Source organism: Monodon monoceros, unplaced genomic scaffold (genome assembly GCF_005190385.1).
Source record: "Monodon monoceros isolate NGI ecotype Baffin Bay Population unplaced genomic scaffold, NGI_Narwhal_1 Super_Scaffold_18, whole genome shotgun sequence".
NCBI lineage: Eukaryota > Metazoa > Chordata > Mammalia > Artiodactyla > Monodontidae > Monodon > Monodon monoceros.
The window spans coordinates 149091287-149160970 of NW_021703774.1; the positions used below are offsets into that span (position 1 = coordinate 149091287).

At 50.7% G+C, this 69684-nt stretch overlaps 3 protein-coding genes across 5 annotated transcripts in view; all 3 read left to right on the forward strand.

The window, feature by feature from the left end:
- Positions 1–14618: 14618 nt before the first annotated feature.
- HPCAL4 (hippocalcin like 4) lies at positions 14619–23888 on the forward strand. Of its 3 annotated transcripts, none has more exons than XM_029229849.1 (4): positions 14619–14988; positions 20915–21084; positions 21190–21405; positions 22741–23888. In XM_029229849.1, exons 2-4 carry the CDS (start codon positions 20923–20925, stop codon positions 22936–22938), a joined length of 576 nt encoding a protein of 191 aa, XP_029085682.1. In that variant the 5' UTR covers positions 14619–14988; positions 20915–20922; the 3' UTR covers positions 22939–23888. The 3 variants fall into 3 exon arrangements, with proteins under 3 accessions (XP_029085682.1, XP_029085681.1, XP_029085684.1); XM_029229848.1 differs by lacking the exon at positions 14619–14988 and adding an exon at positions 20307–20358 and having other exon boundaries at positions 22741–22938; XM_029229851.1 differs by lacking the exons at positions 14619–14988; positions 21190–21405 and having other exon boundaries at positions 20923–21084; positions 22741–22938.
- Positions 23889–31602: 7714 nt separating this feature from the next.
- On the forward strand, positions 31603–45543 carry NT5C1A (5'-nucleotidase, cytosolic IA). Its single transcript, XM_029230090.1, has 6 exons — positions 31603–31728; positions 38632–38799; positions 39269–39398; positions 41008–41130; positions 43304–43488; positions 45178–45543. Exons 1-6 carry the CDS (start codon positions 31603–31605, stop codon positions 45541–45543), a joined length of 1098 nt encoding a protein of 365 aa, XP_029085923.1.
- A 22606-nt stretch (positions 45544–68149) lies between these two features.
- Positions 68150–69684, forward strand: part of HEYL (hes related family bHLH transcription factor with YRPW motif like) — a 14770-nt gene continuing 13235 nt past the window's right edge. The window contains exon 1 of the mRNA XM_029231178.1: positions 68150–68235. Coding sequence (XP_029087011.1) covers positions 68156–68235 — 80 coding nt within the window. The 5' untranslated portion in view covers positions 68150–68155. The remainder of the gene's footprint in view (positions 68236–69684) is intronic.

The following is a 69684-nucleotide window of genomic DNA, read 5'->3' on the forward strand; positions in this document are numbered from 1 at the left end:
GGGAATTATAGTCATTTTCAAATACTGATTCTTCAAATCCAAGAACAGGGCATATCGCTGTTGTGTTGTGTTTGTGTTGTCTTTGATTTCTTTCATCAGTATCTTATAGTTTTCTGAGTAGAGGTCTTTTGCCTCCTTAGGTAGGTTTACTCCTAGAAATGAGATTGTTTCCTTAATTTCTCTTTCTGATCTTCTGTTGCTAGTGTATAGGAATGTAAGAGATTTCTGTGCATTAGTTTTGTATCCTGCAACTTTACCAAATTAATTGATTAGCATCAGTAGTTTTCTGGTGACATCTTTAGGATTTTCTATGTATAGTGTCATGTCATCTGCAAACAGTGACAGTTTTACTTCTTCTTTTCCAATTTGGATTCCTTTTGTTTCTTTTTCTTCTCTGATCGTTATGGCTAGGACTTCCAAAACTATGTTGAATAATGGTGGTGAGAGTGGACATCCTTGTCTTTTTCCTGATCTTAGAGGAATTGCTTTCAATTTTTCACCACTGAGAATGATTTTGCTCTGGATTTGTCATATATGGCCTTTATTACATTGAGGTAGGTTCACTCTATGCCCACTTTCTGGAGAGTTTTTTTTATCATAAATGGGTGTTGAATTTGGTAAAAAGCTTTTTCTGCATCTGTTGAGATGATCATACAGTTTTTATTCTTCAATTTGTTAATATGGTGTATCACATTGATTGATTTGCATATATTGAAGAATCTTGCATCCCTGGGATAAATCTCACTTGACCATGGTATATGATCCTTTTAATGTGTTGTTGGATTCTATTTGCTAGTATTTTGTTGAAGATTTTTGCGTCTATGTTCATCAGTGATATTGGTCTGTAATTTTCTTTTTTGTGTGATATCTTTGTCTGGTTTTGGTATCAGGGTGATGATGGTCTCATAGAATGAGCTTGGGAGTGTTCCTTCATCTGCAATGTTTTGCAAGAATTTGAGAAGTATGGTGTTAGCTCTTCTCTAAATGTTTGATAGAATTCACCTGTGAAGCCATCTGGTCCTGGACTTCTGTTTGTTGGAAGATTTTTTATTACAGTTTCAATTTCATTACTTGTGATTGGTCTGTTCATATTTTCTATTTCTTCCTGGTTCAGTCTTGGAAGGTTGTACCTTTCTAAGAATTTGTCCATTTCTTGCAGGTTATCCATTTCATTGGCATGTAGTTGCTTGTAGTAGTCTTTTATAATCCTTTGTATTTCTGTGGTGTCAGTTGTAATTTCTTCTTTTTTACTTCTAATTTTATTTTTTTGAGTTCTGTCCCTCTTTTTCTTGATCAGTCTGGCTAAAGGTTTATCAATTTCTTTTATCTTCTCAAAGAACCAGCTTTTAGTTTCATTGATCTTTGCTGTTGTTTTCTTTGTTTCTATTTCATTTATTTCTGCTCTGATTTCTTTCCTTCTACTAACTTTGGGTTTTGTTTGTTCTTCTTTCTTTAGTTGCTTTAGGTGTAAGGTTAGGTTGTTTATTTGAGATTTTTCTTGTTTCTTGAGGTAGGATTGTACTGGTATAAACTTCCCTCTTAGAGCCGCTTTTGCTGCATCCCATAGGTTTTGGGTTGTCGTGTTTTCGTTGTCATTTGTTTCTAGGTATTTTTTGATTTCCTCTTTGATTTCTTCAGTGACTTCTTGGTTATTTAGTAGTGTACTGTTTAGCCTCCATGTGTTTGTGTTTTTTACGGTTTGTTTCCCTGTAATTGATTTCTAATCTCATAGCATTGTGGTCGGAAAAGATGCTTGATATTATTTCAATTTTCTTAAATTTGCCGAGGCTTGATTTGTGACCCAAGATGTGATCTGTCCTGAAGAATGTTCCATGTGCACTTTAGAAGAAAGTGTTTTCTGCTGTTTTTTGGATGGAATGTCCTATAAATATCAACTAAGCCTATCCGGTCTAATGTGTCATTTGAAGCTTGTGTTTCCTTATTAATTTTATGTCTGGATGGTCTGTCCATTGGTGTAAGCGGGGTGTTAAAGTCCCCCACTATTATTGTGTTACTGTCGATTTCCCCTTTTATGGCTGTTAGCATTTGCCTTATGTATTGAGGTGCTCCTATGTTGGGTGCATAAATATTTATAATTGTTATATCTTCTTCTTGGATTGATCCCTTGATGATTATGTAGTGTCCTTCCTTATCTGTTGTAAGAGTCTTTATTTAAAGTCTATTTTGTCTGATGAGTATTGCTAGTCCAGCTTTCTTTTGATTTCCATTTGATGGAATATCTTTTTCCACCCCCTCACTTTCAGTCTGTATGTGTCCCTAGGTCTGAAGTGGATCGTTTGTAGACAGCATATATACAGGTCTTGTTTTTGTATCCATTTGGCTCATCTGTGTCTTTTGGTTGGAGCATTTAATCCATTTACATTTAAGGTAATTATCGATATGTATGTTCGTATTACCATTTTCTTAATGGTTTTGGGTTTGTTTTTGTAGGTCTTTTTCTTCTCTTGTGTTTCCTGCCTAAAGAAGTTCCTTTAGCATTTGTTGTAAAGGTGGTTTGGTGGTGCTGAATTCTCTTAGCATTTGCTTGTCTGTAAAGCTTTAGATTTCTCCATCAAATCTGAATGATATCCTTGCTGGGTAGAGTAATCTTGGTTGTAGATTTTTCCCTTTCATCACTTTAAATATATCCTGCTGCTCTCTTCTGACCTGCTGAGTTTCTGCTGAAAAATCAGCTGATAACCTTATGGGGATTCCCTTGTATGTTATTTGTTGCTTTCCCTTTCTGCTTTTAATGTTTTTTCTTTGAATTTAATTTTTGTTAGTTTGATTAAGATGTGTCTTGCCATGTTTCTCCTTGGGTTTTTCCTGTATGGGACTCTCTGTGCTTCCTGGACTTGGGTGGCTATTTCCTTTCCCATGTTAGGGAAGTTTTCAACTATAATCTCTTCAGATATTTTCTCAGACCCTTTATCTTTCTCTTCTTCTTCTGGGACGCCTATAATTTGAATGTTGATGTGTTTAATGTTGTCCCAGAGGTCTCTGAGACTGTCCTCATTTCTTTTCATTCTTTTTTCTTTATTCTGCTCTTCAGCAGCTATTTCTACCATTCTATCTTCCAGCTCACTTATTTGTTCTTCTGCCTCAGTAATTCTGGTATTGAGTCCTTCTAGTGTATTTTTCATTTCAGTTATTGTGTTGTTCATCACTGTTTGTTTGTTCTTTAGTTCTTCTAGGTCCTTGTTAAACATTATTGTATTTTCTCCGTTTTATTTCCGAGATCTTGGATCATCTTTACTATCATTACTCTGAATCTTTTTCAGGTAGATTGCCTATTTCCTCTCCATTTATTTGGTCCTGTAGGTTTTTACCTTTCTCCTTCGTCTATAACATATTTCTCTGTCACCTCTTTTTTGTTGATGGGTGGGGCTGTGTTCTTGTCTTGCTGGTTGTTTGGTCTGAGGTGCCCAGCCCTGGAATTTGAAGGCAGTTGGGTGGAGCCAGGTCTTGGTGCCAAGGTGAGGACCTCTGGGAGAGCTCACACCTATTAATATTCCCTGGGGCCTGAAGTACTCTGTTATTCCAGCAGCTTGGACTCAGCACTCCCACCACAGGGGCTCAGGCCCAACCCCTGGCCTGGGAACCAAGACCCCGCAAGCCATGCAGCAGGGAAAAAGAAACCCCAAAAAACAAAACAGACAACAACAAAAAAGAGAATAACAAAGCATAAAAAATAAAATAAAATTAGAAAAGTAAAATTGAAACAACAAAACACAACAGCAAAAAAAAATTAGAAAAATATTAAAATAAATTAAAAATTAAAATTCCCTGGTGCCTTTGCTATTAGTGTCCTTGCCGCCATGGTGAGCTACATCCAACCCCTGCCTCCCCAGTAGGGCCTCCAAGACCTCTAGGTGGGTCTCTGAACCTGCTGTGTCAGCACCACCTCTGCGTGTGTTCCTTTCACCAGTGTATGCCCCTGAAGCTGACCTGGAGCGCATGTGCCTGCACAGGCTGGCTGGGCTGCTGGCTTCCATGGGTGTGTCCGCAGGGGCCGGCACAGCTGGAGGAGGCTTTGGAGGCGGGTGGTGCTCGGCCCGCCTGGACCCACGTGGCCCATGGAGGCTATGGGGGGGTGGCAGTGCTCAGGTCCACTGGGACACACACGGCCAGAGGAGGCCTTGGCAGGGGTGGGGCTCAGGCCTGGGACCCGTGCAGCCAGAGGAGGCTTTGGCAGGGGTGGGCAAAAATAATCTTTTGATGTTCCCTACTCCTGCTCTTTGTTGCAAAACTCCAATATATCCTAGCTCCCCTCTCACCTCCTCGGAGCAGTTCTATCATGGCTACTTGAGATGCTGCCTCCTGGGTTTAAAGTCCTAAAAATTCCCACTGAATTGTTAGCACAAGTTCATGTGCCCGATGCACTGTGAAGCCAAACAAACTGAAGCATCAGAGTTTGGAGCAGAGAAAGGTTCATTGCAGGGCCAAGGAGACAGGTGTCTCATTCCCTAAAAAGCCCCGAGCTCCCGAAAGGGTTTTGGCAAAGCACTTTTAAAAGCAGGTGAGGGGGGCTTCCCTGGTGGCGCAGTGGTTGAGATTCCGCCGGCCGATGCAGGGGACGCGGGTTCGTGCCCCGGTCCGGGAGGATCCCAAGTGCCGCGGAGCGGCTGGCCCCGTGAGCCATGGCCGCTGAGCCTGCGCATCCGGAGCCTGTGCTCTGCAACACGAGAGGCCACAGCGGTGAGAGGCCTGTGTACCACAAAAAAAAAAAAAAAAGCAGGTGAGGAGGGCTTCCCTGGTGGCTCAGTGGTTAAGAATCCGCCTGCCAATGCAGGGAACATGGGTTCGATCCCTGGTCTGGGAAGATCCCACATGCCGCGGAGCAACTAAGCCCGTGTGCTACAACTACCAAGCCTGCACTCTAGAGCCCAAGAGCCACAACTACTGAAGCCCGCGTGCCTAGAGCCTATGCTCCACCACAAGAGAAGCCACCGCAATGAGAAGTCCGCGCACCGCAACAAAGAGTAACCCCCGCTCGCCGCAGCTAGAGAAAAGCCTGTGCGCAGCAACAAAGACCCAACGCAGCCAAAAAAAAAAAAGCCAGGTGAGGGAGGTGGGTCAAAGGGTAAGTGATCAGCTCATGCACAGTTCTCTGATTGGCTGATGGTGAGATAACAGGGTGGTGTCACAGGGGTTAACATTATCAGTCCTTAGGCTCCAGGAGGCCTGGGCCCATGTGCTCATGGTCATCAAGTAGTTAACATCTTCCATTTGGTGGGGGTTTTTCACATCTGTAAAACAACTCAGGAAATGTGCATCAAATACTGTTATCTAGCTACTTCAGAGAGGAGCTAAAGCAGAGGATATGGGGGAAGGCCTGTCCCAGGAAGGCCCCATAGGGTCCTGCTCCATTACAGAATAAAAGATAACTCTCAACTTTTAGACTGTGAATAATTTTTTAGTTGACAGCGTGTTCTGGTTGAATTTCAGTCTCGCCACCACTAATCCAATTCATGGTCTGTAGACTCAAGAGCCAGCAGTGAGCTCCCTACAGGCTCTGCTGGTGAGAGATTTGATCCTAAACCATTCTCTCAGATATGGATGGGCTCTTGAAACATAGTCACATTTGTCTGCTGACTCCCAGCTGGCAGCACGTGGGGTTCCTCTGCAATGGTCCCAGCAAGCCTGCAGCTCCCAATCTTATGTAGTCTCTTTATCTCCAACTTCAAGTTCGGCAGCTGGTGCTGTCTGATCTAATAAGCACGACCTATAAGTGATTATTTAAATTAAAATTGACTAAAGTTAAATAAAAATTTTAAATCCTGTTTCTTCATTCACACTAGCCACACTTCAAGTGCTAGTCACGAGTGGCTAATAGCTACCATGTCGGATAAGCGATAAGCATGGAGGTAGAACGTTCCCATTGTCGCGAAAAGTTCAGTGGATCAGCGCTGGACTGTGAGATCTGTCTTCCGTAACTCTCAGGAACTGACCGCTCCAGGGCACGCTCTTTTCTCTCTCCAGTCGGCACTGTCACTACATCGTCTCTCCCCGGTACCTTTTCCGACACCATCCTGCCCTTGCCGTTGCAGCACTGAGGCAGCTGATACTGTGGGTCAGCTGAGAGAACTGACGAATGAGTCAATTCCCCTTCCTGACTGCGATATTGTGAATTATAATAAGAAATATATATTTGGTCTTCGTTGACAGCACAGTTTCTAAAACGCTTGGAATTTCCTAAATGGGTAGAGAATGGTGTCTGTTGTCATGTTAATGAGGTGACTTCTGGCATGCCCTCGGGTCACCTAAGGATGGGGCTGGTTGCCAGGGGAACTAACCCTTTGGTTGTAGGGTTGGAACTTTCTTTCCCATCCCTTGACCTCCTGGGAGGGGAGAAGGGCTGTGAGGCCGGAGGTAGATGGGCCCCCCAAGGAAAGCAACTGGAGATTCGTTCCCTGTGGATGGATACTCCAAGAGGAGAATGGCAGGACAATTGAGAGAGGAGGCTGGGCCCTGCCCAGATAAAAGATAAGAGACCACATATTTCTCATTCCGGAAAATCAAGGAGACCTCCCTGACTACACATGCGCAGAAAGGCTCCCTGGAGGTCAAAAGGGAAGGGGGTGCCACCTCATAGTAAATGATGTCAACTACCCATAGTCCTCTTCGGTGGAATCCATCTTGGCTGAGAGATGCACGCACACACATAGGAGGATCCTGAGATATACCAAATACGGACTCTGAACCAGGCAAATCAAAATGATTGGCCAAAGGAAACCTGGAAGAAATGCCCCATATAAGTGATTTAAACTACCATGAGGGCGTGACTTTCTCTCTCTCTGAGTCCACCTGTGTGTCCATCCACGTAACTGTACTCTTTTTCCTCCTAATAATTACTTGTTTCACTACTTTCCATCTTTGTGGGAATTCTTTTCTGCAAAGCTGAAGGGCCAGGGCCTTGTCACTGACCACTGGTCAGTGGCTAGGATCTGGTGCTCTGTCTGACGAGACCCGACCTCAATCTCTGGCCAGGAACTGAAACCCTGCTTCAAGTCGCTGCAGGGAGAGGCCACCCGAGATCAGCTGGAGGTTGAATTGATCACCAATTACATAGTCAATCATGCCTATGTAAGGAAGCCTCCATAAAAACCCCAAAATGAGAGGGTTTGGAGAGCTTCCATGTTGGTGAACACCTGGAGGTGCTGGGAGAGTGATGCTCCTGGAAAGGACACAGAAGTTCTGCGCCCTTCCCACATACCTTGCCCCATGCATCTCTTCATCTGGCTGTTCATCTGTATCCTTTATCATATCCTTTAATGAAGTGGTAAACGTAAGTATTTCCCTGAGTTCTGCATGTGGCTCTAGCAAATTAATCAACCCCAAGGAGGGGGTCATGGAACCCCATGATTTGTAGCCAAGTGGGATAGAAATTTTGGGTGACGTGGGGACCTACTACTTGTGATTGGCATCTGAATGGGAGATTCAGATTGGAGCAGGGCTTTGTAAGACTGAGCCCTTAACCGTGGGATCTTACAGGCTCTATCTCCAGGTAGATAGCATCAGAATTGAGTTAAATTTTAAGGCACCCAGCTTGTGTCCCAGAGAATTGTTTTGGTGTGGGGACCAGAAGGGTCAAAAGTGAAGTGTTCTGTGTGAGTGTGGTAGTGATGTGAGAGTAAAGGAGACACACAGGAAAGAAAGACACAGGAAGCAGAAAACAGGTTTTTCCTTTATATTGAGGATACCCCAAAACTTCATGAGCTAATTTCTGGGATCCCCCTCCAAGAGCTATCAGGAAGGGAACCAGATGAATACACTCACAAGGAATGAGGGGCGAGGACAGTCTGTCTCCCTTTACAATCAGAACCTCCTCCGGTTTCCGTCCTCTTTGTAGAAATCTATTGGGAGGGTAGAGAGATTCTTGGGCTAGTTTTGAAGTTGAGCATCTCTCAGTAAACACTGGAAGAAGGTGGCTGAAACTACAGTCCTCAGTACTCTGAATTTATAATACCAGCCACTTATCTGCTTGCTCTAACTCTGTTCTCGTCCTACTCTGCCCTCCTCTGTATAGCCTGGAGCTGGAAGCCTGTAATCTACATTTCTTAGACTCCTTTTTCAGCTGGCTTCCCCTTAGGTTTTGCCAATCAGAGGCACTGGTGGGAGTTTGGAAGACAGAAGGGAGAAGCCTTTTTTTTCTTTCTCCAGCAGTTGTAAGAGCAGCAAAAACAATGAGTGGCTGCAGGCTCCTGGGTTCCTGCTCAAGCAGCACTCTTCCAGACGTGGTAGGTGGCTGGCACTCCAGCAGCCTTAGCAGCATGGTGCCCTTGAACTCTAAGTCTGGCAGTGTCAACAGCAGCAGCAAGTGACTTCAGCAAGGGTGTGAGCTCCTGGCTTCCTGCACGGCAGCAGTGGTGGTGGTTCTAGTAGTGACAGCAGCAGGTGCACCAGCTGCCTTCGCAATGCAATGAACGTGGGCTCCGAAGAGGATCGTCTTCCTTTTTATCCCTCCAGCCCACTGGTGGTAATGGCGTCCCCTAATTAGACATCTCTGGGTAACCTCACTGTCTGTGTTTTGTTCCTAGAGCCCTTCTAACATTTTTGTGTCCAATCTCTTGTATTAAATACACTCTTGGAAATACTAGAATCATTTTTGTTTTTCCTCGTACATGAAAGGAAGCGATATGAGCCATTTCCAGCTTCCTCCATTCTCTTTCCCTTTTCACTGGCTGGAGACCTTAGGAAATGGTAGAATCACAATGTAGAAGGAGCCTCAGTCCCAAATTCCTATAAGGAGAGCCACTCACCAACCTGACACTGACCCTCGACTGTACATAAACAAGAAAAAATTTCTGTTGCGTCTGAGTTATGGTATGGTTGGATCTATTTGTTAGAGCAGCTTAGCCTCTGCCCCAACAAATATAGCACCTTAACTGTGGTTTATATATTTATGTGAACATAGTGCTTACTTGTGCCAGGCAGTCTGCTAAGCAATTTATCCTCCTTGAATGCCTCACATAACAAGTCATTCTTCTTATTATGCCCAAGCCACACGAGGAAAAAGAATTGCAGAGAAGTTAAGTAACTTGTCCAAGGGCTGCCTAACTTGAAAGTCAATGCACTTGAAAGTCTATATATAAAGAGCTACTTAATATACATATATATGTGTGTGTATCCATATCTATATCATCTATTTATTTCCCTCATTAGGTTTGTTCTCTGCTTGCCTCCACTTTCTACCCTCTCTGTGCTGCCCCGGGAGACTGACTTGTGAACTTGCATCAACTGGGCTACTTTGCCCTCTGGCTTCTTGTTGTGTTTGGCCAATGGAAGACATGAGTATGAGAATGGCACATGGGAAGAGAAGGGGGTCAGTGTATTTATTCCACCCACCCTCAGTCTTTCTGTACCAGGCCAGGTGTTGGCAGTGACTCTGTTCCTTTACCAAAGGCCATGGATCCCACTGGAACACTCTCCTAAAGTAACAGCTCTGTTCCCTTTCTCGTCGTGTGAGGCCTAGAAATAGTCATGACTCTCCACTGGCGCTAGCCCCAGGTTGCTTGACAATACCTTGCTGATATCTCAACCCTGCCCATATCTGTGTAAATAGTTCCCCCATTGACCTGTCTTAGTTATCTCTTTGAGTACCATCTGTTTCCTGTCAGTACTCTGATAGTATAACTTGTACGTGTTTTTATAATTTAGGAACTTCTGTTGTCCTTGGTAGGAACACCCTCCTTCCCTACTCTGGATACACATCCTTTGGGAAGAGTTGACCTTACCTCCCAGTTCTAGGGGTAGACAAGTGACTCAGCCCTAGCCAATGAAAGCACTGCATCCCCCTGTTTTCAGCAATTGATTCTGAACTTAGCCTGTCCCAAATCAGGCCAATGAGAACCAGCCCAGGATGTTGACTAGATGCCCTGGGGAAGAGAAATTCTCTTCTTTTCTGTGGGACTCCACCTGAAAGGATGTTGGCTAGAGATGATGGCAGATATCTTGCCTTTATATGGAACCCAAGAACAAAATTGACATTGACACAAGTGAGTAAAGCCAAGCCCTAGAAAGAGGTCAGATATTAATCACATTGTCTAAGCCCCTGAATCAAGCCACGCCTGAAGTCCACTCTACTCCTGGGATTTTCCCTTACTGGAGCCACTACATCCTTTTTTTGCTTAGCCCATTGTGGGCAGGATTTTCTGTCATTTGCAACCAAGAGTCATTACCGATAGAGAAATATGACAGACTCATATGAACTTTCTGCAAGCAAACAGAAGTCACCTCTAGATAGCTTAAGTTTAAAAAAAGAGAAAGAAAATAAATTTGGGGGGAGGGATGTGAAATGGCTCACAGAGACAAAGGAAAAGCAGAAGTAGGTCTTGGAAGAGATGTGTACCAAAGTGATCCCTGGGGATTCAGATAGCAGGAATGAACGTACAGTGTCATCAGGGCACTGCTCTGGAATAAACCAGAGCTAATTATCTACCACCTTTGAGTCACCTTACTCAAGATTCAGATTAGCTTGGGAGAGAGAGAGAGAGAGAGAGAGACTATTTAGCCTTACCTGAGTCTCATGCCCAACACTTGCCCATGGGAAGGCGGGACACCGGATTGATAGTCCCACCAAGACTGTATACAATGGGGGCTAATTCCCCAAAGCAAAATCGGTTCTAAGTGCTTTGCATATATTAACTCATTTTAATTCTTAGAGTAGCACTTTGAAATAAGTACTCTTATTACTATCCCTATTTTACAGATGAGGAAATTGAGACATAGAGAGATAAAGTAAACTGCCTGTGGTCATACAGCTGGAAAGTGATAGAGCTGGGATGCAAACCCAGGCAGCCTGGCCCCAGGGTCTATACATTTAACCCACTACACTATAGGGCTTCTCCAGCAGAAAGTGAGTGAGGGCAGGGCCAGCCAAAACACAAGGTCCCCTGCACGTAATGATCAAGGGAGAGAGTATGGGGAACTTCCACCCTCTCTATTATTCTTTTAGCCACTATGCATTAACAGGAAAAAAAAAGATTTCTATTTTGGAAATTAAAAAAAAAAAATCCTGCTTAGCCAATAGAGAAAGGGAGAGAGCCCAAAGCTGGTGATCTTACTCTCTCCCAGCCACTGAGAAGACTATGAAATATCTAGAACCAAGGTGAATTCCAGCTATCACCAGGCTGCACTTGCCAAGGCTGAGGAAACCCAGGGAGCCAGGAAGGCATTATCCATCATAAAGGCACAGTTTGGGACCAACAACGGGAGGAATGCTAGCATTTTTGTGAAGCAAATTGAAGTGGCCACAGCCTGCAAACTTTTGCCCTCACTGAAACCCTGATGGGCTCAGTGTCATCTGTGCCTCCCTTTTGGGGTCTCCCACACAGACACACCGTTCCTTCTTCCTTGCATCCTGCCCCGCCCTCCTTATTCTGCAGAGCCCACTCCCTCAACATACATAGTAGGTATTGCCAAGCCTGAGAACAGAGAGGCCACAACAAAGTTTCAGAACTTAAACCTCATTCCTCTGGCTTAGCCTTTAGCAGCAGAACAGTGGAAACAACAACTCTTGTTCTGGACGCTCTCCTTTCCCAGGAACACAGGACAGTTTGTGGTTAAGAATGGGTGCTCTGGAGTCAGACCTAGGTTGGAATCCCAGTTCTGTCACTAGCGGGCTGTGTTACAATGGGCCAGTTGTCTAACATCTCTGAGCTGCCATCCACTGCCATGAAATAAAGTAATGATACCAGCACTGAAACTCAGTCCCTACACACTGGTACAGCTGGCTGTTAAAACATCGAAATACCTGCAAATTGACTGGTAAATAGCCATAGCCTTGGGTCCCTACCTCCCTAGCTTCTCCCCTGCCTGCTCCCCTTGATCCAGTAACTGAAGTGTTCACTCTTGGCAGAACGGAGTCCTTGATCTAGCACTAAGGCCAGCATCTGTTCTGATTGGTAACGCTTGTGCCTCAACAGAAATGACCCCTGGCAAAGGTCATTTCTGGGATGATGCAGATAAAGGACTGGGCAGAGTTGTTGCGGGAAGGGGGACCCCTTCCCAGGCCCGAGAGTGGGCTCTTGTCTCACACTCGGAAATGAACTGTCCGAGGAGACACACGTGCTGACACAGCAAGAGACTTTATAGGGAAGGGGCACCCGGGGCGGAGAGCGGGAGGGTAAGGGAACCCAGGAGGACTGCTCTGCCACGTGGCCCACAGTCTCAGGTTTTAGGGTGATGGGATTAGTTTCCAGGTTGTCTCTGGCCAATCATTCTGACTCAGGGTCCTTTCTGGTGGCACGCACAACCGCTCAGCCAAGATGGATTCCAGCGAGGAGTCTGGGAGGTTGGCGGGACATGTGGACTGACCTCTCCTCTCTCCTTTTGACCTTTCCCATATTCTTCCGGTTGGTGGTGGCTTATTAGTTCCATGTTCCTTACCAGGATCTCCTGTCGTAAAATAAGCCATGCAAATTGTTACTGTCTTTGCCTGGCCAGGGCAGGCGGTTTCAGTCAGTGTTTCCCCTAATAAGGGTGTCTGATACATAGTGAAGCAACTCAGTCAATGTCAGTTGCTATTGCTTTAAACATCGAACCTAAAGGGCAGGGGGAGGATCAAGATCAGGGTCTCAAGTATTATAAGCTGGTGAAGATGGGTTATGACTGGCAGTTCAGGAACAGTCACAGGGCCGGGGATGAGTCAAGGGCAAAGCTGTGTGGGTGGTCCTGCCTGAAGTAAAGAGCCAGAGCAGGACCAATATATCCTGCTGGGCTTTGTCTTTTTAATGCCTTGGGGGATCAGAGAAGAGTATTCCAATCCAAGGCCCCTCCCGTTGAGGACTTGAATGATCTTAAAGAGAGGCGGTATTGTGTACTGGCAACAAGTCTGGGCTCTGGAGCCAGACCGCTTGGGTTCAAATCCAAGCTCTGCAGCTTTACTAGCTCTGTGAACTTGGGCTAGTCACTTAACTGTTCCGTGCCTCACTGTCCTCATCTGTTAAATGGGAGTGATAAAAGTACCTGCCTCGAAGAGTTCTTATGAGAAATAAATTAGACAATACATATACAGTGTTAGAGGAGCATTTGGCACAAAGTAAGCTACCTGTATGTTACCTATTGTTAAGAAGCTCACAGGTGTAGTGGAGCAGTCAGATTCATGCCCACATAATTCTGTCCACGGTGACAATCTTTCTTCACCCTCCTGGTTGAAACTCTTCCCCTGCTCTCCTGGGCCTCCTGTACCAGCTCCCACATTTTACAGGCTGGGAGGCACAGAGAGAGAAGGGTCTTGCCCATGGCCACATGTGGGGTCATTGGCAAAGATGGGATTTTATTTTAGAGTTCCAGAGACCACTTCCAGCATCTCATGCTGCCTCTCCCCACTTCCTCATGCCTTAGATTATGGTATCTGTGAGCAGGGATGAGCTTTTGCCTGTCTCTGGGTCCCCAGGGCCAGGTGCTCAGAACGTGACAGAGTCAGGACTTTCAAACACCTGTCTCTCGTAAATCACCAAACAAAGGGGCCAGGGACATGCCTGCTAATTGGTGCCCCAGGTATGCTCTCATCCTGCTAGGACCCCAGAGAGAAGACATAGCCTGCAGCTGGGAGGATGGACAGCAAAACAGTTTTCACGGGGAACGGGGCGATTTTTAAAGAAAAAGAGAGAACTCCAGTGGCTCCTCCCCAGCGAGCCTGGCCCTGAAGTTTCTGGGATCAGCCAGAGAAACCTAGCTTCCCCTCTTGGCAAGCTGGTCCGCATCCCCTATTGCGCAGCCCACCTCAACACTCACTCAATTGGCAGAAGCCCCGCCTCCACCGCCCCCAAGCTCTTCAACATCCGGGCCCAGATTCAACCAATCCCCAGATGCCCCGCCCTACTTTTGTCAGATGGCTAGAAGTGCCTCCCCCGCACGTGGCCCAACCCGAGGGTATCTGCTCCCCTTTCGCCCCCAGTTTGGCGTAAAAGGATTCCTTCTCATTGCCTTGGGTCAGGAGCTCTCAGCTGCCACTGCAGCTGGGGCTGCCGGGCCCGGCTTTGGGGAGACCCCCAAGTGCGGGGAGGAGGTGTTCCCAGGGCCCTGAAACCTTCCAGACCCACTCAGTGTAAACTGCCTCTGGCTTGTGTCAACATCAGAGGCCGGAGACTGGCGGCTGGGGACAGGCTTCGTCTACGGGACGGGAAGACGGGAGGGTGGGGAATGGAGGGGTTCATGAGGTAGGCAGATCCTTCCGGGGGAGATTCCGGGAGGCCTCTGGGACTCCGTGAGAAATAAGGAAGGGACGGATCGGAATTAGAGGCTGTGGGGGGCCCACGGCTAGCATGGGGCTAGGTAGAGGCTGGGTACTTTGCCATCCTCGCCCACCCGCCATGGCTTGAGGGGAGTGGATGTGTTGGGGGAGGGGATGATGCGAAGGCGTGGGCTGCTGACCACCTCATCTCTTCCCTCCCCAACTCAGCTCCTCGTTGCCCTCCTCCGATTTTGGGTGGGATATGGGGTGGGGGGGGACACATCTTGTGACTCATCCTCTTTTCCATCCCCACCCCCGCTGGGGCCCAAGAAGGAAAGGCTTAGAGACTCAGCTTTGGCTCTTCCGTTTCCATAGCAACCATGCGGTTGTTTTTGCGAATCCAATTCAATCGTGGACACTTTTAACCTCAGACGATGGCCCGGGGTCTGAGCCTCAGGACGGGGTACAGATGGGGGTACAGCTCTCCGCTCTTTCCTCGCTACTCTGGGAAGCTCAGGGCGGGCGGGCGGAGCGCTCTCCTGCAGCCGGGCCTCACTGGGCACCAGGTCCCCACCTGAAACCCCGCCTGCCACTCCGCCTCAGCCGACTCAATCAACGCCCAATCTGACCGGGATGAGGCGGGGCTTATGCAAATCGTGTCGCCTCTGAGAGACACATAGTGATACAAGAGCTGGGAGGCGACTCGGGCGCGGACCTTGGGGAACCTGGCCGTCGGCCCGCGAGCCAGTCTCAGTCTCCGCGGCCCACCGAGGCTCAGAGTCATCCAGCGACCCGGCGAACGGCCTCAGGTAACGTGGGCAGGGCCGGGTGGAGGCCCTTGTCCCTTCCCCCTCCACTCTTCATTCCCATTCCCTCGTCTCCTGCCCCCTGTGATTCATCTCCCTGACCCCTGGTTCCAGCATAGGCGGCAGCATGTGGAGGGCTCGCCCCTGGCCAGGGGACCCCCCCACTCCAGTCCACGCCCCACAAGTCCCAGGGAAGGAGGCAGAGCTGCCTCCTTACCCCCCGAGCAACCACTGCTCTGGCCCCCAATACACAGTCACACGCACACACACACGTGGGTGTGGTGTTGCCGGTGCTAGAGAGGAACCCATCACCCTCCCTCCTTTGCAGGTGGGTAGTCCGCTCAGCCCCATGGCAACCTCCCACCTCCACAGATAGCCCCTACCCACACCCTACCCGGCCCCACCGGCAGCTCACTGCAGTTCACATCGCAATGTCCCTGCCCCAAAAGATAGCCTCCACCTCCAAAGAGAGCCCACTCCCACTTCACACTGTCCCCTCAGACTGTCCCCACCTCCACCCCTCAAGGTGACAGAGCTCACAGCATACCTGGGGGTGGGAAGAGGCTCACCACCCAGTTCTCCTCCTTGTGACCCTCTCTCAACAGGCCCCCCTGCCCATGGTCTCAGTGCAAGGCAGAGGCCCCATGTTTGGCCTCTTTCACCTGGCTTCAAGATAAATCAGGGACACCATTCCCCAGCAGACCATCCATACCTGTCAGTCACCACTGCCAAGGTCCCAGCCTCCTCCGTTCCCCTGACTTCTCACGGCCAAGCACCAAGTTTTCTCATTCCACCTCTCAAATATCTTTCTAATTCGTACCCTCTCTGGCCTTCTTGCTCCCAGCCACTCCCTCTCTCCTATCTTCCTGTGTCTCAGTAGGGATCGTGCCAAAGCTCCATGTGGACTGTATTGCTCCTTCCCTAAGGCAGCCTGAACCTGGAGGGCAGAAGAGCTGGGTTCAAATCTTGCCTTTGCCTCAGTTTCTGTTTGACTTTGGCCAAGTCACTTCCCTCTCTGATCCTTCGTGAGATGGGGAACAGGGGCAGGGTGGGCAGGACAGAGAGTGGACTTGATGAGATGATATTGGACAGCCTTCCAACACTGACGCACTCTGGTTCTGTGGTTGATTATGAGAGAACAGGACCCTTTCTCTCTTACCCTGAACCATTAGGACATTTCAGAGAGGAGGCTTTAGTCTTCACCAAAAGGACATTGCTTCTTACCCAGGCCTGGGTATGGGCCAACCCCTTCCCACATACTCTCCAGGCCCAGGCTCCCCCTCAGCAGTTCGGAGTCCCTCCTAGACCATCAGCCCGCATGGCATGGGCAGCTCCAAGGTGGAGGTGCTCAACAGGGCCCACCTTTTGTTTATCATTCCCTGTGTCTCACTAATAAGGAGAGGGAGAAGACCTGGCTTTTGCTGCCATGGCCACTGCTTGGAGAAGAGCAAAGGGAGGAGAGGAAAGAGAAAAATCTCCTGACCAGGGAGCTGTTGTCACCATGGCAACAGTCTCAGCACCAGCTCCTCTGAAGCTGGGTGAGGGTGTGGGATTATTGCCTCCCTCAGCCCCTCCCACCCTCCCTGCCATCTCCGCATTTGGAGCCCACAACCCTGAGTCCTGCCCTCTGAAAGAAGCCTCTGAGCCCAGAAGGGCAGTGGCTTTGTGTATGGGGCAGTGCTAGCTCCTTCACAGCTGGAGGGCAGCTCTCAAGAGGAGCCTGCCCACATGCAGCCAGGCCACAGCTCCAACAGAACATGCCCCCAGTGGGTTCTGGCCTTCGCCTTTCTGCTGATAGGCTCTACTTGACTTTGGGTGAACTCTTCCTTTCCTAGGGTCTGGGTTCCATTGTCTCTAAGTGGGAGCAATGGCAGGAGAACACAGATAAACAAAACAGTCTGACGCCATTCCAAGGAGAAAGAAGGGGGTTCTGCCCCTTGCATATAATCCACAAAGGGACATTCACTGAACATCTCTGTGTTCCAGATGTGGCCTTTAGGTCTCTGCAGAGCAGTTCTGTGTTGCCACAGAGGGCAGAGTGGCAACCTGTGCGGGGCAGCTACAAGAGGGCAAGTAGGAACAAGGGGAGAAGTACTTTCCTCACTGTCCAAGCTGCTCCCAAACAGACTGGGTTATATCGGGAGGGAATAAGCTCTTTGCCATGGAGCAAAAGTCCTGGAGAACATTTTCTGGCTCAGACAAGAGTGTAACGCAAAAGTCTCTCCCAAGTCAGGCTCCATTGTGGAATTCTAGAGCAGCAGGTGAGGGTCAGAGAGCTCTGAAGTCTACGCACCTGTGGGGCTCAACTCCATGGGCTCACAGGTTCTCCTCATGCCCAGAATGCCAAGTCCATGCTGCTGACTGTCAACTCTCCAGGCTGGGAGAGGCTGATCATAAGGAAGTGGGCTTCAGTCAGGCCTGAAGGGTGATTATAGCTGCATCCGCCCCGAAGAGAAGAGAGGATATTAAGGAAGATGGAAACAGCTAAGCAATAGTTGAAGTAGGTTCTGGCTGTGAGAAGACTAACTTGAAAGTATGCAATTGTGAGGGGAGCAGTGGGAGGTTAGGCAAGACAGGTGGACACCTTGACACCAGATTCTAGCGGATTCTGGAGTTTCAGGAGCCCATGGGCATGGCCACCCCTAGCCTATATTGTACTTCTGGGCAAAACTAGAAAAGACATTCTCGTGGAACAGAGGAATTAGAAGGAAACGCACCCCCTCCGAGGCAGTTGAGCCCACAGGATGGCTTGGCAAGCAGTGCCCCAGCTGGGTTTCAGCCCCCTTGGCTGTGCCCCTGGCCCTGACTATGTGGGGAGAGGGGACATGGTGTAGGTTCCAGGAACACTTCTAAAGAAGGAACAATAGGACTTGGTAGCAAGTTGAACCTAGGGAAAAGGGAGAGGGGAAACTAAGGGTAACTATGATCACATTTCCCAACTGGGATGAGGGAGGGAAGGAAGGAAGGGCAATGGAGAGAGAAGGACCATCACGGGTTGAGGGTGAGTCTGCTTGTAGATGTGCTGAGTCAGAGGCGCTGGTGCGCCACCCCAAAGGGTCGATATTTCTTGGGTATCAGATACTGTGGCCTGGAGCCACCAAGATGGTCCCACTGAGGTCAAGGGGGAGATCAGAGCTATGGTTTTCCTGGAAGGCAGGTAGGAGTCTGTACTAGACAAGAGTAGCCATGATTTGGAGAGGGTGGTCCAGGCAGGTGGCATGGATTCAGCCTGGGTGTAACTCAGCCAGTTTTCTCCTCTCTCTGGGTTCCAGTTTTCACTAAAATGAGGGGATGATCTTAAAGGGCATCACCAGCTTTGGCCTGCTGACCTAAGAGCACTAGAAGGAATGAAGAGAGATGAAGGAGGAGTCATGTCCTTGGTGGGCCTGGGATCAAATGGGCACTGAGAACAGGTATGGCCCCAGGAGACAGAAAATGGTAGGAAGGCAGCGCAGGGAAGGAGGAGAAAAGGGGAAGGAAGTGAGAGTCACACAGATGCCATCTCACACACACACACACACACACACACACACACGTGTGCACTCTGGCAGATTTGCAGTCTCATACGCTGATGTGCTCCCACCCACTCCCAGCCCTTTACGCAGACACTCAGGCACATCCCACAGGAGCGGAGGGAGAGGCTCTGCCTTCCCCGTCAGATACTTCCACCCCTGGGTTCTTGAGCCCTCGGTGTGCTTTGGGCTGGAGGAGGGGGCAGCTGAAGATGGAGCCTGCCTCCTTCTGCCCATGCGTGTTCCACATGTACCCTTGACTCTGGCCCCAGGGCAGCCGTTTTGGACCCCACAGTTCTAGGTTCCTGCAGATTGCACACCTCCCCCCTCCCTGCCTTCTTCTGGGAGCATATAGGAGTCCTCATTCTCTGGGGTTGGTAAGTGGGAGAGGATGTTGCTACCCCTACTGCTCCTTGATCTGCCTCATGGCCCATTAGAGGAATCTGAGGCCCAGAGCTATCCTGTAACTCACTGAGGTCACATAGCAAGGGAAGGGGCATGGACCTGACCCATCTCAGATCTAGTTACCTAGGGGCACTCCCAGCAGTAAGGATTAGAAGCCACACTGGCAGGCACTGGGCTGTGGAAGTAGAATTCCTTCTGCCAGCCTGAGGGCTTCCTTTTCCAGAGTGTCTTCATGACAAGCTACCCTGCAGTCAGAGTCTGGCACCCCTCCAAAGAGACTCCAGGCAGGTCAAATTCACCTCCCAGGCCATGTCCTGGGAAACTGGGGCTCTAGTGGGACATTCCTGAATGTCCACTCAGCCTTCCGGGTCTGGTGGGGGCCTCACTCTAGCCAGGCTTCATGGGGAGGGCCTGTACCTCCCTCTGCAAAAAATTCCTGGGCACAGGCTACTTGAGGGGCTCATGTTCCCACTGGGGACTGACTCTTCATTCTTCCCAAACCTGTTTCTCAGCAACACCACCTCTATCTATTCAGCCCCAAATCTGAGCATTGGCCGCAATTCCTCTGTCCCTCTCACCCCCGCATCCATTCAGTCCCCAAGTCCTGCTAAGGCCCCTCCTAACATCTCTCAGTCCATCCACATCCCTCCACCACCCCTACCCTAGTGTTATTGTCTCTCACCTGAACTCTGCAGCAGGACCTCTCTGCTCTCCCTCCTTCCCGCACCCAGGTCATCTTGCACACTGTAGCCAAAGGAAAAATCCTAAAACACATTCCTTTTCTCTGGGTCCCCAGCACCATATCGTAAGCAATCTATAAGTGTTTGTGGAACGAATGTGGTCCTCTTAACACTTGCTTTAAAACCCCAGGAGCTTCTGTCCCCCACGGGTAAAGGCCAAACTCCTTGGCATGGATTGAAGGCCCTTTACAGTCAGCCGTCTACCTCTTTGACCCAATTATGAGTTAGTGAAGGCTGGCTCATGTCGACTTTATCCCCATCACTGGGACAGGGCCTAGCACCCAGTCAACCTCAATAAATGCTCAGGGAATTGGGCTTCCCTGGTGGCGCAGTGGTTGAGAGTCCGCCTGCCGATGCAGGGGACACGGGTTCTTGCCCCGGTCCGGGAAGATCCCACATGCCGCCGAGCGGCTAGGCCCGTGAGCCATGGCCGCTGAGCCTGCGCGTCCGGAGCCTGTGCTCCGCAACGGGAGAGGCCACAACAGTGAGAGGCCCGCGTACCGCAAAAGAAAAAATGCTCAGGGAATGAATGAACGAATGAAAAGGAGAATGCAATCAGCGTCATCAGTGCTACCAGCTAGGACTTCTATTTGTACAGAGGAAGGAGGGAGAGAAGTTTCTTGCTGGAGTGGCCTGGAAGGCCTTGAGGAAGAACTTGGGAGACATGCAGGGGGAGCATGTGAGGAACCTGCCTGGCAGTAGAGGAGCCTGCAGAGGTGGGTAGGGGCTGAGTGCGGAAAGCTCTGAATAGCAAGGGGAGGATTAAGACTCTCTTCTACGGGTGTAGGGAGCTATGGAAGGTGTAAAGAGGAGAGGAGAGGATGAAGATTGTAGCATGCAGACTGGTCAGTGAGAAGGAAGAGTGCTGAGACCTGGAAGGCTAGAGATCCTGGTTTCCAGGGGAGGAACCCTGCTGTGAGGAGAGGGGCGGGGCCTGCTGTAGACAGAGGAGGCCCTGTAATGAGGGGAAGCCCCCAGCCCAGTTGTGTGTAGGGGAAGGGGTGGGGGGGGAGGTAGGAGCTCCTATGGGAAGAGGTGTGGTGAAAGGACACAGCCCAGCTGTAGGAGTTGGGGGTTGTCCAGGGTGGTGGTGAGAGGAGGGGAACCCACCCTGCTATGGAAGGAGGGGTCCTGGCTGTGGGGATGTGGAGTTTGTTATGGGAGGGCGCTGTGGTGGAGAAAGGGAGCCTTGTCCTACAGAGACCTGGGGGAAGGCTGCTGAGGTGAGGGCCTTGCCCTGGGCCAAACTGAGGGAGCTCCCTGTCCCCTCAGGCCCTGCCATGGGGAAGACCAACAGCAAGCTGGCCCCAGAGGTGCTGGACGACCTGGTTCAAAACACCGAGTTCAGTGAGCAGGAGCTGAAGCAGTGGTACAAGGGCTTCCTGAGGGACTGCCCCAGCGGCATCCTCAACCTGGAGGAGTTCCAGCAGCTCTACATCAAGGTAGGCGGAGCCAGGCACCCCGGGGGGCGGGCCGGACGGGCGGGGGCGGGGCCAGGCACTCTGCGAGGCTGTTGCTGTGCCGCAACTCCAGTGTCCCCGCCTTAGTTCTTCCCCTACGGCGACGCCTCCAAGTTTGCGCAGCACGCTTTCCGCACCTTCGACAAGAACGGCGATGGCACCATTGACTTCCGGGAGTTCATCTGCGCCCTTTCGGTCACCTCCCGCGGCACCTTCGAGCAGAAACTCAACTGGGCCTTTGAGATGTACGACCTGGACGGCGACGGGCGCATCACACGCCTCGAGATGCTGGAGATCATTGAGGTGCGCTGGGGCGGATCCCAGAGACTGGGGTGCGCTGGGGTGACACGCTACCTGTCTTTGCTGCAGGGCCCTTCTCTGGCACCGCCCTCTCCAGCCACCCTCCACTCAGGCCTCGGGAGCCACCTCGGGACACCCCACCACTCCCCTCCTCCCTCCTCCCAGGAACCAGTGGGTAGCATTGGTTGGGCGCTCAGTGTGGGACAGGTCTTGTGCTATAGTGCTTTACCCAACAACTCCAGGGGGTAGGTACTGTTAGAAATCCCATTTTACAGATGAGGAGATGAATCAAATGGCGGTTCATGATTCCAGTCTAAGGAGTCTGACTCCAGAGTCTAAGTTCTTAACTCATTATTATTTCAACAAATGTATACTCAGTGCCTGCCACGTGCCAGGCACTGTCCAAAGTTCTTGGTTTCATGGGACATTCCTTCTAGTGAGGAAAATTTAACAACAACAAAACTTGTGCTGTGTCAGGCAGTAAGTGTTATGAAGAAGGTAAGTAAAGCAAAGTCAGGGGAGAGAGCGATGGAGGAAAAGCAATTTTGTGTAAGGTGAAAGGTGAGCAGCGACCTGGATAAGGTGAGGGAGCTAACCACGTAGGTGTCTGGGGGAAGAGTGATCTGTGCATGGGGAACAATAAATGCAAAGACCCTGAGGTTAGACTGTGTTTTCAGTGTTCAAGGAGTGGCCAGGAGGCCAGGGTGGTGGGAGAGAAGTCAGCAAGGGGAGAGTGGTAGGAAGGGGGTCAGATAGGTAGCCAGGAGTCCATCTCTTAGCATCATAGTCTGGGGTAGAGACTTGACTTTCTTCTGAGTGAGATGGGAGGCCCTTAAGGGCTCTCTCCATTCTCTGTGTGGAATAGGGGGTGGGAGGGCAGCAGAAGTAGGGAGACCAGTTTGGAGACTTCCACAGCAGTCCGGTCAGGAGGGGATGGAGGCAACAACCATGGAGCAGTGGAGGTAGCAGGCAGTGGCTGGTTATTGGACCTATTACAAAATTAAGGCTGACAAGATTTGCTGAAAGATTGGATATGGGTGTGAGAAAAGGAGAGTCGAGAATGGCATCAAGGCTTTTGGTCTGAACATCTAGAAGAATGAATTTGCTGTTCACTGAGACAGGGCACGCTGGGGCCCGAGCAGGTTGGAGGTGAAGAGTTGGGTAGTAGACATGTTTGGTGTGAGCTGCTCATTAAATCACCAGTCTTAATGACCGTTTGTCACCTTCCAGCATCCTCACATCTCCCAGTGCTCTCCATGCCCACCCCAGGCCCTTTCGCTCACCCGCAATCCTCCCTTCCCACTGTGAGTGTTGACACCTGCCTTCTTGCCCCACCAGGCTATCTACAAGATGGTGGGCACTGTGATCATGATACGCATGAACCAGGATGGGCTCACGCCCCAGCAGCGTGTGGACAAGATCTTCAAGAAGATGGACCAGGATAAGGACGACCAGATTACACTGGAGGAGTTCAAGGAGGCGGCCAAGAGTGACCCGTCTATTGTGCTGCTGCTGCAGTGTGACATGCAGAAGTAGAGGCTGGTGAGGGGCAGGGCCCCTGGCCAGGAGGGGCGTGGCCACCTCCCAACCCAGTGACCTCTGGTTGGCCCTTCCCCAGGGGGAGGGGGACTCCAGCCTCACTCTCTGGCCCACCCACCCCTCTGCCCAAGTCCTTGCTCCCCTCAGTCAAGATCCTTGAGGGACCACCTAACTCTGGAATAGAGACAGATCCTCAGGTATCCTGTGGTCTAGCCCCAGCCCCAGTCTTGGCCCAGAATCAACATCCACTGGGCATAGGGGAGTTGGTTTTTGCATCAAGGCGCAGGGTGAAGGAGGGGGGCTGGGTTCTGCTTTGAAATTCTGTTCTTCCTGGGATTGTGCTTTATAGGATGTGGTCCCACAGACCCCGGTTAAAGGGCCAAATTGGGTCTGTCCTTTGCTGAGGACCCAGATCCCTTAAAGGTGGTCTGTGTCCTGCCCCCACGACTCTACCTGGCCCCTCTGGCCCCAGCCTTTGGAGTGTTCATTCAGTCCTTTCTTCAGCTAACATTTATTGAGCACCTGTTCAGTGCCAGGCGCCTCTAGGTGCTAAGGCTATGGTAGTTTACAAGACTCATTCTGTGCCCTCCGGCAGCTCGTAGGGTAGTTAGTGGTCAGGGTCTCAGACAGGGATGTTGAGCACAGGTGAGCAGAGGGTGCGGTGAGACTGGTTAGTTTGAGAGGAACTATTAGATCTTTCTGCTCAACTCCACACAGAGCTGCAGAAGGATGAAATGAAAAGTGTTTGGAAGTCTAGGAACCATGTCAGGGGGAATTTTAAGAAAAATTGAAATTTATGTAATACCTATATTTTTAGGACCCTTTAAAAGAGCTAAAATCATTTTATTAGTTGAGGATATTAAAACATACTTTATATTACTTGGTTTCTTGTAAAATGATTAAATGAATACAGAAAATGCTAATTTTCAGGGGGAAAAAAGAACTGAGAAAAAAGAGAGACAATATCACCCAACTTACCAGATGACACTTTTTCTTATCAGGCTAAGTCCTGAGCTGTCACAGTTAGCACTTCCTGCTGCTTCCTTTTTAATGATCTTTTTCAATTCAGCGAGCACGTCTCTGCTGTGCGCTTATTCTGGTTAGGTGCTGACTTCACAAACAGAGAACACAAGGTTTGCCAAGAGTGAGACAAGTGTAGTTCCCACATCTGGATTTGCTCTAGTTTAAGGATGGGCTTATTCTTTCACTGCTACAGAAGCAGACGGAGCTAGAAGAAGAGGACCAGCCGGCCGCTGTTTTGGCTGCCAGGCTGCATGTATGGACCAAATGCCTAAAAATGTGCTGGGCATGCTCCATTGAAAGGCTTTTTCTAACCCCAAATCCTAAGTCCACCAGGTAGTTCATCATCTTCCAAGTGCACTGGCTTTGCTTTCCAATGTCTGCTTTCCAATTTTGGATCCATGAGCTATACAGCTGCATGCTTTGAATGCCAGAAAATTAATCTTGCTTCTTCATCAAGTCTTTCACTTTACTTTCTCCTGTGCTTGTAATCAGAAATTAACTTCAATGTGCAGTGACAGTGGATTTTCTCTTGAACTGCTGGTGAAAATAGTCTAGTACACAGGTGCTGTCAGCCCAGGGTGGGAGCTGGGAATGATTGCTGGGTTGGGGGGCGTGGAGTTGTATCTTCAAGAAAGAGATGCAGCATATCTCTTACTTTTGAGTGCTCACCTGTCCTCCCTCTCTGCAGGCGGAAACTCTTGGGGATGCTGACCTGTGGTCTCAAATTCTATTAGACTTTCCTTCTTGCTGCCCTTAGGGGTGGCAAGTCCGCTGGGTTGCCACCCTCTTTTTATCCTGCCAACGACCAGCCACATGGTAAGACTGGGGAATTCACATCCTTGGGCAGTAAGCAGCAAGTTTTTATCCAGTAATGTCTCAAGGGATGTTTCATTGCTCTCAGGAGCTGGCCGTTAAGTGTGTCTTGTGCTGTCAGTCGACGCCAGAGGCACATAGGGGCTCAACAGCCCAGCTCAGATGAGACTTCCAGTGGAAGGCTTTTACAAAGTGGGGTTCCTGTCCCCCCAGCGTTGACTCTAACCTAACTCACAATCACACAGAACTTCATGGCTTTCGAAGGCTTGCATTGACCCCTCTCATTCTATCCTCACAGCCTAGGGAAATAGGAATTTTCATTCCATTTCTCCAGATGTGGAACCTGAGGCACAGAGTAGAGTTCCCTGTGCAAGATCACAGCCAGGAGGTGGCACAGTGCCAAGACTTGAACCCAGGGCTCTACAAGGGTTTCTTCCCTTCAGAGTGTCTTCCCTGCTCATTCCTCTGAACTCTGAGTTGTACAGAGATTGACTGTAGGACAAGCTAAGTTGGTTTTGGTCTTTTACAAGCTTCCTGCTAAGAAGTTTCTGAGGCGGTGGTCTTCCATAAAGAAATAGGAGCTTGATTGAAGTCCCCACATTTTCAAGCGTCTTATTTTCTATTTCTGGGCAGCTCTGCTAACAGGTCAGTGCTGTCCTAGGAGACCTCTGACTCAACCCGGGAAGCATCTTTCACTGTCTTTATTATCTTCCTCCCTGAGAGAACTGTTTTGATTTTTCCTAGATGGTGGGCAAGTCCTACCCATGAAGGCATGTTTGATCACTCCAAGCTTCTGGACATATACCCATGGGTGATCTTTGACGGTCAGGCCAAAGATTCTCAGACATCTCAGCAGTGTGAACACGTAATGCCAGGCTGGGAGCTGGGACCACCATCTTGCTGATGGGAAGGGCCAGAGGCAGGCCAGACCTTGCTCCCACTTATTCCTGGATGTCCCCAGGGACTGTGTGCTTGGGAATTCCTGTGGTAGAGCACCGGCCCTGCCTTGAGAAGAGAGGCAGGCCTCTCATCCCTGCTGCAGCTAAGAGGGACTTGCCACAGAGCACAGGGTTAGCAGAGACTGAAGTATGACTCGCCTAGACACAAAAATATACAGACAGTTAAAATGCCGAAATATTTAAACTCTCTTTTGAAGTTCTGTATCTTCTTGCAGCAACTCTGTGAATTACAAGGTCCCCAAATCTGCCTTCTAACTGTATTTTGTCTTTATTCATCCTTTTGGGCTAATTGAAAGGGGGCCCTTATTTCTTATCTCTAAAAGTCACCACCAAGGGCAACTTCAGATGGCCACTCTAGTCTTCTGAGCTGTACTCAAGATTATATGACTTACGTTTAAATCAAAAGTTAAGAAACAGGAAGCCCATAAGCAAAGGCACTGAATCTTTTCCTGATAATGGCAGAGTCCCTAGAGGTAGAAATTCATCCTGCTGCAAAGAGAGAGAAGGAGGAGAGCGGAGAGGAGGGAAAGGGAGAGAAGAAGAGAAGAAGCTGGGCAGGGTAGAAAGCTGACACTAAATATTTTTACACAAAAATTTACTAAAGCAACAAATATTTCCTGAAGATCCACCCTGGGTGAGGCTTTGTGCTGACTTTAGAGATCACTGTGGGGGCATGAATACATTTCTTACATATTTTATTCATCCGTTTTGTGAAAAAAAATAATTCAAATATGCAATTGAAAAGTCTCAGAAAAATATGAAATTTTTTTCCTGAACTTTTCAGCGTTTTCTTTTACCTTTGCCAGAGTGTTGGGGGCAGGACTGGACCTCCAGGGTGTATGGCCCTTCCTGCTTTGGTGGAGGCTGCAGGAGGGTGGAGGCCTGGAGAAGCAAGGGGGGCTGGGTGGCAGAAGGGGGGCCTCCCAACTCATTCTCCAGCGTGGCCCCCTGTCCCCTTCAGATGTGCTGCTCCAGGCTGTGCCTGCAGTGAATGTCCTCAGTGTTCGACCCTGTGCTGTGTGGTGTATTTTTTTTTTTTTCACTGACAGTGAATAAAAGGTGTGACCGTACCGAGGGCTCCTTCTCTTCCCTAAGCTGAGATAGGGCTGGGGTGAGGGGAAACGGGGAGAAGAGGCCTGAGGGAGCTCACACAGTGGGGGAACCTCAGCATCCTCCTTGGGGCTGAGGTCCTTGTTCTAGGTTACGTGGAACAGAGACCCACACGAGCTAGTTCAAAGAAAGGGGTGAACAGATTACAAGGGACCCTAGAGATGGAAATTCAAGAATGTCTGCGCCTCAGGAGAACTGGGACTGTCATTGGGGCCTCTGTCCTCTCACCTCTGGGCCTGCGGGTTCTCATCCCTTTGGCAACATTCACATCTGTGCTCTCTCTTTAATTTCTCTTCAGACATCCATGGTTTCCCAACACAAAGTGGCTGCATCTCCAACTCTGTATCCAGACTCACCAGCGACTGACAATTCCCTTCTGTGTCTCTTAATCCAGTTCTCAAGAGAAAGAATCTGATTAGCTTTTGGTGGGAGCCCATGGTCCGTTCATCGATGGCCAGACCAGAACTGATTTGCGGGGTCTGTGGGCAGAGCAGTTCCCCCATAAGGGAGCTAGTGGCAGGAGACCTTGGACTCAGTTTCTCCTTGTGTCCAGTGGAAGGCATCGTGAGAGCCCAAATGAGTGGATAGTGGGCAGCGGGGTGAGAGGCTGAGAGCCAGGATTACAAGTAGTCCATCTGGGGCTCTTTGCACGAATTAGGAAAAGGTGCCCCTTTGAGTGTAACAGTCCCATAAGCATTCAGCTCGGCCAATGGATGGCACCTTTGGGCTAATGAGAAAAATATACCCCTTTTCTGAACAAATACAGCCTTGTCATGCCATGATGCACAGCTTGGCAAGTGGCAGCCAGCCTGGATCTCAGCCTCTACCTGCCCTCCTGGTCAAGGGTACTGTGTACTGCAGACACTGTTCCACTATCCACAAGAGCCCAGAGCCCTGAGACACCCTACACTGACCCAAATGTGGTGGGGTGGGGATGGGAATCGGTGGTGAACTGTTTTTCTCAGAACGCCCCCCTAAAGCCAGAGAAGAGCTGTTCTCTGAAGGGAGGCGGGGCGGGGCGGGGCGGGGAGTGGGTGGGCAGGTGCAGTGGCAGCTGGAGATGCGTGCTTCCTCCTGAAACGCTCAATTACTTTTGCAAGGGTTTTCACAAGGACGCTTGGAGGGGGCCAGCTCCCTTGACAGGAAGCAATTAGGACAGAGGAATAAGGCTGACCTGGCCTCAGGGCAACCATGAACCTAAGGAGGTGACTCAGAAGCCTGAGAACTGGTGCGGCGGGGTGGGGGTTGGGGGCTGCTACTTGCAGCTGAAACTACACTGAGGGGAAAGGGAGTCTAGTTCCTGCCTGTCTTGAGGTCACAGGTCAGTCCAGCTTCCGCTTTCAAGTTTGCCCTCTGGACCGTCTGCCCCTAAGGGACCAGAGTGATCTTCCTAAAGCACCAGTCTGACTATGTCAACTCTCCAATGCCCCGCTTCTTCCCTCAGTATAATAAGCTCCTTCGAAGTCCCTCACAGCCCTGCATGATCTGTCCCCTGCTGACCTCAGAAGTCTGCTCTAAGCCCCACCTCCCCCTCCTGCACTTGAGTCACCCTGAATTGCCCCCTGTTTCCCTAAGGGATCTCTTAGGCCTCTGTGCCTGTGCGCAAGCCATTGCCCCTCCCTGGGCCACCCGTACCCCTGTCTCAATGATCTCCTCCTCTGTGAAGCCCTCCCAGACCTCAAACAATTGGCCCCTCACGTGTACACAGTCCATCATAGTAACCAAAGAGCTTCCCGTGTGATTCCCTGTCAGCTGAGCTGAACACACGTTTAAGTCTCTGTTTAAAAAAGAAAAAAAAGACAGGAAATGAAGGCTCAGAGAATGGATGGTAAGGCTGGGATCTGAACTCAGGTCTCCTAAGTTCAAAGCCACTGCTTATAGTGCCTCCTCATCCACGGGAGGGAATCCAAATCTAGATGTGAAAAGGGAGGTAACAAACCTTGAGCTCTGGGCATCAGAGGAAGGGAGGGTCTTGCCTGCGGGGGGCCAGGAGGTAGGGGAGGAGAAGGGGAGGGGGACAGGTAAAGGATGAAGGGAGGCTGGCTTCCACCCCTGGTCTTGCTGAAAACCAGCCCACAGGGGGAGCAGTTCAGGTGCGGGGATCCTGAGTCCTCTTCAGATGGGCTTCGCCTGCCACAGGGAAAGATGGGTCTCAGCTCACATTGTCCCAGATTAATAACCCCAGAGAATACAGAGCCCAAATCTCCCAGCATCCCTGTACAAGAGTCCGGCGCAGCTGAGGTCGCATCCCCGTTGTGGCTCAATCACTGTGTCCAGGGAAATAGAGTTATATGACTGGGCGGCATCGCATGCCTATTCCTGTGACCAGGGAGGCAGGGCCTGTTACTAGGAGGAGAGGGTGGGAAAAGTTGCCAGTCAAGCAAATCCAATAGCCACCACCTTTCTGAGGGGCATTTGTTGAAGCAGTGTGGAGAATCTCATGGAAATTTAGAGATGGGCATTATAGCCAGGCTTCAGCTAGGACTTGGGAAACTATCAGGACCAGAAGCAGCTCCCTCTCAGGGCAGCACGGTTTCCCTTTCATGGGGTCTCTGCTGCCCTCTGCAGAAACCCTTTTCCATCTTTATGCTGATGGGCTCATTCTGCTCACAGAGTTTCTGCTCCCTCTTAGATTTATGTTGCACGTAACTGCAGCTGGCTAAGGCCCATCCAGGCCTCTTGGAAGCCAACTGTATTTCGCAGCATCCTTGGCTTCTGTTCTTACAGTTGACTATCCAGCCCCTGTTTCCCAATTCTAAATTCCTGAGAAAGAGGAATCTGGTTGGCACAGATCATCTTTTCAACCCAGGCTACTACCCAGGTCAAAGGCCACTGGACAGCACGGGGATGGTTCACCTTTGGGTCAGGTGCTCCCTGCCATCCAAATAACTCTATACATTCTCCCTGATGACCTCCTCCTCCTCCTCCTCCTCCATGAGGCACCTGAGAATAATTGACCCCTTCCTAGAGTTTCATTATTTACAGCTGTGTAACAAGCCACCCCAAAATGTAATGCTTAAAACGATAAAAACGTATCATTTTTCATAATTCTTTGGTTTGCCTGGGCTCAGCGGGGAGGTTTTGCTACTTTATGTGCTGTCTGTGGAGGTCACTCCTCCTGCTGCACCGCACTAGGAGCTGGGCTGGGGCTGGAGCAGTAAGATGACCTCACTCATATGTCTGGCAAGTGATGCTGACAGTTGCCTGGGAAACCACTTTTCTCCACTGGCTTCTTATCCTCCAGGGCCTCTCTGCCTCTCCATGTGGCCTTTCCAGACTCCTTTACACAGTAGCTGGCTCTCAAGAGGGCAAAAATGGAAGCTGCAAGGTCTCTTAAGGCTTAAGCTTAGAAATCACACAGCATCACTTCTACAGCATTCTATTTAGTCAAAGCAAGACGCTGGGTCAACTCAGATTCAGCTCCACCTCTGGATGGGAGAAGTGTCCAAGTCACATTGCCAAAGAGCAAGCAGGATGGGAGAGAGTTTGAGGCTATGTATGGAAACAATCTACCAAGCCTGGAGAAGGACAAGTCTGAACATACTTCCCCCAATCCTAAAACTTTCTGTTATGATTATTTCTCCTTTTCTCCCATGCAAGGTTTGGTTGGTTCCTCCCAGGTCATGATGGAGGCTGGGCAGACCCCTCCATTCTGTACCCCATCCCAGTCAGACGTCCACCAGGCTAAGCCAGTATTTTCTCCTGCTGCTCCCAGCCGCCTTTGCACACTTCTAGACACACACAGAGATGCCCCTTGTCTGCTTCCTAGCCTGTGCCTTGGAATGAGGGGCATTAATGTCTGCACCTCGGGGTCTGCACCAAGGAGGGCAATGCCCTAGAACTCCAGGATGTTGGTCCAAGACTCTTGGGTTCCTAGGCTCCTTTTCTATCCTCTTTCAATCCAGCCACTTCATGGCGTATAACTAACCAAGCTCAGCAGGTGGTACCTGGGAGTGTGCGCCCCCTGCTGGCCATCAAGGGGCTAGCAGGAACCGGGGTCCCCGGGAGTCTCTCCGGTCTGGGTCCCCGGCCAGGCCAAGGGGAGCCTGGTCTCGCCACCGACTTCAAGGGTCCCTCCGCCTTGGTGGGGAAGAGCTTCCCGGCTGGGCCCTCCGCTGTGCCCCCAGCTAGGAGCAGGCTCCTGCTCGTGGATGGAGCTGTCCATCCACCACCTCCTCCCCCTCAGTGGAATGGACTAGGGTTTGAGGGAAGAGGACGCCGCTCAGGGTCCCACTGTCCTGGCATCAGAGGGGAAAGACGGGGGCTATCTTTGTTTTGTGGGGGCGGCTAGCTTTGCATTTTTTCCTTTGTGGATCACCACCCCGGGGGGAAAAAGTCGGCAGGCCTCCCCTTCTCTCGGTGCCGAATAAGCTCATCGAAGAACACTATCCCCGCAATCCCGAACCCGTAGCAGCCTTCTGGCCCTTCTTAGGCGCCCTCCTCCTGCGAACCCGAGGGTCCAACCGCCCACCCCCCCCCCATTTCGGGCGTGGGGCGGTCGGGGAAGGAGAGCGCAGCTGTCCTGAAATACACATCCACCAGCAACAGCAGCAACGCACCGGCTGCCGACAGGGCGAGCTGAGCACCCCAGCGCCCCCCCCCACCCCATCCCGCCCTCCGGCCGGCCCGCACGCGCACTCTCCACTGCTGCCCGCCCCCTTCTCACGCCTGGGACTCGCCTCCCTCCCGCAGCCCAGCCCCGCCGGCTCCGCTCTCCGCAGCCGCCTGCTCTGGCTGGGCCGGATCAGAGCCGAGCATGGAGCCTGGGGAGCCCCGGGAGCCCCGCGAGCCCGGGCCGGGGGCAGGGACTGCCGCGGCCCCGCGCTGGGAGGAAGCCAAGACTTTCCACGACAACCTCGCGCCCAAGAAGAAACCCAAATCGGTAAAAGCAGGGCATGGGTATGGGGGAGGGCAGGGGGCGGGTCACCGGAGGGGGGGTCGTCAGCCCTCTGGAGAGGGACCCGTGGTGCCCCTCCGAGAAGGGACGCAGCTCCTCAGCACCAGAATGCGCCAGGCCGTTGGCACGGGCTCGTGTTTATTTTTGGAGCTCTGCTCTGGTGTTTTTCTTATCCCGGGGCTCGTGTTCCACGGCAGGATCCCCCTCCGTCATGCTGTCATCAGGGCCCAGCTCCAGGCCGCGGCCCAGCCCCTCCCCTTGCGGGCAGCCTGGGGCTAGCGGACAGCATTTGTTGGCAAAGCCGGTCAGCGGCGCCTGCGGAAGCGCCCCGGGCTCAGGCAACCCGACTCTGAAAACCCGGCTCCTTGCTGTGCGCTCCGGTTTCTGCCATCTGGGCACCGGGCTCCGGACCCGAACCTCTGCGTTTAGGGTCTGAGTCAAGGTCCTGTGCCTTGGGCTCAGGGTGCCGGGTTCCCCGCGTCTTAAGAAAAGGGAGCTGCCCTGGAATCTGCTCTCTGCGCTTAGCGGCTCTGCGTCCCTGGTTCTGGGATCCCGACGCTGGACTCTGCTCCCCAGCTCTGGGCTCTGCTCGCCTCACAGGGGAGCCCTCGCTGGCATCGACATCTCTGCGACCTCAGTGGTCGTCTCATCCCTTGGGGATTCACACAGAGGAGGGAGCTCGTCTCCCCATTGGACAAATTCATGATGCCCTCGTTGGTCCCTGGGCCTTGCTCACTCCAGCCTCCCAGATCTCAGAGCTTGGGAAGGGGATAGAGGATCGAAGCTGGCTCAGAGCATTCTCCAAAGAGCTCCAACCTGAGACCCTTCCCATAAGGCCCACCCTGTCAACAGTCATTCCCCCAGAGCACCTCAAGGCCTGCCCAGCAGTGCGGATTGAGAATGAATTAGACTGAGTCCCCGCCTCAGGAGCTCACAGAGACCCTGGACATGGTGAGTGCTCAGGTGAAAGACCCTAGCAGTGGGAGCATAGAGGCGGGAGTGACTGCCAACTCAGGAAGTCTTTTAGAGGTGGCATTTGAGCTGATTTTAAAGCCTGAGTAGGTGGACTTTCCCAGGCAGAGAGGGAAACAGGCTGGGCAAAAAGCATGATTGATGTCTTTGAAACTGAGAGGATGCAGGATCTGAAGGAGAAGAGTTGAAGTGATGCCAGAGACCCACAGAGGGCCTTGAATGCCACATTAAGGAGTCTGAACCTTATTCAGTGGGGTTAGGGGTCTTAAAACTAGGTTCCATGAAGCCCCATGTTTCAGGAGGTCTACCCACATGTGAAGCCAATTCATTTTCTTTCTTCTTCAAACTATGTTTTACACAAGTAAAAATAGGCGATAAAACTCAACTTACTCAAATGTGTTGTTGGACATTTTAGCACCTTGGAGACTGCCAACATATTAACTTATGCTACATACAGGTTGATTACCTTTTTAGCAAACCTCAGAATAAAGCATTTCCTGTGATCTGTTTTAATAGAAGAGTATCTTGAGATTGCTGACAATCGTTGCTGAGTCTCCTGAGGGTTGTAGTTTAAAACAGAACAAAACAAAAAAAGGCTTTTACCTGGGGCTTCCCTGGTGGCGCAGTGGTTAAGAATCCGCCTGCCAATGCAGCGCACATGGGTTCGAGCCCTGGCCCAGGAAGATCCCACATGCCGCGGAGCAACTAAGCCCATGTGCCACAACTACTGAGCCTGTGATCTAGAGCCCGCGAGCCACAACTACTGAGCCCATGTGCTGCAACTACTGAAGCCCGTGCACCTAGAGCCCATGCTCCACAACAAGAGAAGCCACTGCAATGAGAAGCCCGTGCACTGCAACTAAGAGTAACCCCTGCTCGCCGCAACTAGAGAAAGCCCGCGTGCAGCAATGAATACCCAATAATAAATAAGATAAATAAGATAAGTTAAAAAAAAAAACAAAACCAAACCTTAAAAAAAAAAAGGCTTTTACCGTTTGCAACCACTTATTGGTGTGAATCAGGGCTTTCTCAACGCTGTGCGAAAACCGACAAACGGAAACAGAAACAAACTGACTAGATGATGAAGCTTAAATCCACACTGGTCTCCTGTATTCATTGGTTGACATGATAATAAATATAGCGTGAATATGTAATACATTTGAATTTATAGTATAAATTTATACCAATAAAATATGGTACTATATGGTTTACATATTGGGGCTCCTTGCAAGAGTTCGTTTGCATAAAATGTCAACCTACTTTTAAAAAATGTATGAAAACCATTATGGAGCTATGGCAGGACTTTTCAGCAAGGGATTAACTCGGTCCATTTTCATTTTAGAAAGGTCACTTTGAGGCTGTGTTGGTGGATGGATTGGAGAGGGTGTGTCTGGTAGCAGGCAGATCAGTGAGGAGGCTGGTCCCTGCCTGGGGAGGAAGCTGTGGGATGGAAAGGAGGGGATGGACATTGGGAACTAGGGTGGTGAGTGGAGCACACCAATCTGTTTCCTCCCCAATCACCAAGGAACCCGGGAGCTCAGGCCCAGTCGTCAGTTATGACCTCTCGGTCAGCCCCTGGCCCTCACTGTTCTCTGGGAGGCAAGGAGACTGGTGGCTTCTTGGTCCCTACTCCTTCCTGCAGAAACCCCTCCCCGCTACAAGCTATTCTGGGGGCTTTGGGCCTCCTGGGCCCCATCAGGGCCTGGCCTAGGCTTATTCTCATCCCCAGGAGCCTGAGTGAAATATTTAACCCCCAAAGGCCTATAGGAGGCCCTCACCTCATGAGGTCAGAGGACTTCCTCAGTCCAAACCTGTTTTGTTCCTCTCTCCTCCGGCAGCCTTTCTCACTCTAAGTCCTTCTAGAAATAACAGCTTTTGGCTATGTTCCTATCTTGGGCCCAACAGGCAAAATCACTTTGGCCTCAGTGAGAGCTCCTCAGGCAGGCTGGGTGGGGCTGGACTGCCCTCCTTTATCCCTCCATTCCTGTCCCCCAAGCAGGAGTAATCAGCTGGACCCCCCCCAATCCCCCCCCCCACTCCAGTGACTCCCTGGAGCCCAGTGATCCCAGGCTGAGTTCCTGGTCTGGGGTAAGGGGTCTCTCTGACCCAAGCTTCAGTCTGGCATCTGGACTTCTTTCTGATTTCTGGAGGAACTGTCTCTAGATGCACCTGACATCACGTGACGGGGTGGCCTCCCTCTGCAGCGAGGTCCAAGGGGGTGTCTTAGTGCCTGGCTTCTCCCCAGCTCCGACCAGCCCCTTTCACTTGTTCCTTCAGCTCCGCCTGGAGCCCAGACAGGTTGCTTCTCTCTCCCAGCTGGCATTCCATATTTCCCACAGCGGCTCATGCCCACTAGGCCCTTAGACTTCTCCTCACTTGTACAGAGTCAGAGCAGGCTGAGCAGGGAAGCAGGGTCCTTGCCCTGGGGCCCTCCATTCTGGGGGTAAAGAGAGCCCTGCCCTGAGAAACCTTGCTCTGAGGGCATGGTGCCCCTCACCAATTCTCCCAGACCTGAAAAGGGAGGGCTGGGGTGTGAGGAGAATCCCAGGGAAGTGCCTGAAGTAGCAGGGGTTGGGGTCTTCTGCGAGTGATTGAGGAGGGGCATACGGGGGTAGGGTGCTGCTGTGTGGACAGAGGCCAGGCTGGAGGCCAGAGACTTGGGATCTTATCCTGGCTCTTCCTTGACTTTGCTGGGTGACCAAGAGTAATACTCTGCCCCTCTCTGGGCCTATTTCCCCATCTGTAAAAGAAGGAAGTGGAGACTCCTGGGACCAAGGCAGCTGGGATATTTTTTTTGCAGTGGCCAGAGGTGGGATGGGATGGGGTCTGGGCCGGTCAGCCGGAGGAGACCCAGAACATAGCAGTTTGGCAGGGACTGTGGGACAGAAAGTGACGAGCGAGACCTTGGCTGGCTGCCTGAGCTGGAGCCTCCGGCCTGGGAACCTGCCTGAACAAGCTGGAGGGTAGCTGGCTCCCTGTCCTTGAAGGGGTGTTGGGCCTGGCCCTGGGGCAGTAAGCCCAGGGGGCAAGGCAGTCTCAGCCCTTGCCCTGAAGGCCAACAGGCTTCCTGGGCTTATGAGAGCAGGCCTCCTCGCGCCCCCAACCATACCCTTCCCATCCCTGGCCATCCGTCTATCACCCTTTTTCTTTCATTTTTACCTTCCTTCCCTGAAGGCTCACGGTGGCTGAGGGGTTTGGGAGGTACCCAGCCCAAGAACACGCAGACACTTGGGGGCGGTTGGCAGCTGGGAGAGTCACTGGGCTGAGCCCCAGAGGACAGGCACCTGTCCTGCCAATGCCTTATACTCACCCTGCTGGGCCCACACACCGTCTTGGTTGGGATAAAAGTCAAATGCAAACTGAGGTCCACCTCCTGAGTTTGGGGACTCTGGTCTTCTCTTCCTACCTTGAGGTTCTAAAGCTTCATTAGCCACTAGCCATTCATGGCCACTTAAATTTGAATTGATTAAACTTAAAATTCAATACAATTAAAGATTCAGTTCCTCTGTCTCACTGACCATATTTCAAGTGGCTCCCTAGCCACATGCAGCCACACGGAGAGCACTGGACATTTCCATTATCACAGAAAGGTCTGTTGGACGGTGCTCTTCAAAAGCATGCACAGATCTCTGCCTTGGGGATAGATCATAAGCTCCATGGGGACAGGGATCACAACTGTGTGATCCCTGCCATGTCCCCAGCACAGTGCCTGTCACATGGTCATCACTCAGTGTTGTCAACTGATTGGGACCCAGGCTTGACTCCAGAGAGGAGAAATGGGGTTGAGTGCGTGACCTGTGGGCTGTAAGGAGCAGGCCAGCATGCAAGGTCCATTTATGAGTCTTGCCCCCAACTTGAGTCCCTGTTTCCTCATCTGTAAAGTGGGAATCATAGTCCCAGGATCACTCAAGTCACAGAGATGTGGTGGGACTCTCTGGGTGTCTGTGAGTCCCTTGGGGACCCCAGGGATTATGAAGGGTCCAGCTGCTGCCTGTGGTGGCATTCCTCTCTCCCCATTCTGCTGGAGGTGCCAAAGGAGTTCTGAGGCACTCCCGGGCCCCTGAAAGAAGGCCTTCTGCAATCTAGCACCTGCCTACTCTTCTGGGCTCAACTACACTCTGCTCCCATGCACAGAGCTCTGTTCACCTTTGTGAAGGCACGGCGTGTGTGCACACCTCCTCATGCCTTCCTTCACCCCACTCCTTCAAGGCTTTGCTGAAACGCCTCCTGTCCTATGACAACTTGCTTTGAACACTTGTCATCGAGACTTTGTTTTCACCTGGTTCGAGCACTCATTTCAGTCCCCTTTGCTTCTCTGTTTACCTGTCTTTCTCCCCTACCAGCCTGTGACTCTGAGGGCAGGAGCCAAATCCCTACCAGTATCATCCTCAGGCAGAGCCCAGGTGCTTGGCACAAAGAACTAGTAAATGTTTGTCAAATTTGCATCAACCGAAACAATATTCTCTGAGCATTTACTATATTTCAAGCAATTTGAACAGATGAGGGCACTGCACTGGAGTTTCTAGTTCATGTTAAATTTGTCATGGCAAATACTGTCTCACATTAAACTATATTGCTTAAAAGTTCAGAGACATTAAATATTTACTGAGCACCTACTATGTGCTAAGCACAGTTCTGAGCACTACAGATACAATAAATGAACAGGATAGTCCTGGTTCCTGTTCCCTGAGAACTTAAGCATGGTTCCTGCTTCTAGAGCTCTGTCTAGAAATAGAAATAGTTAAATAAGTAATTATAATTTAGTGTTAAATTTTACCACAAAGGAAATCCTTAGGAGAGGTAGCAAGCCCATGACTAGGGGTAAGGGAAGGCTTCCTAGAGGTGACTTGTAGTTTGAGACCTGAAGGCTGGATAGAAGTTAGCTGGAAGGGCAGTCAGGGGAAGAGCACATGAGGCAGAGGAAACATCATGTGCGAAGGCTCAGAGAAGGTAGGGGGGAGGTGTGCTTAGACATGAGAAAGTCAGATTGAGCAAAACGGGGTAATGGGAAGGTGACAGTGGAGACAGAGGTAGGGTCTGTCATGAAGGGCTTCCTACTCCATACTCAAGGCTGCCGATCCAAGTGTGAGAAGAGTGGGTACCACTGAAGGGGGAGGCGGGGCATGATCAGATCTGAATTTGGGAACAATCCCCTGACAACACTATGGACCACGTATTGGAGGGAATGAGAGATGGTGATGGGCCGGACCATGGTAGGGAAGACAGAAAGAAGTGGATGGATTCTAGTAGAGTTGGCAGGTTTTGGTGACTGATTGATGGAGGGAAGGGGGTGAAGGAAGAGGGAAGACTTGCGGTTGACTTCCGGGCTTCTGGTCTAGGTGATGAGTAGTTGGTGGTGCCAAGTGTTGAGATGAGGAAAGCAGGGAGGGGACCAGGTTTGGGGGTGGAGAGAATGCTGGGAATTCAGCCTTGGGCATGATGAGTTTGAGTGTCTATTAGTCAACTGGGGCACTTAGATATACGAGTCTGGAGCTCAGGAGAAAGATTTGGGCTGGAGATAAAAGTTCTTATATAATTGTCATGTTTCTGGGCACCGCTTCTTCCTAAGGGCATGTAGCTCCCATTTTATAATGGAAACCATCTGGAGACCGTCTTGAGCATCTGTCATACTTTGACTACATACACTGTATTCATTTTTCTGTTGAGTCCAGATGGCTGGCTAGATTGCAAACTCCCTGAGGGCATGTGCCTCCCATCAGATTGTCCTCCTCCGTGGGGAGCCATCAACTCCCTCAGTCCCCAGTTGGGTCCTGCACAGAGGGGGTCCTGATCTAGGTCTGCCCCTGCCCAAGGCTGAGCTCCTTAGGGCAGAGGCTGGACCTGTGTCTTCTCCCTGTCCCTGAGACCTGCCTCAAGAGAATCTGAGAGTCAGCCCCTTCTCCTATGCCCCTGCAGCCCAAGCCTCAGAATGCAGTCACCATTGCTGTGTCTTCCCGAGCCCTGTTCCGCATGGACGAGGAGCAACGGATCTACGCGGAGCAGGGTGTGGAGGAGTACGTGCGTTACCAGCTGGAACACGAGAACGAGCCCTTCAGCCCTGGGCCGGCCTTCCCCTTCGTGAAGGTGAGGGGCAGTTCCACCACTGGCCATACGGTGCCTTCATGGACGTTAGAGAAAAGCACTCCCATGGGTGTATGAGTAAGGAAAAGGGGTCCCCTCTGGGCAGATGCCACCACACAGGAGCATAGCTTGGCAAGTGGACAGCCATTGTGGGAAGAAGAGGCCACCCCATCCTCTGGACTAATGCAACCCCACTCCAGGTAACCAGCTTAGTGCATGGAACCTGAGCTGGATTTCAACCCCCACTCACCCTTTTAGTGAGGCATCCCTGGGCAATAATCAACGCGCACAATGGCAGAGACTAGGAGGAGATAGCCCGCGTCCACTGGCCTCACCCCGAGCCTGGCCCCGGACCTCCCCTCTCTTCCCTCCCCGTGTTGGATACTAACTCACCCCTCCTCCCCAACCCTGGCTACCAACTCCAGGCATCAGTCCCTGGGGGTCTGAGCCCGAGGGTCCACTCTCCATCCAGGCTCTGGAGGCTGTGAACAGGCGGCTGCGGGAGCTGTACCCTGAGAGCGAGGACGTCTTCGACATCGTCCTCGTGACCAACAACCACGCTCAAGTGGGCGTCCGTCTCATCAACAGCATCAACCACTATGGTGAGCATGAGGGCTTTGGCCATGACATGACCCCTACCGGACACCCGGGGTTGGGGTCACACCTCTGCAGGGTGCAGGTAAACCCACTGGAACCTCGAGCTCAGAGGGGTGTTGGTAAACAGGCCCTTTCAAGAAACAAAACAAACCCCCAAAACCCTGCTTGTGTAGCATTGCCATATTCAGGGTGTAAATATTCCCACCGTGGCTGATGTCAAGCTACCGACAGTTGAACAATCTAACTGGCTCCAAAAGTCCCTGGATGCTTAACGTTCGGCTCTTGCAAGCTGGTACAAGCCGGCTCCAGCACATCGCTGCACAGGCCCCACTCCCTATGTGATTGGGCAGGGCACTTGCTACCCCTGTGCCTCAGTTTCTCTCTCTGCAAGGGGGCTGACAGGCCTTAAAGTCTGCTGGCGGAGGCAGGTGCAGTCGTCAGAGTGAAGGGACTTTGTGTCTTAGTCCAAACTCTTGTTTGAAAGTAATAGACCCTCCAGAGCCAGACCTTTCAGCTGAACAAAATGATTTTTTTTTTTTTTTTTTTTTTGGCTGTGACGCATGGCATGCGGGATCTTAGTTCCCTGACGAGGGATTGAACCTGTGCCCTCTATGTGGAAGCATGGAGTCTTAACCACTAGACTGCCAGGGAATTCCCGAAAATGATTTCTTATTAGGTTACAGGTGTGCCTCTTGGAACCACAGGGAAGGAAGTGAAATTGGGCCCACAAAGGCCTGAATCCAAGTACTGGCAATCTCTCCAGGGCTTTTTTTTCTCTCTGGACCACATGAGCCCTTATTTCTGCTTCTCTCAGCAAATCTGTTCCTTTTTTTTTTTTTTTTTTTTTTTTTTTTCTGTCTCTTTTTCTCTTTCTGCAAACTAGGTTTCTCTGCTTTTCATGAATATGGCCCAAACTGACAAGTTTACAAGTCCTTGTTCCTTGTTTTCAGCAACCAAGAGAGGCCAGTTAGCATTTTTAAATCCTAATTTCAAATTGTTAGGAGCAGGGGTGATATTCAAGCTATTTAACCACCTTGTGACATAAGTACCGAGGAATCAGGACAGACACCACCTATGGTACTGGGGCAGAGTCCTGAAGGACCCCTGCTGTGCCCTTCCACTGTGGACCCTCCTGTGTGAGGGGCTGGGGTAGTGATGGGGTAACTTAGTGGGCTCAGAGCAGCAGCCATTTATCAGCAAGCAAAGTTTTACAACCTGCACAGACATAGGTACTAGGTGACTCTCAGCCCAGGCTGGGAGGGAATCTAATTGGCCCAGCTTGAGTCAGGTGCCTACCCCTATCCAGTCAGCTATGACCAGGTGGGACCACGAGCCACGAGGCTGGGACCTACTTTTGTAGTACTGTGATCCCCTGAAAGGGGATATTACTGTGAGCCAGGCAACTCCTCCAGAGATGTGATCATCCCCATTTCATGGTCGAAGAATGGAGGATCTCAGAGAGGGGGAACGCTGGCCTAAAATCACTCAGAGAATCACTCTGCTGCCCCACCACCACTCAGAGCCAAGATGGCGTCCATTGAACACAGAGGGACCACTCTGAGGTCCTGAGGGTTGACCCAGGCATCACCTGGGTACTCTCTACCTCCTCTCCAGACCTGACCATTGAGAGGTTCTGCATGACAGGCGGGAACAGCCCCATCTGCTACCTCAAGGCCTATCACACCAATCTCTATTTGTCGGCTGACGCAGAAAAAGTGCAGGAAGCCATCGATGAAGGTGAGTCAAACTGGGGAAGGAGAGTGTGGGGAGTGGGGAGTCTGCCTAAGCGGCCTCAGAGATGGGAAGCCTTGTCCTAAAGCTCTGTGCAGACTCTAAGGGTTGCCATGGTAACTGGAAGGGGAGGACCTTCCTTAATTCCTATGACCTGTCCTGTAAACTCTGAGAACAAGGCCTCACCTATTTCACTTATTGCCCATCTATTCCACTGTCCCACCTCCTGCCCTACCATGTTAAGGATGCCTTTATTCATCAACATCACCCAGCCTTCCGTTTCCATGGGAACCCTCCTTACAGTCCAGAAAGCTACTCCCTTCCAAGAATCTTCCAGGTCAGTAGGAGTTCTAATTCCTGTGTGACCATGGGCGGCCTCTGTCCTTCTCTGGGCCAGTGAGGAGGGAAATCAGTACCTAGTCCAGCCTGAGCAGTAGAGTCTGGGAAATGGCCACCATTCCAGCAGCTGGGCCGGCCAGTGCTGAGGTGAGGTTAGAGACACAGCTGCAAGCGCTGACAAAGAGAATTTCCCTCCACATGTGTCTTTCAAGGGGCAGTTTTGGGGATGGTATCCATAGTCTCCTGACAAGGTGTGTTTCCCTATTGTTCACGGAAGAAGACAGGCTCACAGGGGAGGAAGAACTGCCCCACTGCCCGAGAGGGCTCCTCAGGCTGAAAGCTACTGTTACTTATTTTGACATTTTATTGGAGTATAGTTGATTTACAATGTTGTGTTAGTTTCAAGTGTACAGGAAAGTGATTCAGTTATACATATAGATATTCATTCCTTTTCAGATTCTTTTCTCATATAGGTTATCACAGAATATTGAGTAGAGTTTCCTGTGCTATACAGTAGGTCCTTGTTGGTTATCTATCTTATATATAGTAGCGTGTGCATGTTATCCCAAGCTCCTGATTTATCCTTCCCTCCAGTGTTTCCCCTTTGGTAACCATAAGTTTGTTTATCAACCAACGATATGTTTACTTTCCTCTTCCTCTTTCATGCTGTCTCCTGCCTGGAAGCCTGGCCTCTCTCCCGCTGATGCCTCACTCCCCTGAGATGCTTGGGGTTCCAAGAGACTTTCTTTAACCAGGAAGCGGAAGCCATTTCCCTAGACAGATGTCACTCTCTCTGGTTGGGGTCTTGGCATTGGTCCGTATGTGTGCCTCTATATGTCTATAATTTAAGCCCAGGCTAGGGAGCAGGGGATGGTCAGGAGGCAGGCCTTCCCCAGGTCCGGTGGTTCTGGTTCATCTTGGTTCCAGCACTGGCAAAGCTGAGAAGGTTCCTGGCCTGATGTCCAGGGCCTGGGCCTACTTACACATCCTCAGGCTAGTGAAGTTGTGGTGAGGCTGGCATTGCTCTTTCCTCCCAAAGCTCTGCCTCTGTCCAGGCCTGCGGCCCTAGATTCCTAAAGAGCAGGGCTGACATGGCCTTTGGAGAGGTGAAGAATCAGGGATGGGCTGAGCCCACTGCCTGGGTCTCCAGCCTCCTGGTACCGCTCTTTGTTGTCCAGTGAGTTCTAGTTGGAACCAGGGTTCCCAACAGGCATACTGGGCCGTCTGGAGAAGCCCAGAGTCTGTGCCACTGTGGCGGCAGACTGAGGGGGTGCCCACACCCACCTCACCACAGACTGCAGCCTAGAATCTTAGCCCCAGACAGAGCTGACCACCCTTAATTTTATCTTGGTCCAGAGAGGGTGAGGGACTTGCCAGAATCAACAGCAAGAGAGTAACTGAGGCCCAGCCAGGGTCGGGGATCCTTCCCAGCCCCCCTGTAGATCTACATCAGGGGCCTGTGAGGAACTCCAGGAAGGACAGTGGTGGCCTGGGGGACCCTCCCTTCCATCCAGGACTGATGTTTGTCTGGTCCATACCAGCATGAACTTACTAGATATTAAAGTATTGAAATTCTCCCATGCCGATTGATAAATAGCTCCTGCCCTGGGTCCTCTGAGTGCCCCCTGTTCCCTGGGACACCTCCCGGACCTTCCCTCAAAGCAGCAACTAAAAGGGAAACCCTGGCATAGGCTGGGGCCTTCAGAGCCCTATCCTAGGTGAGGCAAGCAGGGCAAGGATAGCCTGAGATAGCCCTCTCCTGGCCCCCAGGCAGCTGAGGCAGGTGTCAGGGCCCTATTACCTAGACGAAGGCAGACAATGCTTCCCTTTCTCTGCCCAGGGATCGCAGCCGCCACCATCTTCAGCCCCAGCAAGGATGTGGCTGTCTCCCAGAGTCAGCTGCGGGTGGCCTTCGATGGGGATGCTGTGCTCTTCTCAGATGAGTCGGAACGCATCGTGAAGGCCCATGGGCTGGACAGGTTCTTCGAGCATGAGAAGGTCCACGAGAACAAACCTTTGGCCCAGGTGCTCCACACACTCCCCAGAACCCTTGGGTGGAGCAAGGAAGCTCCCCAGAACCTGCCCTTGGCTGGAACCTCCAGCCCAGAACCAAACCCCAAGCTCAGCCCAGAATCCAGCCAGGTCCCCTCCCTAGGCCTCCGGCCTTCCTCCCTCTCACCTGACCCCTGGGTCCCCTCAGCGAGCTTCTACCTCTTCTTTGAGCTCCCATCTCTCTCACTGCATTCCCATTCCCACTTTGAAGCCCACATTCTCTCTCTAAGCCCCTCTCTGAAGCCCCTACGTCTTCTTTGCAGCTCCGTTATGAGGTCTCCATCCCCATCGCTTCTCGGCCTTTTGGCTAAAATCAAGTGTAGGTCTCTATCCCCTTCCTGAAACCCCCATCCTCCCTCTAAGCTCCCAGCTCCTCTCTGAAGACTCCATCCTCTTTCTGAGGTCTCCATCCCATCTCTAAAGTCCCCATCCCGCTCTGAAGGCCTCATGCTGTCTCTCTGAAGCTGCCATCCTCTCTCTGGAACGCTTGTCCCCTCTGAGAGATTCCCCCACTCCTCTGAGAGGGATCCCATCCTCCCAAGAAGTCCCTGCTTCCCTCACTGAAGGAAAGGAAGAGTTGGGCTGGTGCCCTTCATTGGGGCAAGGAGATCCAGCAGACCCATCTGCTTTGGGCCACACCAGCCCTTCACACCTCCTGCCAGCCATCCCTTGGCCAGGGGCTCAGAGACCCTTACTCACCCTTAAACTGCTCAGAGTGTCACTGAGAGCAGAATACGCCCTAGAGCTGGTGGAAATTCCTTGGGGTTGGAGCTACTGGCATTCTCCAGCCCTCCAGAGAGCTCCTATCTGTGCTTTTAACAAAAATCTGGGTGCTCAATAACCCCAAAGCCTCTCTCTCCAAGAGCTCAGCAGGCTTCAGCTATGACTCCAGAGTAATCATTTCATTTTCTCTCTTGTTGGTTCCCTCTGAAATCCTTGGCAATCCAGAGCGGGACAGTTTTTCCACTAAGTGGTAGGCAGAGCCCCAGGAGACCACTGCTTGCCCCAGGTCACCCAGCAAGTGAGGGGTCTCCAAGATTAGAAACCCACCTTTCCTGATTTCCAGCGGCATTACAGTTTTCTTCTTCATCATCCTCTGGTTCTTTATTCACACCTCCTCATGAAGCTTCATTGCTCCAGGCACTGTAAAGAGTAAATCCCTTCCCTGACCCTACAGAGCTGGAGCACGACACCCTGAGCCACTCACCTGCCCCAGGGGCAGGGTTGATATCGGGCAGTGACACATTGGTCTGTCTGTCGCAGCTAAAGTCCATTCTGATTGAAGGGTGCCCGTGCCATAGTTACTAAATACTCTTAATATCCTCCCTGCTGATGAGCACGAAGGCCACACTCAACGGAGTTGCTGGACAGACACCCATGTACCTGGTGGGCTGCTGTAGTAACAACCCTGGTATGGTTTTTCTGACGCAGACATCCCCAATCACAGCAGTATGGACACCTAGACTGCCATAGGGACCTACAGTCCAATTGATGCATGCAGTGGCCCGAGCAGGCAGAGCAGAACTGAGAGATTTAGAGATCCTGAGAAGCTTTCCCACCCCAAACAGCAAGATCCTAGTGTTATAGGTAGGAGCCCAGCAGGGGAGGGGGCAAATGTTTGGGAGATGGGTGAGCTCACAGTCTTCCTTTGCCTTCTCATAGGGCCCCTTAAAGGGTTTTCTGGAGGCTCTGGGTAGGCTGCAGAAGAAGTTCTACTCCAAGGGCCTGCGGCTGGAGTGTCCAATCCGCACCTACTTGGTGACAGCACGCAGTGCCGCCAGTTCTGGAGCCCGGGCTCTCAAGACCCTGCGCAGCTGGGGCCTGGAGACAGACGAGGCCCTGTTCCTTGCGGGAGCACCCAAGGGCCCCCTCCTGGAGAAGATCCGCCCACATATCTTCTTTGATGACCAGATGTTCCACGTGGCTGGGGCTCAGGAGATGGGCACAGTGGCCGCCCACGTGCCTTACGGTGTGGCGCAGACACCCCGGCGGACCACACCCACGAAGCAAGCCACATCTGCACCGTAGCTGAACCACCAGCTTTGCTGACCCACATTGCTCCAGGCATGGCTCCATGTCATACACGTCGCCCAATGGACACTTCTAGTTCCTCACCTCTCTGCCCTTCTGCATGTCCGCCCTCATCCCTATGAGTGAGGTACTTGTAGGAAATTAGGCAGACTGGTCCGGCATTCTCACCGGCTCCCCTTTTGGGAAAACACTGTGCCATGATCCTGGCTCAGAAAGTAAGACTGTGCAGAAAAGCTGGGTTTCAGGGGGAAGTTGATGGGACTAAGGGTGAGAGGGTCAGAGCAGCAGGATGCCTCAAAAGGAGCTTATAAAACTAGCTCAGTGTAGTACAAAGAACACTGCTTTGAGAGAGATGGGATCTGGCTTCTAAACTTTGTCCTGGCATTGTGCACGACTTTAAGTTCCCTTGCTAGGGACTCTAGGATGAGGTAACTTCCCCCTGTGGTGCACTGGTGAACTCTCCATCCTTGCAGGAGCCCCTGCAGCCCCTTTGTCACCACTTCCAGGGGAGAACTCTCACTGCGTGATGAGTCAATTTCCCCACCTTTTAGGGCGTTTTCAAACTCTCCTTTAGCTAAAGAAGCTTGGTTTTATAAGATTGCCCTCTTTGAAGGAAGGATTCTGAGCCAGGGCTTCTCCTGATATATATAGCACCTTTGTACAAATTATAGAAAGACGCTGTCTCTAGAATGAATTGTGAAAAGACGGCCCTTCCTCTGGGCTGACCCAGACCACGCTGGGGCACACAGCTTGGTTGGCAGGATATAGGCTGGATTTTGGCCCCTACCGGCTCCTCAGCCCAGAGGCCTTTGTCAAATGGGCAAGGCACACAATCATCCACAGCAACCTTCCCTATAATTTTACATGTTTGGAAACCACTGGATGAGATGACCTGTCTACTTCCTGCGATGCCTTAATCTGAGTCATCGAGGGTCAGCTGCCAGGTGCAGGGTTTGTGGAAGGAGGGAGGGAGTGAATTTAACCTGCATGCAGACTCTCATCCGGCCAGCAGGGGGCACTGCAGGCCCTCCCTGGGAAGGCGCTTTATTAGGCCTGCTCAGTGCTTCCTTCGCTTTTGCTTTTTAGCCAAAGTTAATTTGTTGCTGCCTATCAACCCCCTCACCTCAGCCCTCACTCCCTCAATGACTGTGTCCTACTCTGCTTGCCAAGCAGCCCTGCTGGGGGGAAGAGGTGGAGAATTGGTGTTTAGTGTTGTGAGCTCAAATGCAAGGGGAGAAACCTTAGGGGCTGAAGTGGGAGGTGGTCCAGGCTAAGCCCAAGGGAAGACCTGCCTGGAGTGATATAGGAAATGTGGGGAGGTCAGGTCTGATGCAGTGACTGGTTAGAGAGGAAGGAGCTGCAGTGTGCATTAGCAAGATTCTCCAGCTATGGGATTGTGATTGGAGGTAGCGAGCTCTTCGTCACTAGGATGCTGTCAAAGGGACTCCAGGATGAGGTGACCTCCCCCTGCGGTGCACTGGTGAACTCTCCATCCTTGCAGGAGCCCCTGCAGCCTCTTTGTCACCACTTCCAGGGAAGAACTCTCACTGCTTGATGAGTCAGCCTCCTCCTTTGCTGACCAGCTTGGCTTTCTCCGGAGAGAGGGTGGGACCTCCAAAGGCTGGTCCCTCAGGAAGACCCAGAAGGGGTGAGGAGACGTCAGTGGCGGGGACTGATTGCCCAGCTTCCCAGGCGAATCCCAGCTGTGAGCAAGCACTTTATGAAGAAAGCCAAAGGTGTCATTGGAGATGTGTGCAGGGGAGCTGGAACACTTCTGGGGGCAGGAAAAGGGGTGACAGGCCACGTGAGGCCTGACCTTTATCCTTTTGAGGACTCAGCCCAGGGTCTGAATGGTCACAGGTTCTGGGCAGTGGAGGGCAGGATCGTAACGTCAGAAAGATAACGCAGGAGGGAGAACAAAGTCAGAAGACTGAGGTGACTCTGGAAATGAGCGACAGTTTGGGTGAGAAGAGAGTCCTGGGCTGGGCTTGTCCTGTCAGTGCTGGAGCGGCTGAGAGGCTGGCAGTGGGGAGGAAGGGCAAGGCTGTGCTGGGTGTCTGGGCACCGCCAGGGGACGGGCAGGTGACGAGGATGTCCTTGCCCAGGGTCATCCCATCAACAGCCAGGATCCTTCTGGCCAATAGAAGAGGCCTCAGGGCAGAGGGTCTGGTTTGGAGCTCTTTCCTCTGCCGAAGCTCCCAGCCCAGCCAGAGATACTGTGAGACCTAAGGACAGCCTCCAGCAAACGGAAAGGAAGTGAGAGAAGGAACTGAATCCCAGTCAGTCTTGACCTTGGCCGAACCACACAAAGGCCTGCTTCTCCTTCCTCTGGGGTCAGAATCACCCCTTGGGGGAGCCTCCAGGGCTCACAGAGCCAGCTGGTAGCCATGAGAAGCCTGCAAGGCTGGGCACAGCCGAGGCTCACTTCATGGCACTAGGCTGTGTGACCAGGGTAGACACACGCGCTGCGAGGGCAGCACCGGATGTCACCTAATTAAGATGCACCGAGGGATGCTGAGACCAAGAGGTCCTGCCCCCAGGGCCTCACCATAAACACCCCTGATTCTTCCAGGTCTCTCAGGAAGCAGGAAAACGTGATGTGGGAAGCAGCAAGATAATGCACCGTAAAAGCTGTGTATTTCACTGGAGCACTGTTAATAGACTTGGACAGCCCTCAGCGATGAGAGACACTAGGATTCAAATTCTATTATTGAAACCATAAAAGAGCATTTCAGGCCTGGAAAAAAGCTTTCAGTGTCTGGAATAAAAGGCCAGAAGTCCTGGGGGCAGGCTTAGACAGCTGCCAGACACACCTTCTGATTGTTTCAAGGGATGAGGAGATGTCCTGGGGAGAACATCGCTTATTGTATCAGCAAGCAAATTAAAAAGCCGCGCGAGCACCAAAGCCCCAGGCCCAGCCATGGACTGCAGCACTGGGCCCGAGGAGCCACAGCTCCTGACATGCAGAACCCCTGGAGCCCAAAGCACGGCACCCCAACAGCGCCTGCAGAGCACGTCCCAGGAAATTCTTGCCAGCCAAGTCCCAGACCCAATGGAAACTGCCACTTAGCAAAACAGAAGCCCTATTACTATGCACTGAGATTGCCAAGGTCACTGCAATATAGCCGTCTCTGCCTTCTGAGAGCCCGATCAGAATGATGGAGATGTAGCAGAAGAAGTTGAAACCAGCAAGAAGTGTAAATCCAAGCTGGATCCAGCATTATAATGATACTCAACTGGTGTGCACCAGTCCAGCTAAACTGGCGATTAAAATATTGAAATGCCTCCATAACGGTTTTAAATAGCGCTGGCCTGAGCCCCTGACTTCCCCCTCCCCATGGCCTCAGCTGCCCTGGCCCCTTCGTCTTCCCACGATCCAGCAAAAAGGGGCTCTGGGAGTCTGTGCCAGCATGATGGCCAGTGTCCACTCTGGGGGTCCCCTGGCCATGCTGGCTTGGAGAGGTTAAGTAAGTTGCCCAAAGTCACACAGCTGGTGAGTGGCAATGGGAGGACTCAAGCTCATGTCTGTCTGATGCTGGGACTCAGGCCCTTAACTCTTTTGCCATACGGCCCATAGGTGCATAGACGTAGCAAGAGAAGCTTCATAGCAATGGCGTTCCCTTGGCAGTCTGTTAACATGTTGACCCCCTGCATGTTAAGATACTATAATAGACTTGAGAGGGTACCTCTTTGTTGTAGCTTTCTAAATAGCTAGGAGGAATTTAAACTGGGGCCAAACATTTGCAGATCTTCTAAAGCACCTCCAGACAACCCCAAGTTCTGTAGAACCCAGTTCTTATCGGGCTAATGCTGGGTTTGGCAAGCAAAGCTCCTTGGCCAAATAGAGCCCACCACGTTTTTGCAAAGAAACTTTTATTGGAATACAGTCATGCCCATTTATTTACATCTGTCTTCAGCTTTCAAACTATAGCAATGGAGTCGAATTGTTTCAACAGAGACCAAGGAGCTGGAAATATTGGGTCAGCCAGAAAGTTCGTTTGGGTTTTTCATTTCCATCCTACGAAAAAACCGAACGAACTTTATGGCCAACCCAATATTTCTCTGGCTGTTTGCAGAAAGAGTTTGCTGACCCCTGGGTTAAGGCAAACATCCCTGGCCCGCTCCTCAGTGGGAGAGTCCAGCTTACATCCACCTAAGCATTCGGAGGTAGAGGCTGGCTTGTTTGCAGAGGGGGCAGCACGAGGCATCTCTGTGCCCACCTGCAGGCATCGTCAGGGATGGCAGGCACTAACTGAGAGCCTTGATGCTAAACCCAGCAGACCCTTGGCATCTGAGGATTGAAGATTTCAAAGTTTGACTATTTTCAAGTGACCCATGGTCTGTTGTAATTTGGAATGTTGATGCACACATTTGATTTTAGTGTGCTCTCCCAAGCTGCTGGGTGAGGGGCAGGGAGCAGGACCCCTGGCTAGGGCTGAGCCCAGCTGGCTGGCCTCTGCTCAGCACGGCTATGTAGTTCTCAGCTCATCATTGCCTTTGAGGGGCCTCTTGAGAAGTAATACGTGCTGGTAGATGGATGGGTCTTAGGTAAATATTAATTTTGGGTAAAGTGAAGTGCCCCATGTTGACTTAAGGACCCAGATCTAACAAGTCATCTATATGCTCTCTGTGGAAGTAAGAACAAGCTCTTCAAGAAGATGGTCCCAGTGAGGACTTTAGCTGGCTCAGAAGTTACTGATCAAGTGAGAGATAAAACTCCAGTGAAAGTTGGAATGACAGTTTTCTTGTGGTATTAGGGAGTGAGCAACAAACACGCATACCCTTATGACGGAATTGTGAATCAGGAGAAATCTGCCGATGTAGGGAATGGCAAGTGTAGAAGTGGTCCTACCTACCGCCATGGTTGCTGACACTGTTCCATCTTCTACGCTAAGCCCAGACTTGACCTCAGAATCCTTCTCAATCCAGCATTCCAGGCAGCTACTACCAGTGGGCTGGAGTTGGCATGAAAGATGAAAAACCTATGTTGCCATCCTTATTGGTGTTGGATATTGCTTTCCTGGGGGCGTGCAAGGCCCTGAATGTTCATTCCCCAATGTTGTGCTGCAACTCTGAGGATGCCAGGGTCTCACCCAACTCAGGCAGAACACAAAAAGGAGGAAGAATGGCGTCCTGTGTTGGTGGCTTCCTTAGAGGAGGTTGCCTGAGAAGCAGTGTCCCAGGTTTCATGGTCTTCAAGGAAAGTACAAATACCCCTCCTACCAGTAGGTGGCACTGTAGGCCAACACTCCACTGCTGGCAATAGTTAATGGTTTTCTTCCCTGGTTACTTTTCTCTCCTTCCGTGCTACTTGGTGCCGTGCTGGACTCCCGCAAGTAGCTTAGCCAAAAAGGACTTTAGGTGCTGCTAAGCATAACTGTGTGATGAGCTGACAGCTCTTACCAACAACCACTGTGATTGCATGTATGGACACACTCATATGAGTGTGTGCAACAGGATTAAAACTGCATGTATGCATGCTTTTGTGGGTGTATGTAATGGGGCAGATATCTCTGCTGAAGACTGAGTGTGTGTGTGTGTGTACAGATTGGTTATCTCTGTTAACTAAGGGTCCTGGGCCCCACATACTGATGGCCAGCCCTGCTTCCTGGGACTAGTTCTGGCTCTCCCTATCATCTCATGGGCATTTGCACATATGCAGTGTGGGGCTCTCTGAGGCCCTTATCTACCTCTCCAGCTTCTAGCCTCTGGCCAACAAGGTCTTGGCTCCTAACCCTCTGCCTCCCCCCCCCCCACCTTATCCCTGCAGCCTTGGGGACAAAGTGGTAGAATCACTTTTGGCTGCACCTGCCTCACCATCTACATTTATTTCTTCCCTCCCCTTGACAGTCCTGAGTCCAACATTTACAGTTGGGCAGACTGTGCACTGAACAAAGGCAGATGGAGCCATTCACACCATGAGTGGTACCTCCTAGGCATCTATAAAAGCTGCCAACTGTACCCAGCTGCCTTGGTCATCTCATGGCCATGGCTAGGAAAGCTGCCTTCTTCCCTGCCCTCCTGGCCCAGCCCAGCCTAGGCTGGGATTCCTTCCTCTGCTTGGGTGTTCTAGTCTGGCCCAGAAGTGACTTACCCTTGGCCTTGATCAGGAAGTATCTCCCTGATGGGCCATCCCCAAGAGGCCTTTGGGTTCAATTTATGAAAATGAAATACAGCTGGCAACTTTTCAGTTACTGTAAGACAAACCAAAACTCTGCAGATGGGGTCGCTGAGTCCCACACTCCTGGCCTGCAGGTGAGTATGCCTTCACGGGCCAACTGCTAAGATGGCTGTGCTACGGAATTAGGGTAGAAGCCTCAAGTCTAGGTTTATAGCTGCACCAGCTAGAAAGTCGTGAGGTTGCCATAGACTGGACACCTGTGCCAGGTCACAAACTCTGATGCCTCCAAGGGCTGGGTGGGAAACATCAATGAGCAAAGAGGATTAGGCAAGGACTGTAGCAAAATGCGGAACACATATGCTGTAGTCTGACACGGTTGCTGCCGTGTGGGAATGTGGCCCGCTGGTGCCAGATATTCCTCCCCATTTTCCAAGAGGAGCTAGAAATCTGGACTTTTAAATGTTGGCAACTGAATTCTGAATTTAGGAAATACTGTGCATGCCAGATAAACCACATCTTACAGGCCAAATCCGGCCTTTGAATTTCCAGTGTGCACCCTCTGACCCAGGCCCAGTGAATGGGGTTTTTCAGAACTGAGTAACTGAGTCTATTACACTCAGACTCACAGAGCTTTGGATCTTTAAGAAAACTTAAAGATAACCTAGTTCATTCCTTGTGTGTTTTAAACTGCGTACATACAAACTTTTTATTAACAGCACACACATCCTTAAGTTCTAGTTTCTATCTAAAAGCATCTCTGTACCCCCAATTTAGCACAAGATTTAAAATGAAGTCTCGACACATAGTAGGCTTGTCTCTACCTGTCAGAAGCCCTATTTTTTTTTTTTTTTTTTTTGCGGTACGCGGGCCTCTCACTGTTGTGGCCTCTCCCTCTCACTGTTGTGGCCTCTCCCGTTGCGGAGCACAGGCTCCGGACGCGCAGGCTCAGCGGCCATGGCTCACGGGCCCAGCCGCTCCGCAGCATGTGGGATCTTCCCGGACCGGGGCACGAACCCGTGTCCCCTGCATCGGCAGGCGGACACTCAACCACTGCGCCACCAGGGAAGCCCGAGAAGCCCTATTTTACACCATTTGGTTTATGATAGGTCTACTTCTGTCTTTTGTAAACATGGGCTGCCCTGGTCTTCCTTATAACCTAACTTCTCTGGGTTGCTTTCCATGGTAAACCTATAGGTGCCTCCTTAAAGAGTTGGGGCCTGTGTTTCTTCATCTGTGGGACTTCCCTTGCCTGGGGGTGAGACTGCTCACACTTTTCCCAGCTGGGTCCCTCTGTGGTCTGCCCTCAACCTCCAAAGGCCCCAGCTCAGTCTGGCTCTGCGGCATTTACCAACTCACACAATACAGGGTGCTACGTGCTGGTCAGTGTGGATCCCTCTCACTACTCATTCTTGTCCCGTACCTAATGTTACGACCTGGCCTTCTGCTTCTCAAAAGCCATTCAAATAAATAGAAGACTTTTTAAAATAAACTTAGGTTGCCTTCTTGTCCCCCCTCACAATTGTATTCATAAACTGGCTTAGGGTCCCTTTAAGAAATGCCAATGGGAAGAGTGGATATATGTGTATGTATAACTGATACACTTTGCTGTACACCTGAAACTAACACTACATTGTAAATCAACTATACTCCAATAAAAAATTTTTTAAAAAAGAAAAAAAAAAGAAATGCCACTGGGGACGCAAGGAGTGAGCAGGCCTGGGATTGGTTCCATCCGTGGGTGCCAATGTCTCTCCGTAGACCCTCCCCACCCACACGAAGACCACCCTGAGGTGAGATTCTGTGATGGACAGCAGCCTGAGCCCATCAGAAGGCAAGCTTCCTCCAGCAGTGCTCTTGGCGTGGACTCAACGTCCCCATCTGGAACTACCAAGGCGGAGGGGCAGGGGGATGCAGTGGGAGGAAGAAGAGGCACTGAGAAAGCATGTGAGCTGGAGGACGAAGGGGCTGACTCAGACTCCAGCCTCAGCCCTCACATCGTCCTTCCTCCTGCACCTCAGCCCCCTCCACAACAAACCCAACCTAGGGCCGACACCTCTCTTCCATCCTGTCCATCACCCTCATTTCTCCCACTCTTCCCTTCACCTCCATCCGCTGAGGCCCCATCAAGGCTCATCTCACACACAACTTCCTCAACTAGGCTCCCTCAAAACTCTCTGTATCATGAGGGACAGATCACTTCCTCCCTTGAACAATATTGAGGGCTGCGGTTCTTTCTCCCATAGCCCAACAGAGTATTAGTTATGGGAGCCAGACTAAGTGGCTGTGAATCAACCTGCCTATAACTGAATGATTGAATTCGGAGCTGATAGGACTGGGCCAGTTGTCTGCAGCCAATGTCGTTTCTGAACTGGTTGTAAAGTATTTTGAATATCTCTCTAAAAAGTAAACCAAAGGCATGGGAGTCTTACAGTGGATTAGTTATCTGTTGCTATGTAACAGTCCAACACTTAACTGCTCAAAACAGCAAACATTTATTATCTCACAGTCTTATGGGGCAGGAATCCAGAAGCAGCTTAGCTGGGTGGTTCTTGCTCAGAGTGTCTCATGAGGTTGTCATCAAGCTGTCAGCAGGGCTGCAGTCATCTGAAGACTTGACTGGGGACGGAGGATCTGCTTCCAAGATGGTGCACTCGCATGGCTGTTGGCATGTGGCCTCAGTTCCTTGCCACAGGATGGCCTGAGTGTCCTCCCAACATAGCTGTCGGCTTCCCCCAGAGTAATCCAAGAGAGAGCAAGGCAAACTTGCTTTAAAAAACTGTCTTTTGTGGTACATATATACAATGGAATATTACTCAGCCATAAAAAAGAATGAAATTGTGTCATTTGCAGAGACGTCGATGGACTTAGAACCCTCATACAGAGTGAAGTCGGAAAGAGAAAAGCAAATATTGTATATTAAATGCATATTTGTGGAATCTAGAAAAATGGTATTGATGATCTCATTTGCAAAACAGAAATAGAGACTCAGACATACAGAACAAACGTATGGATACCAAGGGGAAAAGGTGGGGGTGGTGGGATGAATTGGGAGATTGGGATTGACATATATATACTACTATGTATAAAATAGATAACTAATGAGAACCTGCTGTATAGCACAGGGAACTCTACTCAGTGCTCTGTGGTGACCTAAATGGGAAGGAAATCCAAAAAAAGAGGAGATATATGTATATGTATGGCTGATTTACTTTGCTGTACAGCAGAAACTGATGGCAGTATAAAGCAACTATATACTCCAATTTAAAAAAAATGAAGTTTTGAAAAGGCAAAAAAACAAAAACCAAAAAGTCTTTTATGACCTAGCCTCAGAAGTGACATATTATCATGTCTACCATATTCTATTGATCACAAAGAGCAACCTGATCCAGTGTGAGACGGGATGACACAAGGGTATGAAATGCCAGGGGGTGGAGATAATCAGGGACTGTCTTGGAGGCTGGCTCCCATGTATTATTATACCCCCATCAGCCTGGTATAACTAGGGCCCTCTACATTTATCTTAATCATTTCCTTTCCACTGGTTAAGACTAGACCCAAATGCAAAAAATAAAATAAAATTTAAAAAAATACTTAAAAAAAAGACTAGACCAAAAAGTGCCTCCTTGATTCTCCAACCTGAAGTTCCCCACTTCCCACCCAAGTCACCAGGGATAAGGGGAAATGTGACGCCTCATCTTATTCCTTCCTGATGCCCCCCATCCAGCATACTCTTTCAGGAGCCCTTGGGTCACGCACTTGGACACGTCATGGAAACTTTGTGTTCTGAGACGTCTTGTTCTCACTGTGAAGTTTTTATAATGTCCGTAAGGCCGGTGGTTACACTGGTTTGTAGCCAATGGACCATGTTTAAGGTGAGGGGAAGGGCAGAGGTGCAGGGAGGGGAGGAGAGAGGGGCGGTGGCCTAACACCCTTTCCTACCCGGACCTTGGATGAACAGACTCAACCCTCTGGTGCCAGAACTAAATCTTCTATTTTCTGACATGATCTTGGACCAGATTTGGGAGCAAAACCCCCATAATATGGTAGAGATGTGGCTGTGGCTTAGAACAGAAAAAGAAGGAGCAATGGGACGGAGAAATAGGGGAAAAAAGTCCTTCTCCTCCTCTGTGCACCCCCTTTTCCACTTGCAAAGCTCTTCCAAGACCTGAGAACTACGTGCTTGCTTTCTTTGTCTTTTTTTTTTTTTCTTATTGATGGTCAGTTTTACTTGCCCATGAGTCATTTAAAAAAAAACACATTTTTTTAAAACAGGTCACTCAAGAAATAAAACTACAAATTCATGTCTTAACAGTGAACAGAATAGACTCTGTTTTAAACACTTAATCCAAACCAATTCATTTCATCTTCACGATAACGCTATGAAGCAGTTACGACTGTTATCCTCATTTTACAGATGAGGAAACTGAGGCTCAGAGAGGTAAGGTAACTCACTCAAGGTCCATAGCTAGTTAATTGCAGAGCTTAATTTAAACTCAAGCTGTCTGGCTCCAGACTGTGTATCTTAAGTGCTACACTATACTGACTCTCTCATGTACATTTTAAGATTAAACACACATAAAAAAATTTGAGCTTACATTGTTTTTTGTTTATTTGTTGTTTGTTTGTTTTTGTCCGTGCCTCGAGGCTTGTATGTGGGATCTTAGTTCCCTGACCAGGGATTGAACCCAGGTCCTCGGCAGTGAGAGCACGGAGTCCTAACCACTGGACCGCCAGGGAATTCCCAGAGCTTACATCGCTAGTTTGAGATATGCCACCCTGAATCGCAGAGGAAGTACAAATAATTTTCTGCCATTTGGGTTACTCCAGGGGAAAAGTTTGGTCTTTAATGGGTACCTCTGTAAGAAGCCGAGCCATCTTTCCCAAGATAAGGCTATTGGTTCCCCTTGCCCCATTGTTTCTGGATCTGGGCAGGAGAAGCATGGGTGAGCTATTTCCAACCACATCAAGAAAAAAGTGAAAACCCAGTCTTAAGAGACAGGAAGCAACTTGTCTGAGGACACATATTAGTAAATGCAAAAAGGAAATTTAATGCCAGGCTGTTGTTCCAAATTCAGTGCTGTTCTCTCTGAAACACCATAATTTCACCCAACTTTACCCGAATCTTCATTCTTTCATTTGTCTGACAAAGTCCCCCTTAGAAGCCCTGTGAAGATCCAGGTGGCTTAAAGCTCACCCCTGTGTCAGGATACCGCAGCCACAGCCCAGGCACGAGAACTTGTCAACTGCTTGCTGGGCTGGGTGACCTTGCAAAGCAAGTACCCTCTGCAGCTACCAGGAGGGTACATCCCTCGTACCTGCCTTCAAGAGGACTGGCTGCAAGGAGTGTCATTAACTCCTTCAGCTGCTGTCTCTGTGGGTCTGCATATAGTTTGCATTCCCTGGGCTGCTCTGGGTCAGTGACTGGGGCTATTTCTTCCCTACATGAGGCTCCTCTAATGCACAGTTTTTACCCTGTGCCTGACCAAGACTTTCTCAGAGCTGCATTGCAGTCTGGGGCTCTTCCTACCCAATCCTCCTGCTTGCTCCCTCCCCTTCACAGGTGTCAGACTATCACGGTCAGAAGGCTCTTCCTGCTTCCTCCTATTCTTTCCTTCTATCCTTACAAGCCATTTCCTCGACAAATCTCTTGCACCTCTAATTCACCTTAGCATCTGTCTTCTAGAAGACCTAAATGACACACCCTCTCTGGGTCGTAAGCCCTACACCCATCTGCCCCTCAGGATAGCTTGTCTGATGGTCTTACAAGTCTCCATCATTACTGAGTGGCAGAATAGAAGTGTGATTTCCCTGTCACCGCCAGGGGACATGGTGGAATCCAATTACAGCCATAGCCAGAGGTGAGGGACAGCTGCTTTCCAAGCCTGGGGCTCCCACCCAACCCATGCCCGGCCTCGACCCCATCATCACTTCCCAGCCTCCAGATCCTCTGTCCAGGAGGGAGGTTCAGGGTAGAGAAAAGGGCCTCGGGGCTTTGGACTGGGGTAAGAGACCTCAGTTCTAATCCTGTCCCTGCTGCTAAGTTCCCTTCTCTGGGCTTCAGTTTTCCCCATCTGTACAGTGGGACTTTGGCTTGGCTGGCCTGGGTGGGGAAAGGGGGATTTAAGGGCTCTGGGTTTAAGAAATGCCTTGGCAGCTGGTGAGGACTAAGCTATTTCTTCTGCTTGTTAAGACCAGACCAAAGGGTATAGGTGGGAAGTTCTACCCGGCAGCATTAGGGCCGAGGCCAGGCCTAGAGCCATGTCCTGATTATGGTCTGACACCGCAGGTTGCAGAGTGCTGTGCCTGGGCTCCTCAGAGCCCACCCCAGGAAGGACAGCTCTCTGAGGAGCCACAGTCAGGGGAGGTAAGCAGACAGCAGTGGTATGGGGAGGGAAACACAGAGGTACAAGGAGGCAGTACCAGTGCCCAAGGGAGGTTGGACAGGCTTCCTAGAGAGAGAGACTTTTGTGCTGGGCTTTGGAGGCTGAGTAGGAGTTTTCCAGATAGAAAAGGGAAAGACTTTCAAAATAGACAGAATACAAAGACTCAAAGACATGAACCTATGTTATGTGTCCTAAAACATAAGAGAAATGGCAGGACTGGGGTGGAGGTCAGGGAAGTAGTGAGTGAGCTGTACCCAGACCATGAAGGACCTCCATCAAGGCTGAGGATTTTACAGCCTTTATATTGCCCTTAGATAGTGGATGCTAGTCTTAGTTCCATTTTACAGATGAGGAAACGGAGACCTCCAGAGATGGTGAGGGGCACGAGAATGCACAGGGCAGTGTCAGGCCCCAGTCAGGCTTGGGAGCCACAGGCCAAGTCGCCCTCTCCTTATTTGGTGGGCAGTACCAAGGACCAGGCTCTCCCCCACCCCACCCCCTCATGGCCATCTGACTCCAGGGAGCATGGTGTCCCCAATCCCTCCCCTCCCTCCACTACCAGTGTCCTTGTCCTGCTGACATCATGTACACAAGGAAGAGAAATCTGTGGAGATTCCAGAAAGGCCAGAGTGTGGGAACCAGGACAGATGCCGCTGGCGCCACCCCAGCAGCGGAACCTCTGGAAGCTGCCAAGGAGGCTCTGGGATGTGTCTGAGGTCTCCAGATTCCTCTGTTGCAGGCCACCCCCCAGGGCCTGAGAAAGCTAGGAAGGCCCTAATCACCCAGCTGGACGTTCTGGCCCCAGGCAGCCTCTGTGGATCTTTGTGCTGCCTGCACACAGGCATGGGGAATATATGAGCATCAAGACAGCTGGGCCAGCCCAGCCTGTCTGCTTTCAGGGGTCCTGAGCTGGGGCCACTGGACCCCTGTAGATGGAGCAAGACCTCCATGAATTCTGCAGCCTGGGGATGGCGAAGGGAACCAAAGCAATACTGTGCACCACTTCCCCTGAACAAGGAGCTGTGGAGTGTGTGTGTGTGTGTGTGTGTGTGTGTGTGTGTGTGTGTGTGTTGTACGCAGACAAACAGACACAGACAGATGGTCCCAGCGCCCACCCCCACTGGCCCCAGGGGTGGATGTGCACCACCTGTTCCGCACATGTGGTTCTCAGCAGCTGCACATTCCGTCAGTGACCAGCTGTGGTGGCAGCTGGGGAGGTGGGGAGTGAGCACGGATGGGTCCCAGGGGAGCAGGGGAGGAGGGCAAGGGGAGGACAGGAAGGGCCTGGGGGGAGCAGGGGTCAGGAAGCGGGGGAGGCAAGGAGGCTCAGTTTGTTCTCAGGACAGAACACTGAGCAGGAAAGTGGTGATGGGGGTACCTGACATCTGGGCTGGAGGCTCTGTCCGTGTGGGCCTTGGCAAAGAGAGCCTGGGGGACATCCAAGGCAGGCCTGGCACACCCGGTTAGATCTTGGCGTATAGGTGGGCCAAACTGAGTGTAAGGAGACAGACGGTGCAGTTGGATGAGTCTGAAGCTCAGAGAAAAAGTCTGCATTAGAGATAAAAATTGGGGAGTCATTGGCTTATAGGAGGTAAAGGCATGGGAGTAGATGAGTCACCTAGGAAGAAAACACATGGAGACAGAGGCTGAGTCCAAATGCTAACATTACCAAGTGCTCTTTCTCAACACCAGGCACGGGACTTCCCTGGTGGCGCAGTCGTTAAGAATCCGCCTGCCAATTCAGGGGACACGGGTTCGAGCCCTGGTCCGGGAAGATCCCACGTGCTGCGGAACAACTAAGCCCGTGCGCCACAACTACTGAGCCTGAGCTCTAGAGCCCACAAGCCACAACTACTGAGCCTGCGTGCCACAACTACTGAAGCCCACGTGCCTAGAGCCAGTGCTCTGCGACAAGAGAAGCCACGGCAATGAGAGGAGTAGCCCCTGCTCGCCGCAACTAGAGAAAGCCCCCACATGGCAACGAAGACCCAATGCAGCCAAAAATAAATATAATAAAATAAATAAATAAACTAAACTTTCAAAAAATAAAAACATAAAAGCGCCAGGCACTGTGCTATGCATCTTACCTCATCTAATCCTCACAACAAGCTTATGGAGTAGCTTTGTTATCATCCCATTTTACAGATGAGAAAACCAAGGCACAGGAAGTCCTTTCTTATCCTGGCTCACCTCTTGCCTCACTGTGTGGCCCTAAGGATGTTTTGCTCCTCTCTGGGTCTCAATGTCCACAGACACAAGGAGAGGGGCAAGGGCCTAGAGAGGGAGAGCTGAGTGGCACCCAGGTGCTCCAGCCACTCCCCCCAGGCCCTGGGCCAGGATTCTGCCTATTGTAACTCTGCTGTTTTCCCTGGGACTGGGCACCACCTCCTCCACAGAGAAGGTAGAGGCCTTTAGGAGCCCCCCAGCTCCCCCCCCAGCTCCCCCCCATCACTAGTCACTCGCCAATATTTACCAAACACCTACTACATGCCAAACACTGCTAGGCATGGGGAGATGATGGGGAGCGAACAGCTTGGGTTTTGCCTTTATGTCCCAGAGACAGACATAAATTATTGCACAATTAATAACTACCAACAGCTGCCCGGAGCATCTCTGTGACAACCATCCTCTCCCCTGGGACCCCCAATACCGCCATCACTCAGCAGTTAGGTGCTCAGTGTCTGGCCCAGTAAAGGGCTCTGGAACCCTGTTCCAACATATGGTCCACACGCAACCCAACCATTGGCACCCAGGCGCTGTCAGTCTACTAATCTGAATACCATCCCTGGGAGAAGAAGGGGGCTGACCTAGTGTGGGATTAGGGATTGAGAAAGTGTCACTGGAGCTGAGACCTGCCCCTGAAAATCTCTCCTGCTCATTCTGCTCTGGGGCAGGGGGATGGGAGAAGTGGAGAGGGTACAGTTTCCCTCTCTGCCTCCCTCCCTTTGGACTGAGGCTAGTTGCTACTTCTGGGCTCACCCCTCTGCCTCTCCCTGACCCCTCTCCATCAGCAAGCAGATTCCTCCTAAGGACTTGCCAGCCTCTGCAGTTGCCTGTGTTGCCCTCTCTCATTCACCTGCTCCTTCTTCAAACCTGCTTCTGCATCCTCCACAGACACTTCCAGATCCCTGGGGTACGGCCCCTGCCTCTGACTCCTGTATTCATGCCAAGGCCTCTGTGACCTCATGTTTGCAGGTCTTCCTCTTAGAGCCCCTGAACTGGCCACCGAGCCCTTTACTCGGCATTCTCTGACCTCGGCCCCAGGTGCTCTATCCTTGTTCAATTTTCCTCCTCCTCCCAGAGTTTCTCTGGCTGTTTTTCTCAGGGTTCTATGCTAGGTTCTCCTCCTTCTTGCTCTGCACTAGCTCCTTGAGTTACCTCATGTACCCCATGGCTTTAGCTACCAGTCCCCAAATCTCTACTCCAGCCCAGACATCTCGCCAGGCTCTCCTCCTGGGTGTCCCATGGGTCTCCCAAACAGCACGGCCACACTGAGCTTACGTTCTCCTGTGTTTCCCATTGGTGCCTGTCACCTTCACCCATCAGTCATCCAGAAGGAGCCCAGGATCACGTGAATTTGCTCTGTATTCTTCCCCTCTAAACCAGTCCCTATTGCCTGGCCTATCGTAGGACGCTTCTGATTGGTCTACCCCACTCTAAATGCACAATGCCGCAGTTTCCAGAAAGAATCTGGTGCCGGAACTTCCCTGGCAGTCCAGGGGGTAAGACTCCTCGCTCCGAATGCAGGGGGCCTGGGTTCAATCCCTGGTGGGAGAACTAGATCCCGCATGCTGCAATAAAGATCCTGCGTGCCGCAACTAAGACCTCATGCAGCCATAAATAAATACATATATATATATATATTTTTTAAAACTGTATTTAAAAGAAAAAAAAAGACTCTGGTGCCAACCTGTCTGGGTGGAGTCCCAGCTCTACCACTTACTAGCTGTGTGATCTCTGATAAGTTGCTTAACTTCCCTATGTCTCAGTAAAATGGGATTATAATAGATAATAATAGCAACTTCTGTTATAGGGTTGTTGTGAAGTTTAAATGAGTTAATACATGTCAAATAGCACAGTGCCTGGTACATGGTGCAGTAAGGGTGCAATAAGAATTTATTTTTATTGTTGTTATTATTATCATTTATTTATTTCACAACAATGTTTAATGCTTACTATGCGCTAGACACTTTACTAGGCACTGAAAGACATAATAATGAACAACACAAATGATTCCTACCCCCAAGAACTTCACAGTCAAGGTGGAAGCCTCTTCATAAAATCCCACAGAGGGATGGTTTCCTGCTGCTTGGACCATGCCCTACTCACTTCCATTTTAAAACAAAACGAAAGGGCTTACCTGGTGGAGCAGTGGTTAAGAATCTGCCTGCCAATGCAGGGGGCATGGGTTCAAGCCTTGGTCTGGCAAGATTCCACGTGCCGTGGAGCAACTAAGCCCGTGCACCACAACTACTGAGCCTGCGAGCCACAACTACTGAGCCCGTGTGCCACAACTACTGAAGCCCGCGTGCCTAGAGCCCATGCTCTGCAACAAGAGAAGCCACTGCAATTAGAAGCCCGTACACTGCAATGAAGAGTAGACCCTGCTCTCCACAACTAGAGAAAGCCCGCGCACAGCAACAAAGACCCAACACAGCCAAAAATAAATAAATAAATTTATTTTTTTTTAATTCTTTCAATAAATAAATAAAACAAAACAAAAGCAAAAACAAACAAACCCAGACTACACATCTCCTCCCTCCAGCTATTGTCCTAGCTTACTTTCCCATCACAGTCAAGCTTCTTAAATGAGTTTATTCTGCCAGCAAGTATTTATTGCACACCTACTGCATGGCAGGCACTGTGCTAGGTGCTGGAGAGTCAGCAGGGAAAAGGAGAAACCAGTGTCTACCCTCAATGAGTTTATCTTGTGGTGGAGGACACAGATGATAAATATATCAACAGATAATGTCAGTGAGATTAATAGATGCTATAAAGTATTGGGTTGGCCAAAAAGTTCCTTTGGTTTTAAAGTAAAAATAAAAGACATTTTTCATTTTCACCAAGAACTTTATTTAACAATGTATTCACCGTTTTGTTCCACTACCTTCTGCCACTTTTCAGGCAACTTCATAATTCCATCTTCCCAAAACGTTTTATCTTTTTGAGCAAAGAACTGTTCCAGGTGCCTTTTATAGTCTTCCAGGGAACTGAACTTTTTTCCATTAAGAGGATTTTGTAAAGACCGAAATAAATGGAAATCCAAAGGTGCAGTGTCTGGTGAATACAGCAGATGAATCGGAACTTCCCAGCCCAGCTGTAACAGTTTTTGCCTGGTCATCAAAGGAACATGTGATCTTGTGCTATCCTGATGGAAGATTCTGCGTTTTCTATTGACTAATTCCGAACGTTTTCGTCTGCTTTCAGTTGGTCTAATTGGGAGCAGTACTTGTTGGAATTAATCGTTTGGTTTTCTGAAAGGAGTTCTTAATAGAGGACTCCCTTCCAATCGCACCATGTATACACATCACCTTCTTTGGATGAAGACCGGCCTTTGGTGTGGTTGGTGGTGGTTCATTTCGCTTGCCCCACAATCTCCTCCATTCCACATTGTTGTACAGCATTCACTTGTCATCGCCCGTCACAATTTGTTTAAAAACGGGACATTTTCATTACGTTTCAGTAGAGAATCGCATGCGGAAATACGGTCAAGAAGGTTTTTTTCGCTTAACTTATGTGGAACCCAAACATCAAAGCGATGAACATAACCAAGCTGGTGCAAATGATTTTCAGCACTTGATTTGGATATTTTGAGTATGTCCGCTATCTCCCGCGTGGTATAACATTGATTGTTCTCAATTAATGTCTCGATTTGATCGCTGTCAACTTCAACTGGTCTACCCGACTGTGGAGCATCGTCCAGTGAGAATTCTCCAGCGCGAGACTTCCCAAACCACTTTTGACACGTTCGATCAGTCACAGCACCTTCTCTATACACTGCACAAATCTTTTTTTACATTTCAGTTGTCTTTTTACCTTTCTTGAAATAATAAAGCATAATATGCTGAAAATGTTGCTTTTTTTCTTCCATCTTCAATATTAAAATGGCTACACAAAAATTCACCAATTTTGATAAGTATTTTTTTAATGCATGCTGATATGACAGCTGTCACAATACAATCTAACATAATTGTTTTGAATGAAGTTAAAGACAACTAAGCGCTACTAGAGCCATCTGACGGAAAAAACAACCGAACGAACTTTTTGGCAAAACCAAATAAGATGATGTGAAATGGGACACAGAGTGAGCAGGAAATCGGTCATTGTTTTAGACAGAGGGTCAGGAGAGTTCTCTCTAAGGATGTAACATTTGAGCCAAGACCTGAAGAGAGTGAGATAATTAATCTGAGACCATCAAGGAGAAGAGGCTTCCAGATAGATGGAACAACGAATTCGAAGTCCTGCAGCAGCTACAAGCAGGAAATTTCGGTGGAAGGGCAGGCAGGAAGGCTCTAGTGGCTGAGTAAGCAGGGCAGGGGCAGGGCCCAGGGCTTAGGGTGGCCATACATCCAGTAATGCCCTGGACTGTCTTGGCATAGTTAGTGTTGCCTCCTTTCACTCTCAGAGGTGCCCCAGGCTTAGATGATAAATTATAGAGTCACCCTATGTATAGGCCACGGTAAACAGTTGGCATTTCATTCTCAATGTGATGGGAAGCCTATGGATGGTTTTGAGCAGGAAGCGATGTGATCTGACTGACATTTTAAATGATCATGACCGAGTACTTGCAACGCCCTCTGGCTCCTGTAACACCCACCCTTGGCTCTCCTCCACCTCCCGGCTGTTCCTTCTCAGTCTCCTCTGGCAGCTCTTTCTCTTCTACTCAACATCTAAATCTTGGGGTTTCTCTAGACCAGTGGTTCTCAACTGGGGGTGATTTCTCCCCCAGGGGACATTTGGTATTATCTAGAGACATTTTTAATTGTCACGACAGGGGCAGGTACTACTGGCACGTAGTGAGTAGAGGCCAGGGATGCTGCTAAACATCCAACAATGCACAGAACAGCCCCACCGATAAAGAATTTTCCAACCCAAAATGTCAAATGGGACTGAGGTCAAGCCACCCCTGTACTAGATTAGCACTGTCCAATAGAAATAGATTGGGGAGGAGCATAAACAATTAATTTTAAAAACAACTAAAAAGAAAACAAGTGAAGTTAATTTTAATAATATATTTTATTTAATCCAATATGTATAAAATATTATAATTTCAGGGCTTCCCTGGTGGAGCAGTGGTTAAGAATCTGCCTGCCAATGCAGGGGACATGGGTTCAAGCCCTGGTCTGGCAAGATCCCACATGCCGCGGAGCAACTAAGCCTGTGCACCACAACTACTGAGCCTGCGCACCACAGCTACTGAAGCCTGTGCGCCTAGAACCCGTGCTCTGCAACAAGAGAAGCCACCGCAATGGGAAGCCCACGCACTGCAACAAAGAGTAGCCCCTGCTCACAGCAACTAAAAAAGCCTGCGCGCAGCAACAAAGACCCAACGCAGCCATAAATAAATAAATTTTTAAAAATATTATAATCTCAACGTTATCAATATTAAAAATATAAATGAGAATTCGCCCTTTCTCCCTCCCTCCCTTCCTTCCTCCCCTCCTTCCTCTCTCTTTCTTTCTTTCTTGAATCTGGTGTGTATCTCACTTATTAGCAAAGCAATTCAGTACAGGCACATTTCAAGTGCTTAGTAGCCACACATGTCTCGTGGCTATTGTATTGATGGCACACCTCTAGGCTCAGTACTTGATACTATAGCCTGATGTTTAAGAGCTATAGCGGTAGTAAAGCCTGGTGGTTTGGCTCTGGAACCAAACTGCCTTGTTGAATTCCAGCCCTTCCATTTACCCTCTGTAGAGTTACTCCACCTCTCTGTGCCTTTTTTTCTCATTTACAAACTGGGGATGATAATTTTACTACTTTATAGAGTTGCTGAGAATGAAGTGAGTTAATATTTACAAAACAGTTTCAGGTGTTATAAGTGCTTACCAAACGTTAGCTATTTAGCTAGGCCCCATCTACACTTTCTTTCTGGGTAATCTGTCTACTCCTATAGCTTTAAGTGCCACCTATTACCCAATGACTTCCAAATTTAAATATTCAGCTTCGACCCCTCTTCTGAGCTCCTATTTATCTGTGCACTCCTTTTTTTTGGCGGGGGGGCTTCGTTGCTGTGCACGGGCTTTCTCTAGTTGCGGCGAGCGGGGGCTACCCTGCGTTGCAGTGCGCAGGCTTCTCATTGCAGTGGCTTCTCTTGTTGCAGAGCACGGGCTCTAGGTGTGCAGGCTTCAGTAGCTGTGGCTCGTGGGCTCTAGAGCGCAGGCTCAGTAGTTGTGGCGCATGGGTTTAGTTGCTCCGCGGCATGTGGCATCATCCCGGACCAGGGATCGAACCTGTGTCCCCTGCATTGGCAGGTGGATTCTCAACCACTGTGCCACCAGGGAAGTCCCTGTGCACTCCATTTTGATGACCCGGGGCATCTCACATGAACATACCTACAACGGAGCTTGATCTTCCCCTGCAAATCTGCTCCACTGCCAGTTCCTGTGACCTCAGTCACACGCAGGGCAGATCTCTGGGCAACATGGCTGATTTCTGCCTTTCCAGGGAATGCAGAGTGCACGGACTGCACAACTTCTGTGTTGGTTGAGGTTTCCACTCCACTGGTACATGTCCATGGAAGTTATGTGAGTGCTGAGGGCATCTGGAAAAAGAGAGTCCATAGGTATGGCTGGGGTGAACACCAGGGCCTCCTGAGGAAGTCCAAGCTGCAGGTTCTGACTGCGCGTGCCAGCTGTGTACCCGTGCATGTCTATACCTACGTGTCCATATACTTGGCCACGTGGTAGTGTCTGTGGACACGTGTGGAAGGGGGCACGGGATTGTTCTGTCCCACCACCGTAATCAAGTGTCCCCAGGCAGGTCTTACAGTGGGAGTGGAAGTGCAGTTATTCTCAGATGACTAACCCCACTCTCCCAACTGAGGAGATGGCTTCCTCTGTGTCCTGGGGGGTGAGTCAAAGGGAAAGACTTCATCTCTGACCCACCACATGGAGACCACCTTCCCATCTCCTCCTCCCAGCTCATGAAGTCCACCTTCCAGGATGCCCCCGTTCCATTTCCTTCTGAGCTTTGGGGGGTCTCTCTGAGGCACTGGCCCATGAGAATCACAGGTGAATCTCAGAATCTTCCTTGAGTCTCCCTCCCTAGGGGCAGGGCAGTCAGAGCCCCTACCCAGTGAACAGTTCGGTCTGTTGTAGGGGGGAGGAGGGTCCCAAGAAGGGAGGCTGGAGGGTGCCACCCACCCCCTTTTGAGGCCCTGCAACAGCTTCAGGAATGGGCCCTCTCCAGGCACTCTTGGCCTCCCAGGACAGCTCTGCCTCTGGTGAACTGGGAACTAATTCCCAGGGACACCCACGATCGAGACAGGTCTTCAGGCACCTTGGCCAGAGCTGGTCCTGTGCAGGTGGTGCAGCCACAACTTCAGCCATCCCTTTTGGGGATGGCCCCCTCACCCACATTCTACTTGCTCTGGACCCCTTTGGGAGAAGCTGCCAGAGAATTCTGGCCGAGGGTCAGGCCACAGCCACTCCACTGACCTCCCCAAACCGATGTGTCTGCCGCCCCCAGAACCCCAGGAGGCAGGAGCCGGCGAGGGGACCTCTAAAGAGGCTGGGGCATAGCGGAGCGGCGCCTCCACAGGCCGACAGCGCCCCGGGGGCGAACCAGGGACAGACGGGGACCCCTTGGCTTCCCCAGGGGCCTCCAAGGGCACCTGCCCAAGGCCACCCAGCGCGCGGCGGCCGAGGGAGCGGAGCCGGACCTCCCAGCCGTCGGCGGGGCGGCGACCTCCCGGGGCCTTCCCACGGCTCGGCCAGCGCGTCACGGAGGGGGCGAGGGGGCGCCCGGGGCTGCGGCTGCGACGCAAGAAAGGGCCCTGGGAAAGGGCGGTGGCTGCGCCCCCGGGGCGGGGCCGGGGCGGGGCCCGACTTCCCGGCTCGCCGCCTGCGCCGCCGGCCGGGGACCCACGCAGCCCGCACTCACGATGAAGCGGCCCCGGGAGCCGAGCGGCTCCGACAGCGAGTCCGACGGACCCATCGACGTGGGCCACGAGGGCGAGCTGAGGTAAGGCTGGCTGGGGGCGCTGGGCGCGCCGGGGCGAGCAGGCCGGGGAGCAAGCCGACGGGCCGGCGAGCGCGGAGCCAGTCCTGGAGCGACTGGGGTAGACGCAGGTGTGGCGCCACCGTTACGCGCACGAGTGCCCGGGATCCTGTGCGCTCTCGGCCGTTTAGGGCTCGGGATGCTGGGACGGAGGGAGAGTTCAGCTCGGGGTCTGAGGTCCGGTTGGAGATCTCTTTCTGTCCAAGTGAGGCTACTGGCGAGGACTTTTTTTTTTTTAATTTATTTTTATTAAATTTATTTTTGGCTGCGTTGGGTCTTTGTTGCTGCGCGGGGGCTACTCTTCGTTGCGATGCGCGGACTTCTCATTGCGGTGGCTTCTCTTTGTTATGGAGCATGGGTTTCTAGGCGCGCGGGCTTCAGTAGTTGTGACACGTGGGCTCAGGAGTTGTGGCGAACGGGCTTAGTTGCTCCTCAGCATGTGGGATCTTCCTGGACCGGGGCTCGAACCCCTGTTCCCTGAGTTGGCAGGTGGATTCTTAACCACTGCGCTACCAGGGAGGGCTTTTCCCTGAAGATCTTAGGAAACCCTCATGGACTGTTGGTATCACACCCCCTGGTCCTGAAGTAGAGTAGTCACTACTCTGCAGTGACTATAAAGAGTAACCATACTTTCTTAATTTTACCCTAGCTGGGGTGCACTTTTCATATAGTACACACACACACACACACACACACACACACACAGACACAAAACTTCCAGGGGAAGAAAATCTTTGGAATTAAGGTTTTAATATTGAAGAAAATAATCGCTGACTTGCCCATGGTCCTTGCAAGGGCCTAGACTCTGATTCCAGTGCTCTTTCTACTGCACCAGTCTGCTGTCAATATCTTTTAACTCTTGGTACGTTTTCTGACCCTGCTTCAAACCTGTAGAACAAACTGAACTTGTGTAAGTTCTGTTATGTCCCAGTTCTGTGACCAATCCAAGCTTCAGTTTCTTCATCTGAAAAATGGGTATAAATAATAGAACTGACCTCATAGGATAATTAGGAAAATCAGATGAGATAACCTATGTCAAGGGCTTCACACAGAGCCCAGCACGTAGCAAATGCTTAAGTAGTATCAGGCACCCAATATGTGATACTCAGAACCCTGAAAGAGCAGCAAGGACTGACTGGGAGTCTGCAGACTTGGGTCCCAGCCCCAAATCTGCCACCAAGTTACCGTGTGACCTTGGGGCATTGCTTTCCCTTTGTGAGCCTGTTTTCTCATCAGTAAAATAAAGGAGAACAGGGAGTGGGAAAAGGAAGCCTATCTGGTCCCTCCTGGCTCATCCAAACCTGACTCTCTAGAATAGATTTGAAAGGGGGATTCAGTTCATTCTTAGGGATGTTTCTGAGGGTATTTCATACTTTCAGTGATATCCAGTTTTCTGAGACCAGGGGGTCCTGC

What these genes read in the sequence shown, in the direction of transcription:
- HPCAL4 (XM_029229848.1), top strand. Translation starts at nt 20,307, where the DNA reads ATGCAGGGGGAGCATGTGAGGAACCTGCCTGGCAGTAGAGGAGCCTGC. An exon ending in CAGTAGAGGAGCCTGCAGAG is followed by an intron (nt 20,359 to 20,914) that starts GTGGGTAGGGGC and finishes CTGTCCCCTCAG; the next exon opens with GCCCTGCCATGGGGAAGACC. An exon ending in TCCAGCAGCTCTACATCAAG is followed by an intron (nt 21,085 to 21,189) that starts GTAGGCGGAGCC and finishes TCCCCGCCTTAG; the next exon opens with TTCTTCCCCTACGGCGACGC.
- NT5C1A (XM_029230090.1), top strand. Translation starts at nt 31,603, where the DNA reads ATGGAGCCTGGGGAGCCCCGGGAGCCCCGCGAGCCCGGGCCGGGGGCA. An exon ending in CCAAGAAGAAACCCAAATCG is followed by an intron (nt 31,729 to 38,631) that starts GTAAAAGCAGGG and finishes ATGCCCCTGCAG; the next exon opens with CCCAAGCCTCAGAATGCAGT. An exon ending in CGGCCTTCCCCTTCGTGAAG is followed by an intron (nt 38,800 to 39,268) that starts GTGAGGGGCAGT and finishes CTCTCCATCCAG; the next exon opens with GCTCTGGAGGCTGTGAACAG.